Source organism: Neltuma alba, unplaced genomic scaffold (assembly GCF_004799145.2).
Source record: "Neltuma alba isolate B1F8T4 unplaced genomic scaffold, ASM479914v2 tig00004598_pilon, whole genome shotgun sequence".
NCBI classification, from domain to species: domain Eukaryota; kingdom Viridiplantae; phylum Streptophyta; class Magnoliopsida; order Fabales; family Fabaceae; genus Neltuma; species Neltuma alba.
In genome coordinates this window covers 1-61,765 of record NW_021633781.1, presented here as the reverse complement: position 1 = coordinate 61,765, position 61,765 = coordinate 1, and the positions used below count along the sequence as shown (strand labels likewise).

At 36.6% G+C, this 61,765-nt stretch overlaps 9 protein-coding genes, 1 long non-coding RNA gene and 1 pseudogene across 13 annotated transcripts; 3 read left to right on the top strand and 8 right to left on the bottom strand.

Moving 5' to 3' along the window:
- Window positions 1-6: 6 nt before the first annotated feature.
- On the bottom strand, window positions 7-5,908 carry LOC114745293 (preprotein translocase subunit SCY2, chloroplastic-like; the record flags this gene model as incomplete). Its single annotated transcript, XM_028933446.1, is given in 15 exon segments — window positions 7-26; window positions 29-86; window positions 379-422; window positions 425-484; window positions 594-717; window positions 929-1,058; window positions 1,383-1,499; window positions 1,857-1,998; window positions 2,437-2,520; window positions 3,193-3,284; window positions 3,622-3,711; window positions 3,829-3,908; window positions 4,214-4,302; window positions 4,642-5,142; window positions 5,718-5,908. Coding segments are annotated over 15 exon segments (1,704 nt in total), but the record flags the coding sequence as incomplete, so codon positions are not given.
- Window positions 5,909-6,829: 921 nt separating this feature from the next.
- Window positions 6,830-9,041, bottom strand: LOC114745299 (uncharacterized). Its single transcript, XM_028933453.1, has 5 exons — window positions 8,871-9,041; window positions 8,646-8,714; window positions 7,469-7,622; window positions 7,270-7,359; window positions 6,830-7,089 (listed from the first exon to the last, which is right to left on the bottom strand). Exons 1-5 carry the CDS (start codon window positions 8,970-8,972, stop codon window positions 6,830-6,832), a joined length of 675 nt encoding a protein of 224 aa, XP_028789286.1. The 5' UTR covers window positions 8,973-9,041.
- Window positions 9,042-10,424: 1,383 nt separating this feature from the next.
- LOC114745303 (uncharacterized) lies at window positions 10,425-21,066 on the bottom strand. Its single transcript, XR_003740188.1, has 3 exons — window positions 20,791-21,066; window positions 19,727-19,728; window positions 10,425-10,437 (listed from the first exon to the last, which is right to left on the bottom strand). It is a non-coding gene; the product is annotated as an uncharacterized LOC114745303 (long non-coding RNA).
- On the bottom strand, window positions 11,464-14,304 carry LOC114745301 (pentatricopeptide repeat-containing protein At4g02820, mitochondrial). 2 transcript variants are annotated; one of them, XM_028933456.1, is made up of 2 exons: window positions 13,839-14,304; window positions 11,464-13,049 (listed from the first exon to the last, which is right to left on the bottom strand). In XM_028933456.1, the coding sequence occupies exons 1-2, from the start codon at window positions 14,118-14,120 to the stop codon at window positions 11,793-11,795; spliced, it is 1,539 nt and encodes a 512-aa protein (XP_028789289.1). In that variant the 5' UTR covers window positions 14,121-14,304; the 3' UTR covers window positions 11,464-11,792. The 2 variants fall into 2 exon arrangements, with proteins under 2 accessions (XP_028789289.1, XP_028789290.1); XM_028933457.1 differs by lacking the exon at window positions 13,839-14,304 and adding an exon at window positions 13,708-13,813.
- LOC114745300 (mitochondrial Rho GTPase 2-like) lies at window positions 17,245-24,626 on the top strand. 2 transcript variants are annotated; one of them, XM_028933454.1, is made up of 14 exons: window positions 17,245-17,574; window positions 17,892-18,024; window positions 18,102-18,251; window positions 18,829-19,005; window positions 19,113-19,364; window positions 20,081-20,149; window positions 20,286-20,341; window positions 22,127-22,208; window positions 22,659-22,870; window positions 23,029-23,098; window positions 23,303-23,415; window positions 23,935-24,085; window positions 24,205-24,391; window positions 24,490-24,626. In XM_028933454.1, the coding sequence occupies exons 1-14, from the start codon at window positions 17,369-17,371 to the stop codon at window positions 24,558-24,560; spliced, it is 1,929 nt and encodes a 642-aa protein (XP_028789287.1). In that variant the 5' UTR covers window positions 17,245-17,368; the 3' UTR covers window positions 24,561-24,626. The 2 variants fall into 2 exon arrangements, with proteins under 2 accessions (XP_028789287.1, XP_028789288.1); XM_028933455.1 differs by lacking the exons at window positions 24,205-24,391; window positions 24,490-24,626 and having other exon boundaries at window positions 23,940-24,008.
- Window positions 24,627-33,286: 8,660 nt separating this feature from the next.
- LOC114745298 (protein FANTASTIC FOUR 1-like) lies at window positions 33,287-34,168 on the bottom strand. Its single transcript, XM_028933452.1, has one exon. The coding sequence runs from the start codon at window positions 34,166-34,168 to the stop codon at window positions 33,287-33,289; it is 882 nt and encodes a 293-aa protein (XP_028789285.1).
- A 5,119-nt stretch (window positions 34,169-39,287) lies between these two features.
- LOC114745297 (uncharacterized) lies at window positions 39,288-40,810 on the bottom strand. Its single transcript, XM_028933451.1, has 5 exons — window positions 40,723-40,810; window positions 40,478-40,645; window positions 40,276-40,386; window positions 39,922-40,152; window positions 39,288-39,799 (listed from the first exon to the last, which is right to left on the bottom strand). The coding sequence occupies exons 1-5, from the start codon at window positions 40,768-40,770 to the stop codon at window positions 39,299-39,301; spliced, it is 1,059 nt and encodes a 352-aa protein (XP_028789284.1). The 5' UTR covers window positions 40,771-40,810; the 3' UTR covers window positions 39,288-39,298.
- A 1,016-nt stretch (window positions 40,811-41,826) lies between these two features.
- LOC114745296 (chloroplast stem-loop binding protein of 41 kDa a, chloroplastic) lies at window positions 41,827-44,243 on the top strand. Its single transcript, XM_028933450.1, has 6 exons — window positions 41,827-42,218; window positions 42,341-42,462; window positions 42,755-42,857; window positions 42,953-43,091; window positions 43,227-43,504; window positions 43,883-44,243. Exons 1-6 carry the CDS (start codon window positions 41,844-41,846, stop codon window positions 44,063-44,065), a joined length of 1,200 nt encoding a protein of 399 aa, XP_028789283.1. The 5' UTR covers window positions 41,827-41,843; the 3' UTR covers window positions 44,066-44,243.
- A 453-nt stretch (window positions 44,244-44,696) lies between these two features.
- On the bottom strand, window positions 44,697-47,559 carry LOC114745295 (RAN GTPase-activating protein 1). 2 transcript variants are annotated; one of them, XM_028933449.1, is made up of 2 exons: window positions 47,351-47,559; window positions 44,697-46,408 (listed from the first exon to the last, which is right to left on the bottom strand). In XM_028933449.1, the coding sequence occupies exon 2, from the start codon at window positions 46,395-46,397 to the stop codon at window positions 44,775-44,777; it is 1,623 nt and encodes a 540-aa protein (XP_028789282.1). In that variant the 5' UTR covers window positions 46,398-46,408; window positions 47,351-47,559; the 3' UTR covers window positions 44,697-44,774. The 2 variants fall into 2 exon arrangements, with proteins under 2 accessions (XP_028789282.1, XP_028789280.1); XM_028933447.1 differs by having other exon boundaries at window positions 44,697-46,441; window positions 47,351-47,481.
- A 5,258-nt stretch (window positions 47,560-52,817) lies between these two features.
- LOC114745291 (cyclin-P3-1) lies at window positions 52,818-55,823 on the top strand. The gene is made up of 4 exons (XM_028933445.1): window positions 52,818-53,114; window positions 54,121-54,528; window positions 54,805-55,376; window positions 55,602-55,823. The coding sequence occupies exons 1-3, from the start codon at window positions 53,089-53,091 to the stop codon at window positions 55,058-55,060; spliced, it is 690 nt and encodes a 229-aa protein (XP_028789278.1). The 5' UTR covers window positions 52,818-53,088; the 3' UTR covers window positions 55,061-55,376; window positions 55,602-55,823.
- Window positions 55,824-56,197: 374 nt separating this feature from the next.
- Window positions 56,198-61,465, bottom strand: LOC114745294 (ARM REPEAT PROTEIN INTERACTING WITH ABF2-like; annotated as a pseudogene).
- Window positions 61,466-61,765: the final 300 nt, after the last annotated feature.

The window sequence follows — 61,765 nt, the reverse complement described above, 5'->3', positions numbered from 1 at the left end:
ATACCGTCTCAGGGCCTTGCTTAACTTGGCATTACATTATACTTATACGCTTGATACGATCTTCTAAGCTCAATAATGGAACCAACCTGGACAAAATAAATCAAGGGCTACTCAGTGACTGCAGAACAAAGTTAGGAAATTTCTAAAGCATTTAAGTTGATGAAAATTCTAGAACATTTTCCCATAAAAAATAACACTTGAAGCTAGCTCCACATTTTTCACTAAGAGTTGAACTAATACCACCAGTAATCGATGGAAATGACTAATATATCAGGTCTATTTAATGTTCATAAGTTCATATTGCACAAAGCATTTCAAACTTGAATTAAAAATGCTCAAGTGAATTCCTTGTCATAATTGTGAGGATATTGCACTTACAATAATCAAGACTGATGTAAACCCAATTGCAAATCCAGCATTAGTGCGCGTAAATAATGATCAAGAATACTTGATGTAGTCGCCAGTACACTTAACAGCAGCCCCCCTGCAAAGTTCAACAGGCAATGATACAATACAGTATTTTAAAAAGAACGATATCAATAATTGGGATTGATGTTGACAAAAGATTAAAACAGTCAATCACCGAAAACGACCCCAGAATCGTGTGGATGCCTGAACTTTCGAAAGGTATTCTATTGTAGCCTTCCCAGGCTTTATGTTAGGTATCCTGGCACCCATCTTATTCAGGTAATCAGCAATTTCCTTGGGCAAGTTGGCCTGGAAACAATTAACATCATATATAAGCAATAGCAAAACAGAACAAACAAACTCTTAATATGGCAGTGGCGCAGTAGCAATTTGACTTGTAAATATGAAATGTATAACAACGAGTTTGTATTTAATTTCTTACCCAACACTTATGGGTCCGGGGGTGGGGGGTGGAAAAAAAGGTCATCTTAGCAAACAATAGTAGCAGAGCGAAACTTACAATATCAAATATATTGAACAAGAAGACAAAAAAGGCATAGATGGAGTAGTAAACCCAAGGCTCAGCACCAGCAGATGTATCAGGGTTCAATATGTCCTTGACATGCTCCCAGAAACGTGAACCAAGCAAACTGCACATTAGAATTAGAAGTTACTGTAGAAATCACAACATTGAATCCTCCGCAAGAAAACAGTTTAATTTTATTTTTTTTAAAAACTGTTCATGGAGCTGATGTGACAAACAACAGAAAATCTGTTTCACCTGGCATGCGTGAATAATCTCTTTTTTTTTTGGGGGGGGGATGGGGGCGGGGTATTGGGTGGGATGTGAGGAGTTGATACCACAAGCATAAGGAATCAAGAATCTTTACTACTTTATCAGAAGACTGACCATTGATGAAAACTTGATATACTCAGATTATGTTTAATCAAACTATATTATAGATTATACAAACCTTGCAAGAATACTTGGAAATGCCAAGAGGTAACTGGTGGTAAGAACAGGTTGCATTCCTGACGGATTGATGTTGAAAGGAATATAGGGCTCCACTTCAGTAATTGGGGATTGCTCTCTGTTTCAAATCTCAAGACAATAAATGTCAGCGGTCTACATGACTTCATCAATATCATTGAGCTAAAAATGATCATTTTGAGCTTCAAAGACATGAAAATCGTCTGGCATAATAATTAAGGATTATTTAAGATATGTCCAACAGTCAGTCAATGCGCAAATCAATGGAAGTACAGAATATGAGCAAACGACATTAGATTATCCCGTTTACTCTGGAAGATGTATGGGACAGCCATCACCATAAAAACAGTGAAATAAACTTCTTACAATAGAATGAACATTAGTACTCTAGTAATAACACCTAGACTTTCACCAAGGTTAATAAGGTTCAATTGCCTGTACTAAACAATGCCATTACCTTGCAGCAGAAGCAAGTTTGAAGCCATAATATTGAAGTTTCACTTTCCTGCAACCTTCAGTGACTACAACTGCCCACATAGTGACAATTGTAAATAGACCCAACACTGCAAGTACATAGGGCCACCAGCTAACAGTACTCACTGCAATATCAAAAGGTATGGTTAAGAATATATGGTTTTTTACTTTCCCCAAAACTACCCAAACCAAATTTCAGTCTTGACCAGATTTCATAACAAAATTGCCCTCTTAGATTGGTAAGCCCGTCAATTTAGTTAATAATGTGAAATTTCCTTAAATGATCATATCCTCTCCTTTCATGTCCCTTCTCTATGTGCACGCGCGTGCATATGTATACCTTTATGAGAGATATCCTATTGTCATCATGAAACATTCAATGGGCATACATGTCAAATGAAGTCTAAAAATGTCAAATTTATTAACTATGAGACTGCAGTTAGGATCCATGTGACCAAAAATGTTGTTATTCCAACTTGTTAAAACTTAAGCTTGAGGAGCAGAAGTGGATGAGGGGGATATTGCATTAATTTTCAGAAGCTTTTTTGTGTCCTGTCAAGTACCTGAGAGCTGAGTCAGCATTTTGTGTAACGTCTCCATATAACCCGTCAATATCCCCACACATATAATAAGTGATGAACCTTGACCTGAAGAAGGCATCAACAATCACAATAGAGTAAATCAAACGGTAAAAGCAAACACGCGTTGTATGGTTCGTCTCAAAAATCACCCAGGTATAAAAACTCAGAACCCCCCCCCCCTTTTTTTTGGGGTGTAGCAATGAAGGGGGGAATCCAGCCCAATGGGCAGGTAACTAGACAGTTAAAAAAATTGATATTGAGATGTAGAAGAAATACTTTCTGACCTAGTCAAACACAAACACAAAGATTCAAATAATTCCCGATTTAATCAATATGCATACACATAAAACTATCAGCTGGGTAAAACACAAATTCAACCAAAAGACTGATTATATGCTCATGTACTATAGAAAATAAGTACCTTTTGAATAATATGAAAATATCTAATAGCAATTGCTGGCAGGTCAAAATAAATACCAATAAGAATAATCTACGGCACTCTGATTCAGAGAGTTTCTTGCATGAGCAAATGAACTTGCAAACATATTTTCTATCAAACAAACTTGCATTAACAAGATAATCCTTTTTAAGGAAGTTATGCGGTAAATATTCAACTAGGACAAACGTCACTTGCGCACAAGCATAATTGTACAGAAATTTTACATTTCGAAACTTTTCCACAACTCTAATCATGGATGATGTAGCAACATATTTTGTTTAAAGAATCAATAAGAGTACCAAAGCCGGATTCTGAGATGGTATCACATATCCATGTAATAGTCATTGCACCGCACACCAACAAAAGAGTTGTCACCATCACATGCTTGACCCTTCAAGATAAGAAATTGTAAAAAAATCAAATATCTTTAAACGGACAGGGACTATTTGGAGTCAGAAAGGTTACACCGTTGGTACAAATAAACAAGTTTATAGGCCTGCACAATATAGTTAAAACTAAAGATCCATTTCATAATGTAATGAAGGCCAAGAGACCACAATCTCTACAAATGGATAAGACTATTAAATGACCTTTGATAAGGATGGCATCATACAGCATATGATCCATTTACTATTATGATATCAATTAGTGAGCAGGAAAATTTTTGATACATCAGTTTTCATAGTGAGTAGAATTATTCTTGAAATGGATCCTATGGATCAAAGTACCTTTGACTGGCAGCATAAATTGAATATGGAAGTGAGTAGCAGGCAAGTATTAGAGCTTCCAAAATCGCAAAGCCAAGTGACATCCACCATCTGTAATTTGTATAAGGATTCATTAGTTGATAATCCCAAAATCAAGGACCGTATATAAGATTTCTGAAACGGACAGCAAGTGTTAAGCTCACTGCTAAAATGGATAAGTGGACACACATATAACTCTTTATCTTCTCATGTCCATCTAGACCTTCCTTTCGCAGTTTCACTAGAGAAGGAACCACATGACAGAGAACCTGCACATCATATCACACCTGGTATAAATCTAGTGCACTAAAATTGACATTTGATTGAGAACCCTGGCTCTCTTCACAATGATGCATGATTCAAGATAAAAATAATAATTGAAGAAAAGAAATATTCTTCAGAGATGCTTATATACGATGATTTCACTTATAATTCAGTGATATTGCAAGAATATCAGAATCTAAAATTGCATGCAAGAAAATAGAATAAAACATCAATTGGCCTCCAAAATAACAGAAAGTAAAAAATTTGCCACAAATGTCGGTCTCTAACTCAAACAGTAAAGAAGGTAAACCTGCATAATAATGGATGCTATAATCTGAGGGCTGATTCCAAGCTGGAAAAGAGAAAGTTTGAGCTCAGAGGTGTAGTCACCAAGTTCATCTGCCAGAAGCTACATGAATGATTGCTCACAGGGATAATCTTATAAACCACCTATAATGAATCTAAGATGCTCTTTCTAATAGCACATCAAATTGGAACAGGTTTTCCGTTTTACTTCATAAGTTGCCTCGAGCATGGCATTCACCTCAAACATGTTTAATTTTTTGTCCTAAGCTTTCATTTTCAGTTGTAATTCTTCGGTTACCAATAGTTGGGAAATGAACACCCTTTAACTGCTGATAGATGACTGATGAGCACCAAATGGAATAATTTTTCGTTAAGGCTGTATCAGAAGCAATATATACATGAGTGAAGCTGAGTGATATCTGAATAACTTACCAACAGATCCTGAGACAAAGCTCAGGTAGTCTTGTGGTATCAACCTCCTATCAAATCCAGGTAGAGGAACAAAATAACCAACACGACTGAGTACAATTAGTACAGCAGTCACAAATAACCTCCTCCGTATCTCACTTTTGAAAAATGATTCAGCAATTCCATTCAGGACAGAACTCAAGCGAACAAAATCAAGAAACCTATTTTTATACTTTTTGGATCTCAAGTTTAGGTTTCTGGAGTTACTGGGATCAGGAGACACAAGAAACTCTGCTCCATCACTTTGAGTTGGTGGAACAACTTCCTGACTTGAATGCTGGATATTTGGGGGTTCCACATGCAAATATTCACTTCGACGCTTATCAGAGAAGTTAACATAATGCTTCCGATTTATTCTATCAAACAAGGACCCGTTCAAAAATAGGGATTGCCTTCTTTCAAATGCAGAAACCCCAGTTTTATGGCTCTTTATACAGTAAAATTGGATTTGTTCTGCTTGGCTACCTGCGGTAACAAACAGCTTGCAATGTAGAGCATGTTAACTCATAATTGATCATGCACATTTCTCCGTAGAACAAGCCTATACAATCCTCACTACTTTTAAATATTCTGAGTAGACTGCGGTACTAATTATTAATTCCTTCTCAAATCAAAGAGAGGTTACAATGATTTAGTATGTTCCCAGCATTCACAGCAATATATTTACTGAAATAACATTTTTGATTCAGACAAATAATTCGTGACTCTGGACACTTAAAGCCACGACGTAAAGCAAATAATGAAAATACACGTGCCGCTGACAAATACTTGTTATACTACGAACTTCAACAGCATATGATAGGCGACATATGAGCGTGATGATAAGAATAAATGCGATTATTGACCAGCCTATTCATTCTAGGTGAATACAGTTAAAATAGGATAGAAAATATCGTAAGTCTTATCATGCGGAATCAAGTCGCACTATCAGTGAGAATAAAAATCTCTCACAAGCTTCAAGCCAAAAGACTCGAATTACCTTTTCAAATAGCTTATTTGCTTCCTAAGTTTTCTAGGTAATAAAACACTCTGAAACTAACCTCTAAGTAACTTAGGTTTAGTTCCAGAGCTATGGGGACGGAAGACGTGAGAGCTGAACCAAGTAGCTTCCATGACTGGGCTTCGAATTCACGATGAGTGACGGCCGGAAGTGGCGAGAGCACCGCGGGCCAGTGCTCCGCTTCCCCTTCAAGGCTAGCAGGTGCTCATCCGATTCGCCAAATCCTCCACTTTGCCCGCTGTAATTTCACTCACTGCCCGGCTAATATTACTGGATAATTACCCGCCGCTCGTGCCAAATGAGTGCGTGGCAACGCCTGAGTGGTTGGCGTGAGACGGGTGCCATGGGAGGGCACTGTTTGGGAAATGAGATTGTTTGCTAAAATTTTTATTGGTGAAATTAAATTGTAATAAATGCAATATACATATTTTCATTAAAATCTAAAGATTAAATAATATGATTTTATTTTTGGTTAATACAAACTTTTCTCCTCAAATTTTAACTATAGATTTTGGTTCTTTGAGAGACGTTTAAAACTTAAAGAACTAAAATTAAAATAAAAAAAATTTTGAGATCAGAAATTATATTAATTTTTTTTTATTTTTCAGGCTATGCACACCACACCGACGCTAATTGTAAGGATTTTTCCCCAAAAAAAAAGTTTACTCATAGTAAGCAATAGAGAGAATATTCCTTCTTGTCCTATTCAGAAGACTACACGCATCAATTCTTAACATAAATAATGGTTTTTGTTTGATTAAGAATAATTTTAAAATTTTTATATTTGATTAATTTTTTAATATTAGGAAAGTTTGTTAACATGGCTTTGTCAACAATACCGGCAGCAGTGTTGTGATTTAAATTTTCTAAAGGCATTCATGAATTCAATATATAAGCCAGCTAAATTGTTTTGATTTATTGATGTCGCATATATTTCATCAAGGAAAAAACAAAAAAACAGCATTAAAAATCGGTACGCTTATATAATTCATTGGCTAATTTTCACTAATAAGTATCGCCTAATAATAGCGTAACAACAATGGTACACCCTTAATTAATACACTGATTGTGTATAGAAACTACAATACTCTAAAAAGAAAAAAAAAAACTATGTGCTGTTAATTATTATATTGTAGAGGGAAAAAAACATTGTTAAAGAATGAAACACAGAAAGCAGCACACACTATCGAAATTATATGCGACGCTTAGATTTATTGCAGATGGGCTCCCCTGTGATGATATTATGCAGATGATAGATAGCTTCTTAATAAGTCCATTCCTTTGGAAGAAAAATCCTTGCTGGGCAGTGACTTTGATCAACGCCATCGTCTTGCTTTGACATATTTTCTGGTCATATTTCTTCTTGCCTGATTTATTGAAATCTTCTCCACATCTGGCCTCATATTTTGGGTCTGCAATGACATCACGTTGAATTATATTATACTACTAGTTATTTCTAATGATGGGGTGAACAGTTGACTTCATTATTATTACATCCGGTTCTAATTAAACAAAGTCTTATAATTAGGACGGGAGATAGTACTGTGTTCTCAAATTAATGAAGTACAAGGAAAATATTTAATTAAGGGGACCTTGGCGGGGTGAAATTTGCAAGCCTAAGGTGTGCACGTTGAGATTTAGAGCTCGAATCACTCGGTTTGGGAGTAGCACAGGAGCACAGCCTGCAAATTATAGAATTATAGTGTATCAGAATCTGCAGAATTAACAGTTCATACGTATAAGTCTCTTCCCTAAAAATCTCGACATTAAAAAACCCAAGTTATATCTAACCTGGCTTCTTCTTGCCAGTTTGGAAGTTTGTGCCTGCTGTTTGGGGTAAGAATACACCTGTTCCACACGATTTCTGCCCAGATTCCAGGAAAATTGCCTGCATTCCAAATCCGCCATTGGCTAGTTTCGGCCTTTGATGTGATGATCTTGAGTACTGCGTGAAAGAAAACTAATTGAGAAATGTTTTGTTATGTTTAACGCTGGACATTGGAAACAAAATAATATATTACAGGAAGGATCTTCATAATGAACGCGGCACAGAGCACCATAATGAGGATATGTTTTAATTTTGACTTTTCTGTTGGCCACTGAGACTTGTAAATGTATAATTGTTTAGAGTTAAGCTTTGTTGTACTGCACCTTTCATACCTAAACTGTTATTCCAAACAGATAAGGGAAAAGAAGAGAATGAGACCAATCAGATTAGAGCAAGTTTCAGTTTCGGGATTTTGGCAAATTCTCTCTACTTTACTAAGTTGGAAATTAAAAAGGCGATCGATGGTGGTGGCTTACATTTGTTCCCAAGTCATTGAACCAAAGCTCTGTCACTGTGTTACTAATACTAACAAATTGATAACTTAAAAGGCAATAGTGGAGCACAACTTCAAGGCGCTTTTTGGTTTAAAGAGGGATTGATTGGGTAAGAAGGAATAAGAACCTAAATGCAAAGGCATATTATGTTTGTTAGCCAATAACACATACTGAAATATATGCGTTTTTATTGTAGTTGCAACTGAGAACCCTATAATCGCCACCAGAATACAAGTTGACACTTTCATGTCCTCATCATATTTATGCTGATAATCATCAGTATATCATGCCATAAATAATGCGACTAACTTTAGACTTTTGTGCAATGTAAGCAATACATCTTGTCAATGCCTAAACCTAACTAATCACACTCACATTTTACCAGCCAAACTTCATGTACAGCACCCTACAAAAAACAAGCTTTTCTGTCTCTCTCTTGTTGTTTTAAACGCAGCAGAAGAAATTGGAGGAAGTAAGAAGGCTTGCGTTGTATTTCAAACTGTTCATTGTTTAGAAGGCGATATACAAAAAGTAATAGTTCATACACACACACACACAGACATATAATATATATATATAGATATAGATTTCATGGATCACTGGCAAGCTCGAATTCTTCATTCTCAATTATAGAGAGGGGAGGTACCTGTGGTTCTACTGAAGATTTGTGGTGACGGAGTTGATGATGATTCTGGTGGGAGCGCCTCATGTGAACCTGAAACCAAGCTAAACAACATATGAATCCAATAACAGGAACATATCTCCAACCTTAAATTACCGAACATTGTTTATTAATGAAGAAGGACTTAGACAGGGAAGCCAGAATACTGCAGCAGTTACAGTTAGTTATATGCAAGGAAGAGGAAAAGACCTTATGGAGGCATGCCTCGTGGACAACATTAGAGGGCAAGCAGCGTAGCATGCCTTCATCAAATCCAAAGCCAAATTCATCTTCATGGACAGAAGAAGCCATGGAGGAAGAAGAATTAAGGAAGGAGAAGAGAAGTTGTCTTTATTTGTCGACGACGTTTTAGTTGCTCTGTTCTGTCTGTAATGGGAGGGGTAACTAGTTGGTTGGCTTTTTAAGGTCCAGCTTCTGACCTGCCACTTAACTAAAAATATTAAATCAAATGCGAGGGAAGAAAACAAAAGAGATTCAAACGGCATTTTGGGGGACCATCTGTAACCAACGATGTTCACGCCCCCACTCAAGCGCGTGAACGCCGCATGTCTGAATTCTAAGCCTGGCCCGGCCACTGGGGTCACACCGAACGACAACGTTGCGCGTCGTTGCGCGTGGGATTACTTACGTTGCTGAGCACATGAATCATGAGAACATACGAGGTTCTTTGACATATTTAACCCTGATTACGGACTCAAATTACGCATACAACCCGCAACGTAATCCTTACTCACCATCACTGATCACTTTATTTTTCGTAACGTTTCTGATTTTGCTACAGGCTTACCCAACTAATTTGTCCCCGACCTAGCCCTTGTTTTTAACTTTTAGTTTTCAAAATCCATGGAGGTTGGAAAGCTAAATTTCCAAAAAGGTGCTTTTAAATGACGATCATGTGTCTGTATTGGGCAAAATTTTGCTCGTTCAAGACGACAAATTTGTAGTTCTCAGGTTTAATCAATCTTCCTTTTGGGGATTTCAAAAAACGGCATCCTAACTAACGGGCCATGCAAATTTCAAGAAACAGGAGTAAGTTTTGTGATGATAGATAAGGACATTTGTGTAAATTAGATGAATGAAAACCTTCGTGGCTGGCTGGTTGCGGATGAGGGTTGGGTTCGGTAAACCCCTACCAGTGTGGTTGTTGCAGTTATTCTTCGCGCAACGCTCATCTGCTTACTCCATAACCTCCCGTGACCTCATGCTTGTGTTTGGTCAAGTGTATTTCTGGTTCTCAAATATGTTATTTTGGTGATCTACAAGGAGCAGATGTTATCTAAGCCTTTTGTACGTATATGGCAGCTCCAGGCAATTAGCGATTTTTCTTAACCACCGCACCAAATCCTCCCAACATCTTTGAAAATAAACCATGTCAAACAAACCCCCAAGCAAAGTATTAGCAAGGCATGTCTTCAATAATGGATGGAAATTAAATTTAAGAGCCCACCTGCATCAAATCATAGTACACATATAACACTACTCTAAGCATAAAGTTGGCTTTTGACCACCCAAAAAAGAAAGTAGGTAAAACCAGCTTTTCTGATTATTTCAAATTTTTAAACCCGGTTCTGGTTTAGGTCAATTTGGAGGAGTTGAAGATTTGATAACAATGCGTGCGCATAATCTCATGATCCAATTGTGACAATTGACGCTAAGTTAAACTTTTTTTGTTTTTGGGGAAAGGGGAAAGGGGAAAGGGGAGTATACACAGAAGGATCATATCCTTGAAGAGAATACCACTAATCTTGATGAAGAGCTTCATTGACAACTACAGCAGAAACAGATCGGAATCTTGTTTTGAACTATGCATATAAGAAGGCCAATGAATGCATCAATTGATATGTTAAATCTGCTTAAGATCTTGATGTTAATCTTGTAATCATGTAAATGAAAATAGATTGTGATCTATATAAATATATTTTTAAAGTTTGTAATTGAATATTTACATCTTAGTTGCAGAAGCTCTCCGTGCAACCCATGTAAGAAAAAAAACCTTTATAACATACTAACTCATGTGAATGAAAATAATATTAATATATTAACATCATTAAAAATGTATACTAATTCATTCAAATGAAAATAAGAATTAATATAATCTTTAATCCCTTGAATTTCTCCTAATTTTGATTTTGATCCTTCAAATTTCAAAATATAATTTTTAGCCCTTCTAAAGGCAAAATGATTCCAATTTTTATTGAATTATAAGGACTAATATTTTAAATAAAAAGAAATTTGAGGGACCCAAACCTATAGTTTGAAACTTGAAGGACTAAAACCAAAATAAGAACAAACTTAAAGAATTAAAATTTGTACTAACCCTGAAAATAACCAGTTTCGTTTGCTATGAGATATGTAGTGCATGCATTAAAAGATTTTAATATAAACCAAAAGGTACGAAGTACACTGTTTAGATACTACTGTTCTACCATATCACGAAACCTTTCTTTCTTTCTTCCTTCCTCATATAGCATTTCAAATTTACCGATTTACCATCTTGTCTTTGCCCCCTTTCTCCACCAGTGCAGCATAATCTAAAAACGCACGAGTGGATAGAATGCATTGGAATAGTTTCGGTGCATGTGTGTTGGCAAATATGGAAAGAAGATTATTTTGGGTGAGGACCTCATTTTGCACGGGATAGCACCAGCTAGTTTTTTCAAATAGCACCAGCTAGTTTTTTTATAATAAAAAGATCAATTGTATAAAATATTTTATGCTTTATTGAACTTCCTTCAGTTTAGAGGAGAGACTAGCGGATTTTGACAGGGTCCAGTACCCTTTCTTTTTGTATGGGTTTCGCATAGCCGTCTATTATGAATAAGGAACAGATCCATTCAGTACATAATCAGGAAACAGTAAAGGGCAATGCCCTGCACCATCCCAGGCTATCGACTACTGAACCAGGGAAATTTTTCTGCTTGTACCTCCTCAAGCAAGGTTCAGTTCCTGATTCCAAATTCAACATTGTTGGATTGTCTGACGAAATTAATACATGACCGTCCTGCCTTGCAATCAGATTTAATTCAAACAGGGGAGGAAGTATCCATGAATAAAATCTAGCCCAAGAGTTTCGAGTACAAAACTGCACCTTAGGGCACACTTATGCTGCACTTATGACAAAATGCTTGAAACATCACTTATACACATTTTACTGGTTAGATCTAAGAGCCTGTGAGTCTCTTCATCCAACGGAACATTGTCCTTCTTCATCCTTTCAGCAACAATGAGAGGCATTTTACCAGCTTTAACATAGGTTTTGAGAAGCAGATTATATATCTCAGTATTCACGTGGCCAACATCTCGGAGGGCCACCAACAATTGCTCTGCCCCTTCAACATGGGCCTCCTCCTCTAGCATCTTGAAAATCTTCCTCACTAAACTTTTATCAGGACTCCATTTTTTCACACTAGTAATGGCTTTCTTGAAATTATCCAGTACTTTTTCTGCATCATTCTTTTTCAAATACCCCCAAGTAAATAGCTCCCATGTAGTGTAGCAAGGATCTATGCCTTTTTGCACAAACTGATTGAAAAACTTGTCAGCCTTTTCCATCTGGTCTCGGTTAATGTATGAAGCAAGAAGTATATTTGAAATTCTGACATCCTTGGTCCCACTAACTGACTCCCATTCCTGATAAAGGTTCTCGGCTTCTGTAAATTCACTAAGCCTCACAAGTGATGATATCATACAAGTGTACTCAGCATCATTCATTTTGCGAAAGCATGATTTCATATTCTTCCATATACGAAGAACTTCATCCTTATTTCCCATGTTTGTGTGCAAGCTAAGGAGTGAAGGATATGCAACTCGAGTTTTCCTTGAGATTCTGCCCTCCATCTCTCTCAAAGTAGATGCTGCTTTTTCAGGCAGCGCATTTTTAATGTATAAATTGGTTAATGTGCTATATGTAACCCAGTCTGGATCTAATTTTGCCTTCTTGAGCTCAAGGAAAACTCTTTCAGCAGCTTCAACATCTTCCTGTGAAGCACAAACAGTTAACCACAAATTAAAAGTTACAACATCCGGTGATATGTTCTTCTTTAGCTCCTGAATGGTTTCATGAAACTTTTCAAATTTCCCATTCGACATGTAGAGAGATAGCATATGGTTATAAGGAAGAGGATTTTTCAAGAGACCACATTCTGACATTTTCAACATGAGAGCTTCAGCTTTATCAGTCATATCGTTTTGGACATAGACATGAAGGAGAGCAGAACAGGTTGGTTGACCTCTGATCCGATCAGGAAGATCTTCAAAGAATTTTTCAGCACTGCTTAAACCACGAACTTTTGCTATCAAGTCCAAGTGGACGGCATAGTCCCCAGGCAGTAGCTTAATGTCTGGCTGTAAGGTCATCCACTCACAGATCTGCATTTGAAAAATGCAGAATTATGGTCAAGCTATACAGATAGGCTGCCAGTGAAGAGATTGCCAGTTATCCCACCATTTAATTTCATAAAACACATGCATATCAGAAATAATTATAAAATTGTTTCAACAAAATCTATCTCATCTCTTCCTTAAACTTTCAAAGAGAGATAGGCACAACTAGCTGGTGCGAATAAAAATCCCAAATATGAAACTCCTGGCATGCATTACAAACAGCTAAAAACCTTGATATGCATGAGTTTTTTTCTGCGTAATTTTCCATGCCCTAATTACAAGAGGGGAAAACTTGAGAATTCCCACTAATCATTTTCACAAGCCGAGTTTCAAAGGTATGCGAATGATGAACTTAATGCTGACCCCTTCTCACAAGTTCTGTCCATTCTTGCGAACGAACGCCAACAATTATTCCTCCGGTCCTAAATGTAACCCTCATACTTATACCAGTGTGGTGTAAGGACCTTATATTTAAGCTGGTATAAGGGTCTTGTACTTAGGACCAGAAGAGTATATCTTAACAATTCATGTGAAGTTAAGAATTCTAATCACGTTAGCGAGGCAGGATATTAGAATCAAATTGCGCAGAAACTAACGCAGGTCGTAAATTCCCCTACATAACGGACTCCATCATAATGAATACCTGTTTTAAACACTGTGCACACCAGAATAGCGAGTAGAACGTAACTCTGATCCAAGCATTAGAGAGCTGACCCGGGAATTATAACGGTGGACATGTAGAAAACAAACTGAAGAGAAATGACTAAAACCAACCTCGAGAGCGTGTTTGTATCGCTTGAGCTTACGGAGCTCACGAACGATACGATTGAGCTCGTATTTGCGTGCCGTGTTGCCTTCTTCTTTCCATTTATTGATGGCAATGACGGCACTGCGTTTTGGGTAGACAAGGCTCAGAAGCCTTCGACCCAGCGTGTCTCCGCCTCGGGGGGAGGTGGGGATAGCGGCGGTGGAGGTTTGCGCCGACGTCTCAACCGTCGCCTTGATTGAGAAATGGCGCACAACTGATAGACATGTTTGGTATGAACGGAGTAACATTTCCCTTTTATTCAACGGCACGACTGATGAACGGTGAAACAAGCGAAATGAATACCCTCCAGCTCCTGCCCGTATGCTTTGAACCGGCCGTGCGGGTATCGGTCGCCGATGAAACCCTGTGCAGAAGGCTCCTCCTTGCGATGGAAAACCCCTCTTAAACCCTAAAATTGTTTCTCTACATTTCCTCCTTCGTTGGGTGCGCGTATCTGTGCGTTGTCTGATGTCAATTAGAATTTCCCCCCCTTATTATCAAAATTTAATACTACCTTTGTTTACCAAAAAAATTTAATACTGCCTCGGTTCTTAAAGTTAGTTTGTAGTTTAAATTAGATCTCATAGTATTAAATTATTAATGTAAGATCAACAAATGATAATAACCTCATCTCTCAAATCCAAACAATATTTTTTTGCCATCCAAGCAGTATTAATATTTAAGAACCTAATTGCGTAATATTTTCCCCTTTTTTGCCTTCGCGTAATACTTTCCAAAAATTTGATAATGTGTAATTAAAATAAGCAATAGCTTAAATGATTTTTCAATATTTGAATTTATATAATACCTTCTTTTGGTATGAGATTTTATACTCTGGCCCTACTTATATAGTAAAGGAGAAAGTATTTTTCTTAATCTTATTTATAAATCATTTTATTTAATTTTTATCATAAATATACTATTTTATTTATTATTTATTATAATATAGATAATTTTTTTAAAGTATATATATTAAATAAGAATAAAATTAAAAAGCTACTGTGTGTTTTAAAAGAAAATTAGTATAGTTTAAAATTTTTCTATTAATCTATATATAACATGCTAATAGGATCATATGAGTGTAATACAAAAAATGGTACATTTTAAATAACATATATCCCTCGTAACACGAAAATAATATCCCGGGAACATGCATTCTCTATGGACGACGGATCAAATGAAGCGATAATTTATTACAAAGTTGAGATTTTTTTTTTTTAACAGCAGAGATATTTAATTGAATTCAGATAAAATTTTTACAAAATAATAAAACAGAACTAATTAATGTTCAAAATTCTTCCATTGAAAAAATATCCGATGATGAAGCCAGTGAAAACTTTATTTTTGTGTGTGCTAAAACTAAGAAATTCAACTATAATCGAATAAAATTAAGAACAGGTTGACTAAAAAAAAAAAAAAATCCCTCAGAGAACTGATATATACAAAGCCGCTTGAAATTTGTTTCACAAGCCATGTACAACATTTTTTCAGCGAATGCAATGACTATTTTTTTATCTGTGCGCAATATACTTTCAATTACTTGCAATATGAAAAATATTTATACATAACTAAAAGCATGTTACACACTTAAAAAACAGTTTCACCATGTGATTCCTTACATATACTTCTATCCAATTAATGTTTTAATCAGAAACTCTTGACCAATTTTTCCTAAAATTTATACAAATAAAGAGAAGATAGCTGGTTAAAATTCGAAATTAATCAATTGCAAAATAAATTTTATGAAAATGGTAAGATATCTATTTTTCGGCCAATCTTTTCCCTACAACACAGGGCATGCAACACAGATTTTAAAAATATAACGGACATTGTAACTAGAATGGAGAAATTTTCTCGGCTTGATTCTATAGAGTCAATTTCTGACAAGCTTGATTAGAATAAAAAATGGTGAGGCCTAAAAAACATTCGTATATGAAAATAAATGCCAAAAATATATTACTTCCAATATCAAATATAAGAGCTAATTAGATATTCTATTTTGTTATAAATATAAGATTATATTCTGCTTTATTTTCTATATTTATTTATTTTCTTTAAAATAGTATTTATGGTGACTGTACATATTAAATAATTTTTATTATAATACATGTGATTAATAAGGATATTTTAAAAAAGATAACACCCATTTAATTTTTTAATATTTATAAATTAATTTTCTAATCTTTATATTAAGAACTAAAAGTTGCATATGTGGTCTTTTATTTCTATATCAAATTTCATTTTAATCTTTTAAATTTACGAAGTATATTTTTAGTCCTGCTTCCGACATGCTTCTAGTTTGTTAAGCAATGTTATGCTAATTAGCATCTGATAACACTGCAATAAAACCATACTCCTCTTTTGCCTATGAATCTTAAAACCCACATGCGGCGCACATTGTTGAAATTGGAAATGTTCATATCCACAGACTTGATTCCTTCTTTTCCGTTTTAATAAATTGGAAGAGTTTCTTGGGTGGTTATTTTTGCAGCGGATGTCTTGTTCTGTTATTTTTGTGCTTGGCGTCACGTGTTTATGTTGTAGGTTGAGAAGAAGCACTCATTTTCGTCCAAGCCATCAATTGAACAACTTGTACTCTTCGTTCGAAGTTGCTGAGATCCGTCTGCCTTGAATCCATTCTTATCCGATGACCATCCTTTTCACTACAAATTAGATTTTATGTTTATAATGGAGGTATTGTGATGCCTTTTCCTATCTTTTGTCTCTCATTGTAAAATTTATTCAATTTATATTAAAAATAGATCCAATATTTTATAAATATATTATTAAAATTTTATACTCCTCCGGTCCTTATTATAAGACCCAATTTGACTTTTTATTTGGTCCTAATTATAAGACCCAATCCATTTTTTCTCTTATATTTATGCATTTTTTTCCAAGATAATCCTTCTAATAATGATAGTTTTAGCCAATATACTTAATTAGCAAGGATATTTTAGGAATAACAACACTTATTTATTATAAATAACCAACTTAACTTACTTCCTTAATCTCCTCAAATAAGTCAATTGGGTCTTATAATTAGGACCGGAGGAGTATTTTGAAATGCAATACAGTAAGCCAGTCTAATTTAATTGTATTTCAGATATTGAAACTACACTAAAATTAAAAGTATCCCCCTTTTCACCGGAAAACATAAAAGTATGCCCTTCAATTTCCGAGAAACAAATTGTCAGTCACTGAACTGAACAGGGGATTCTGGTTTTTTCCCCCTAAAAAAACAAAAAACAGTGAACGGGTTTTCGGACCCTGAATGAGGTGGAATGACGAGCTATAAAAATTTCACGCCTTCGTGGGGTTTTGATTCAACGCAAAAGATGGACCTCTAAAAATTCAAGAAAAAATTTGGCTGTGTTTCATAAGGAACGAAGCGGGACCAGGACGGAGCAATCCCGCCGGATTGCCGAATTGCACCCATTTTAGTGCTGCCTTCGCTGCTCCTACCGCCACTGCTTCCTTCATTCACTTCGCATCAATGGCGGTTCACTCCTCCTTCGCCGGTCCTTCCGGCGTTCGAGTCGCCGTCATCGGTGACCGAGGTACCGGCAAATCTAGTTTGATAGCTGCTGCGGCTTCTGAGTCCTTCCCCGACGCCGTCCCCCCCGTCCTTCCCCCCACGCTGCTGCCTGATGACTGGTTCCCGGATCATCTTCCGCTTACCATCATTGACACATCTTCCAGGTCCGTCGCAGAGAGCTCTTGTTTAAGCGCCAAGAAATATGTGTTCCCCCTCCCTCTAATGGCAGGAACCCTTTATATGTCTGTGTATATATATCTGTCTTATACCTGTTGTTAAGCAATAATAAAACAAATGTCATGCATTCATCATAATGACCATCGTTATTCTTTTCAAACCTGATTAAATTTGGTTTCCTGTGTTCTTTACAATTTTTAGGAGATTTTAGTTTATTTCTAGTTATCGAGTGTTAATATTTGCTTTGGAAAAAGTAATAGCCCGATCATTCCTCAATCTAATTAGAGCATTATTTTTCTTTTAGCTTGGAAAAACGGGGCAAGCGCAATGAAGAACTGAAACGAGCTGATGTAGTGGTTTTGACATATGCTTGTGATGAACCGACGACCATTACTCGTCTTAGCACTTACTGGCTTCCTGAACTGGAGGAGTTGGAGGTCTGTACTGTCATTTCTAATGAAAAATTAAGGATTAATGTCAAGCAAATAATCATTTCTTCTTTTTGACTGTGCAGGTAAAGGCACCTGTAGTTGTGGTTGGCTGCAAGCTAGATCTGCAGGACGAGAATCAGCAAATACACTTAGAGGATCTCATGACGCAGCTCCTACAACAGTATGGTGAAATTGTTACCTGTATGGAATGCTCAGCAGCTACACTATATCAGGTATGTTGTCTAACCCGGTGATTCTTGCTTGACAGTTCTCACTTTTGTTTGACATAGCAGTCAAAACGCTTTAAGTTAGTCATTTGGCGTTTCATTAATGAAAAAAGAGAGATGAAAATCGCATTATTGGATCACTCTATTAGTTTAGTGTTTTTGCATTGGAAAGATCAGTCAATCGCATGGCTGATCATCACAATAATTTCTTATAGTAGTTAAGCAAGTTTCTTATCATTTTTTATATGTCAGAATACAAATCTATGCTTTACAGAAGGCGAATACTATGCCTAGTCATTCATGGGCATCGCCATGGGATGTTGAATCCTTCATTTAAATGCTTTTTTTTTTGAGGGGGGGGTGGTTAATATCTTATTTCCAGCATTCACCTTATACAAGAAGCATGGGACATTGAAAAATGTTAAATCATTTTGCTTGTTTTCCTCTGCAAGTATAACAATGTGAAATTCATGCTTGTCATCATTAAATATATATTGTCTTGATGATGTTGAATTTATGTTTGGCTTCCTCTATGCAAAAGTGAAGCTCTCCATAATTACAAACTAAGTTTACCTGTCTTCAGGTCCCTGAGGTGTTTTATTTTGCTCAAAAAGCAGTAGTTCATCCAGTGGATCCATTGTTTGATCATGAGAGGCATGCTTTAACAGATAGATGTTTAAGGGCACTGAGGAGAATTTTTGTTCTCTGTGATAGAGACATGGATGACGCCCTCAATGATGCAGAGCTAAATGGATTTCAGGTTTTTGATGGCCTTTATTTATTTTGAATAATAAGTTTTTGTTTCCTTTATGTAACCTCCTGTATTTCAAGAATACTGAAAATCTATAGTTGTAAATATTTCAACAGGTTATATGTTTTGACACACAGTTGCAGCCATCTGAAATAACGGAAGTGAGAACACTTATTCAGCAGCAAGCACCTGAGGGAATCAACCAGCATGGTCTTAGTTTTCCAGGCTTTGTTTATATCCACAATATGTTCCTGAAGAAAGGACGTCCTGAGACAATTTGGGCAGTTCTAAGAAAATTTGGATATAATAATGATTTGAAACTCCGAGATGATTTTCTTCCAGTTCCATCTCACTATGCCTCTGATCAGGTCCCTTTTTTTTTTTCCTGAAAAAAAAAAGTTTGATCATTTTGAGATTCCACTTTGATTGACTTTGTTTGATTTAAATGGAAGAGGTTAGACTGCTGGCACTGCTACTGGTTGTTATTAGTATATTCAATTTGTGTTAGCAATATTCCAGTATGCTTGAAATTAATGACCTGGGAACACTAGAACGTTTCTCTTGGTTCATGCTAGTGTATATTAATTGTTAACCATCAGATTCCGTGGGTTTGGTGAGTGCCTAAATTTAAAAGCATATATGGATGTCTGCAAAAGATTTATTGCGAACTTCTTGGGTAGCATGGATTGGTGATTCGGAAAGATAAAAAAAGAATTATATCTAATCCTACAGCTGACACTTAGTATTGCATGGTATTTATTGTCAGGTTTTTTCCATTAGCCTTGACGTTTTGTACGAATTTCATAATTTGAATCCCACTTAATTAGCAACTAGTACTTGGTAGGGTTCATTATATATTATTTCCTTTTGTTCATGAATGAATTGAAGAAGGGGATGTGTTATTTGATGGTGTTGGTTTTGCAAAGCATGATTGTTGAATTAGATAATTGTGCACTACATTTTCCTTGTTTATAGGCCATTGTGTTGTAGATAAGCTGTTTGCAAAGTTGTTCCAGAGAATCATAACCCTAATTTATGTCATGTATGATATGTAAGTAATTACTTTTTTGACACCATATTACAGAGAGTGGAGCTGACGAGTGAAGCTGTAGAATTTCTGAATGGTATCTTCCGACTGTTAGATACAGATAGAGTATGTAAAAGCATTTTGAATATCACGTCACAATTGCTGCGTTTTGCTATTGCTATCTTCTTCCCTCTTTTTCAGGCAGTATTTCATGTCTAATATGCTTCTCTAATCTTTGCTTTGGAATTTTGATGTTTTCCAGGACCGAGCCCTGCAACCTGCAGAGCTTGACAAGCTCTTTTCTACTGCCCCAGAAAGGTCAACCTTTTTATACTCGTTTTATTTTTTGTGACAGTATGCATATTGCATTCGTGTTATCTTCTCAGTGAACTTGCTGTCTGACTGAGGATCAAGTAATCTAGAATTGGTTGGCTGTTAGTAATAGCTGCTTTTGCTGTAGTAGGAGAACTTAAAGATAAATCCCAGGTTCAAAACTCGGGAAGAGAACTGTCCTTGTGAGATTCTATTTTTGCTTACTGAATATTAGAGGTCTTTCATTCCTGTAAATATTTCAGGTCAAATCACATGAAGCTTGCTTCTTCTACTTTTTAGTGCTAAGCCCTTCATATTTGCCGAATCTGCATTCACAAAGAGAGATTGATTGGAATTGGCTTAGTGTATGAGGGGAAAATAGATTACTGCAATCTGAATCACAAGACACAGTTGCTAAACTTTTGAGAGGTTGGCTCTCTTCATCATGACCTAACCCAAACTTTTCTTCGTTGCCTTTCATACCCTCTCATCTTCTCCTTTAATACACCCACTCACGACTTTTTATTTGCTCCTTTCTACCCTTCATCATTGCTCCATTCTTTTTCTCCTTTACTATCTGTCTTACTCTTATCCGATCTCCAACCTCAATGGACTGTCCTAGACCAGTAGCTCCCCGTTTCTTCCTTTTTGCCAACCCTCTATGTCCCTTTCTGTGTGTCATGGTGGTAGCAGGGGGTTGGGTCTTATCAGAAGCGTTTATCATATAAATACCAATTAGGAAAATATTAGTCTGGTCAATGTTCAAATTATAGTGATACTGAGATTAAGGGCTTCTAGTTGCCAACTACTCCCTCCGTTCCTTATTATAAGAGACATTGAATGCTTATGACATGTTTCTATATATAAGAGACACTTAAAAGTTATCTCCATTTTTTTGTGTTGATTTCCTATTTTACCCATATTTATTGTTTCCAACTCACACTCTCTTTCCTTCCTACTTCTCTTTCTTTGAATAATTTACCATTGTTCTCTCTCATGCTCTCTCTCCTTATTAATGAGGGCCTTTTTGGAAAAAAAAATTATACCTTTTACATATTAATTGTTCTTAACTAATTTTAACTGTTTTTTTTATCAACGTAATTCGATTATTCGTCTTTTATAATAAGGAACGGAGGGAGTATTGTTTTAAAGGGTGGAATAGGACGACTAGTACCATTGAAAGGCTTGGTATGGATACTGATTGGATGTATCAATGAGAATAGCAAGGGAATGCTTTAAATTAATCCGGAAAGGGAGAAAATGTTGATAATCAACATATCAGCTTATCATAGAAAATCTAAAGCAAGTCACTCTTATTTATAATCGATAAATAATATGATTTATTTCAGTTTCCATGTAATACGCGCAAAATTTTGTATAAAAGAAAAAATTAATACACACAGAAATGTGTCTAGTTTCTCTCTATTTGTTTTTTCCCCTCTTGGGCTTCTATGATTCAGTGCACATTTGCCTTTATTGCAATCAATAATTTTCTATCATATGGTTTTGAATATATTGAATTGGCCATTTAGACACGAGTTTAAAAAAAGACACGTTTCCATTAGCCTATATGCAGAATGTTACCTTGAGAGAATTGGTCCATTAGAAATGATGAGGTGAAACGGATCTTGCGATATTAATTTCCTTACTGTTGTCAATGTTCTGAGGTGATATTTGCTTTGTAAATTGTTTACCTTATTTTTATATTGTGATGCCTCATATGGTCCTATATCTGTGCCTTAATTTTTCTCATTGACATTCTATAGTTTTGATGCTGTATTTGAATTCCAGTCCATGGAGTGATGATCCATATAAGGATGCTGTTGAGAGAACTGATGCAGGCTACATGACTCTTGGTGGATTTCTGTCTCAGGTGTGATAACGTCCTTTGACTTTTATATTCTTCAACCTGCCATTTTTGTTTCTCTTATTCCTAACCATCAGTACTGTGTTAATGTTCTATTGCTATCATAGTTATCAAAATATACACGGTTGTATTGTTTGTGTGTGACTTTCAAATTATGTGGTCATCTGATGAGCTAGCCAGAAACTTATTGGTGAGAAGCCTTGTGCCCAGTCAATTACCCTGAAGATGTCATTGCATTATGATTTCTTCCTTTAACTACCTTTTCTATCCTTACTCATCTTTTGAAGGGGACTGGATGCTGTGTTGTTGTTGTTTCTAGTTGGGACCACCAACTTTGTTCATTTATATTGTTCAATATCTGCAGTACATTGTTGAAGATTTGTGCTACTTTGCATCATTTCTTTCCATTTAGTTAGAGAAATGAGTTATTCATTGATTTAGCTGCTAAATCTGCAGTGGGCTCTCATGACATTACTTGATCCTCGATCCTGCCTGGCTAATTTGATTTACATTGGATATAGCGGCAATCCTGCTGCTGCACTCCGTGTTACTCGTAGGAGATCAGTAGACCGTAAGAAACAAAAAACTGAAAGAAATGTGTTCCAGTGCTATGTCTTTGGTTCTAAAAATGCTGGGAAATCTACTTTATTATATTCATTTTTGAGAAGGTGTTGCTCCTGAACCAATCACCATATCTTTGTATAATTTAGTTCATTATACTTGATCTTTCATTTTGTAAAATTTAGTCCATAAATACAGTTCATGTGCCGATTTTTATTCTGAGCAACCTTTGATTCCTTTCACTTGTTGCTCATTCCTTTCGCAGGCCTTTCTCTGATAAATATACTCCAACAACGGTCGGGCAATATGCTGCAAATAGTGTTGAATTAATTGGGGTGAGTATTATGATGCGAAAATGTGATTGTGCCCTAAAGGCTTATATTATCTTGTCTTCTCTCTCAGTTTTTTTTTTTTTTTTTTCAATTTAATATACTCCATTATTGCTGATGAAAATAACAAGTCGAGTTGGGAAGTCCTGGGGGAAGAAGTGCCCGACATGCAGGATCTAACTGCTTATTATCATGATGTTCAATGCATAGGGCACTAGAAAAACTCTTATTTTGTGCGAGATACCTGAGGACGAAGTAAAGAAATTTTTGTCAAATCGAGACTGTTTGGCAGCATGTGATGTTGCTGTTTTCGTATATGACGGGTATGGTTCTTTTCTTCCACCATATGTTCATAACTTCGTAGTGTTTGGGGCACTTAAAATAAATTTTATTAGTCTTTTCTCCTTTCAAGTCTCTAATCTCTTTTACGCGCTGTTTGGATTTATATTTTACTGTATTTCATTGTTGAACTCTCCAAATTTTCTGCTGCTTGATAAAATATTTTGCATTATGTGGTTAACAATTCATGAACTAGATTTTCGACCCAACCTTTTAAAAATAAGAAAAATAAAAAACCATCTTTAGTTGCGAGTTTTATTTTTTGACAAGGCTATATTCTTAACTAAGACTATATGCGAAATTGTTTCTCACATGATATCACCATTAGAACCAGATTTTGAGGCTGTACTCCATGCATTTTCTTCTTGGCCCTTGGTGGGTTAAAATTTCTCGATTGAAAAATCTGGTCTTACCTTATATGCATCTGCATAGACTTGTAGTGTAAGTATCTTCTGCATTTTGTCCTGTGCTGTGGTTCAAGATCGTCGTTCTATATTCTGTAGTTCAGATGAACATTCGTGGAAAAGAGCCAGGGAATTGCTCGAGGAAGTTTCTAGACAAGGAGAATTAACTGGTCACAGAGTTCCTTGCCTTCTCATTGCTGCTAAGGATGACTTAACTCCATACCCAAGGGCAGTACAAGATTCAGTTAAGGTGTGCATTTTCTGCTAATGGGTACTTTATCCTTGTACAAGTTTTTTGGGTAGTGTATGATTTCTTTGCTATTCCCGCGAGCTCAGGATCTTATCATCTATTATTCGTATGTTATTTAGGTTCCTGAGGAATTGGGTATAGAGGCGCCCATTCACGTAAGCATGAAATTAGGTGAATCAAGTAATGTGTACGATAAGATTGTTAGTGCTGCAGAACACCCTCATTTGAATATTCCTGAAACCGATATTGGGGGGAAGAGAAGGCTGTATCATCAGCTTCTTCATCACTCTCTTATATTTGCCTCAGGTGCGCTTTGTTTAGCTACCTCCTAATGAAACTTTACCGCTAATATACACATTCATTTTTGCCTGTCGTCTAAACTTTTTTCTATCGTGAATGTACAGTGGGGGCTGCTATGGCGGTTGTCGGCTTAGCAGCTTTTCGTGGATATGCCATAAAGAAAAATTCTGCTTAGGGTCACCACTTTCCTGAGGACTTCTCTCTCACTCTCTCTCTCTCTCTCTCTCTCTATATATATATATATATAAATATTAGAATAGTTAGTGTACAGTGATTGCATCCATTTTCTTGTCAGGATGCCTTGTTCATAAATCATCCTTGTCAAAATAGTTAATTCGTTTGGTTTTCTTAGGTAAAAAAACGTGTTTGGTTTTTCATCTGATTTTCGTTATGCATGTTTTGAACATATTAGAAATGAACTGATGAAGAATTGAAAGCATAAAATGGAGAGAATGTGGTATGGTAACCTCCCTCTTTTTTTTCTTTTTTTTTTCCCGGATGCAAGGGGAGGTACGAAATTATACGTGTGGTTACATATTGAAAATTGTATTATTTATGAATGTGCAATTCATGATTAGTTTTATTCAGTGTAGTATTCTAGTTTGATTGCGTTTGAATTCATTTGTAGAAAGTGTTTTGCTTTATTTTACCCAAGCTCATTAAAAGGTTAAAATGATGTAACATCAGTGAAGCGTCTGATACGGTTTGTTTCGTGGAAGATAAAAACACTAACTATATAATGATACACATATTTCCATCTTGTTAATTAAAATTGGACTTGATAAATATAAAATGATTATAATACAATTAAATAATATATAGATCCTTATATATGCTTGTCAAGTCATCAACCAAAAAATTAACCATTTTACGACTTTGAAAAACATTACTGACCAAAAAAAAGTTCAGTAGATGACTGGCGGCCCTGTATGGCCTTTAAATGAAAAACGAAGGCCCGTGTGGCTTGGTACAGAGTTAGTATAAGCATGTTACCGGGCTTACACAGCGCGGTGCAGAAAGTAGATGTGATGAAAATAACATGAAGCTCAATATGTACGGCGCTCATACCCACCAGTCCGGGATTAGCCGCCCGCGGTGAAGTTGTGAACAACAGGATTGTGGCTGGCGAAGCCACGGAGCATCTGGAGAAGGAATTTTCATTGAGGAGGCTAATTCAGAACATGCTGAGAAGAGGTTGGAATTCATCTCTCTCCATACCAACCTTTGTGTTTGAAGGTTTAGATGGGGATGTCAGTTCTGCGTCCCTCGTTGCTAGTTGATTGTTGCCTGTTTTCATTGCCCTTTTTTTTAATTAAAAAAAAGAAAGAAATTCAATCTGATTTTTCATGTCAACGAACAAAAAAATTTTTTTCTATGACAAAATATGAAATTTATTTTTAATATTCCTCCGGTCCCAAATATAAGACCTTTATACATACTAGTATAAGAGTCTTATATTTAGGATCGGAGGAGTAGCTTATTTTGACCTAGAGAGAGTAGTCTGTAGATGATGGCGATCATAGGAAGAGGCGTTCAAGTTTTTTTTAAGGTGCGTAATAATGTGTAAAAATAAATTTTTCCAGATTTATAGATTTTGCTGGGGTGGTCTTCAGCTTTTCTTCGTTTTAATTCTTCTTGATGTTATTTTTGCCGAACAAGTTCGGGTGAGATGAGTTTTAAAGCTCATCATGTCAGGATAAATGTCACAGTTTGTAGGCTATTTTTAGTCGAGCATAGTTTATGGACTTGCAGATAGTTATTAGTGAGATCAGGAAAGGTTAATTTTGTTATGAAATGAATTTCCTATTATTGATGAGACACCCTCATTAATTAGGTTGGGACTGTCCTCACCTTTTCATTCAATATAAGATATTAGTATTACTGATGCTTTTCTTCTCCTTTCTTTCTTACTAATTAAAGAAACAGTTTAGATGAATTGAATCTTATACTTCACCATATTAGAACAGATGGCATGATTTACAAAAATTAATGCTCACAGATTATCTATCAGCAATATCCTCATTAGGTCAATAAATGTTAAAGGGTGGATTGCTAGCCCTGACCTTCATGAGAAACAGGTTGTCCGAGACAGAATGAAGAATGTCGAATGGATTCCACCTGCTGGGAATGGGCTCAAAATCAATGTTGACTGTGCAATGAATTCAGAGGATGGAATTGCTGCGATCACTTTCGTGGTCTGAGATGCCAGTGGATGGGTGCTTGACGAAGGAATGAGAAGAATTGCTGCTGACTCATGCTTGTTTGCTGAAGGTGCCACATTACAGCTTGCCATGAACTACGTTGTTGAGAATGATTTAAATGAGGTTCAATTTGAATCAGACAATCAATTAAGTTCTTATTAGGTGTATTAATGATCAAGCTCCAATCCCTGGATGGAGAAATGAAATTATCCTTGAAAATTTGCAGTTTTCAAGGAACCTATGAAGGAACCATGCCTGTGTCTGGATTCCACAAGAGGCAATTGCTGTGGCTGATTAGGTTGCTAGAGCCTCTTTGGTTGGGTCTTGCCTATCTAACTAGGTGTGTCGACCACCAGCTGTTCTACGGAAGCTTATTGAAATTGACCTTCGATCTATTGCTTTTGATATAGGATAATCTAGTGTTCTTGGATTTCTTGTTGAATGTTTTCGAACAATGTATCTTTGGTTTCATGGAATGAATTTGTTTTAATGGCAAAAAAAAAGGTCAATAAATGCTAATGTTAGATCAACTTTCTGCTATGATGAGGCATGCATGTACTCGTGGTAGGACCCACTGTGTCTTCCCCTCTTCATTCAATTTCAATTCTCATTGAAACCTTTTGGAGCTCACATGGCCTCACGGCTTAAACAAATTAATACTCATTCATAACTATCAGTGAGATCCTTTCTTTATATAGGTAGCCAAATTATGATTATACGTGAGTAGATTCTTTGTCAATTTATGTTGCCTGCTTTATTGGTTCCCTTAATTGTGACTCCTTTTTTTTTTTTCCCCCTCTAGGTGGCCTTACCACAGGACCTTCCCTAATAACCCTACGGAAAAAAAGCTACGCAGAACAAAACAAACACAAAGGAAAATCTTGGGGCACTTTGCCATGTTTCAAGAGAATTTCGACACGTAAGGAGATTGATTACAGCACTCGAGTGTATTGGGATCTGATGACCTTACCAATTTGGCCAGACCATGGTACCATGTTGGCTGCATCACCGAATGTTTTTGCCATTTTGGGATGGGAATTTCGAAGCAATCAGCAAAATATGCTTGTTTGATGCCAATTTCTTTTGCTTTTTTAGGCTGAGTCCGCCGACGAATTGGACCTTACTATTAATCCCTGTGTTTTTGATAGTGTATGCAGTATGAGAAACACTAAGCTCTGTGTTTAGAAGGTGGGAGACAAGAAAGATGAAACTGTTCGTACTTATGTTATTCATAAAAATGGAATATAAACACCTGAAAAAAAAAAACCGCCCACATGCTAATAAAACAATGTCAAGTTCAATATACGAGTTTAATAAACTTTTACTCTTGTGAAATAGTACTTGGATGGTTTATTCTATTTTATACCGTCACGGTACAATGTGATTCAGGGGATATGTCCAAAAATTTCTCTTCATTTTTCACGTTCACTGGTAGAAGAGTAGTGGGCCATATATATTGATCAAAGTTACTTTGATTTCGTACATTCTCCCATTGAGATAAATTGGTGCAAAAACCTAAGCTTTATTCAGACAAGAAGTTTGGTGAAACTGAAAAGACGAACGAACTCTTGATAATTTTTCCGTCCCTCAGTACAGGGCTTCAAGTGATGGAATCTGAGAATTTGATGGAGCTTAAGTTCAGAGCAGATTTACAAATCATTTCTTAGGGCCTATTTAGCAGAGTTTATGGGAAGGGAAATGGTATTAGAAAGAGCAATTCCAGGAGGTGAGAGAAATAATGTTCCCTCGTGGTCGGTCGTAAAATCCTAGGTTTGGATCGTCCTTCTACATATTTACCAATTTCAACTTTGTTGGGATTTGGCTCTATTTTGCTCGGATCATTAACCATTTTGCTGGGACCAGTTTCCGGATCTCCCTTACTGAGTAGTTTATATTTCTCAAAAGTTTGTTCATGAGAATAATTTTCACTAAAATGTCTATATTCTGAAACAAGCGCCTCTGCAGAATTACCATTAAGAAGAATACCCTGAATTGTTTAGTGTTATTATTAGAAACTTGATTCATTTTAGCCTATGCCAAAACTACTCTGAATTATTATAATTATTTTACGATTTTTAGATGCATGAACAAAAATATAATATATGCACTGAAGATCTTGTAATAAATAGATCCAGACTTAATAAAAATAAGAATATATTATATCAAAATGTAGATATCAAATTTAGAAATTTTTACAAATAAATTATGCCTCCAAATAATGCTTTATGTGTCTTCACATGATCCTAGAAGTTTTTCGGATAAAAAATTCATGCAAAATGAAAATTTTAGCTTCTCCCATCTTGATGGCGGTTTGCGTAATGGGGTAAGCCACGCGCCGCCCACGGAGGGAGTTTGCAACAACGTTCAGTTTCAAACAAAATGATATATTACGGTTTTAACCCCAAACTTTTACTTAATTAATTAACAAGTCCCACTCATCAAAATGGACTTCGGCCAAACCCAATCCACCAACCAACACAGACTCATACAATTCCATTAATTTAGGCACTTATGGGGGTCACTCTGCTTCTTACCAAGTCCAAAACACTAATCAAAATCATCAACTTGTGTGGGTGTGTATCCAAAAAGAATGGTTATCAAAATCTGGTTGAAAACGCGGTTTTGCCTAAAAAGCTGAACCTCAACCACAACCACCATCTCACCGCCAGCTCCTCCTCGTGGTGATGAAGACGATGGAGCACCATGAACTGTGGTGGCCTTCCCCTAACAGCCACCCTCTTTCGTGGGCCCTGTCCTCCTTGTACATATCTGCTTCTTCTTATCTTCTTTTCCCCATCATCACACACTCCTGCTCTCCTCTGTCTCCCCACACGTTCATGATTCCGCGGCTTACATGCACCCGCTTCTATCAATTCCAAACACCCCCACCACCCTACCATGCTTTTAACTTGGCCGGCTACATTTTGTGAGTGTGTGTGTGTGATTCAGTGTTCTTTAAATTCTCAGTACTTGAAATTAGGCAAGCAAATGGATGGGGCTTGTGACGTTCGTCTATATCCAAAGTCTTGGAATTAGGATGTTCTGTTGAGCACTCGAGAGGCCCTCGTCGGCACCATTAACGCGTCCTGCTTGAGTGGTGCATGTCTTTGCTTTTTATCCACACATGGACAAGGAAAAGTCCACACCAGATATATTTATACACACACACACGTACCTAGATATTACCAATTTTCTATATATGACTCAGAATAATATAGACAAAAGGGGGAGGAGAGAGGGGGGGCTATATACGAAATGTGAGTAGTGTGTTTCAAAACTAAATGACTAGAGGGGCAAATTGGATCCCAATTATGTGAGTTGTCTTATCTCAGTGTGGGGCTGTGTTTCATTCGTCTGTGTCCTTGGTTGGGTGGACAAAATTTTGGGGTTCATTTTTGATCCGAAAAGATAAGGCCTTTTCATTTGCTAGTGATGGTGCACAAATAGGTCGGTACAAACAAAACTAGCTCGCTTTCGTGGGGTTGTTATAGGATATATATGCATTGATTGAGATTAATTATCCTTTTTCATTTGTGTTCATAATAATCAGAAGGAGAGGGACGTTCCTGTTTCAAGTCATTTAATTTCCGACTTGTAATAATGTAACTGAAGGTTGACTCAATTTTTTCTTTTTTCTTGGGGGGTCAACATTTTCAGGTTTCCATGATGTCTGTGGAGAACGAATCAGCAGCATCCCCTGAGAAAAGTATTTAAATCCCAGCACCTTAGAGATATGTGTAATATGGTAATGGCATTGCAGGATTGAAACCGTCGTACCACGTTGGATCCTTGTCAGATTATGTTAGCTACCTACTGGTGGATGCTAAATCATCACCTCCATGACAATCCCATTCCTCCAAAAGTCAAATGCCCTTTATAATGCATCATCACTGTAATCCTTTTTATATATAAAGTCTTACTAGTTACTTTTCCTGTGGTGATTAAAAAAATCAGTTAAGGTTAGTTAAATATTAACATTTTTTATAAAATTTTAAAATTATCCTTTGACTAATAATATTAGCCCATTAGGAAGAGAGGATGAAAAGGGCAAGATGCAAGGGCATTTTTAGATGTTAGTTATAAATGTATCATTAAATTTTATAAAAAGCCTCGTATTAAGGAACAAATGAGTGACACCTTAATACCCTCAAAAAGCTTTCCCCATACTCGATAGTGACATATGACTAATGTCATATTTGGAATATATTTTAAGATATGCCTCAAGTCTATAGAACTAGTCTTTTAGCGTCAGTACAAAATAGTCTTATAGAGGGTGTTTGGATAAATCCAAACTATAGTTTGGAGAATAGTTTTTGAAAAAAAAAAAAAAAGTGATTTTGAGAATAAATTTTTGGAAGAATAGATTATGTAAAAAAAGTGATTTTGATAAAGTGAAAGTATTTGGACAGTTAGTAGCAGAAGCACTATTTTATATGCAAATTATCAACAAAAAAAACATAAGTTAATATGATAATTATATAAAAGATAAATTGTAATTTATATTTTCATTTGAAGTGATAAATTTGCTAATAATTTAAATTTGCCAATATAATAAATGAAACATAAAAAATATAATTAATTAATTGTTAGTATGTGTATATATGTATTTATAAATTATAAGATTAAAAATATTTTTTTCAGAAAGAGCAAAGCAAAAGCATTTTCAGAGAAGACGCGAAGCTTGGGATTCAATTTGGCAGGCGTTTTCGTCATACACCATTTGCTGTATTTTGACACAACATAATTATTACTCCAACAACCCAAAATTTACTCTGAACAGCAAAAATTTCTTGCTTCTTCACAAACCTAAGCTTTGGGTCAAATCAAGATTTTCTAAAAAATTTGGGTGTTTGGCAATTATCTTGCCAAAACCCTGATTTGGGGTGGAAAAACACTTTTCTTTAAATTGCCAAACACCCCTTACTCTTTATTAACATGGAGAGACCCTAAAAAAACAAGAATTAGAAGACCAACCTCTTGTTATATCTCATGGCCAAGGAATGGGTTAAGATCTGAAGGAAGAATGATCACAATATTGCCTATGAATGTAACATATACTTGAATTGATTCTCTCAGGTGCAGAAGTAAGTCGACAAGGAAACCCATGAAGCAGCATTTTGAAGGACTCCCCCCCCCCCCGGTCTTTCTATATCTCAAAGTTGCTTTGGCTCAAAATCATCTTTTGGAAGAGAAAATTGGCATTATCAGTACCTTGATGCGACATTATAAATTAGGCGACATCCTGATTGCCCTGCACATTTATTTATTTTTGGTTTCTTACAGAGATATGATATGGTGAGAGAGAATCTGTGCTTAAAGCAGCATCGTAGCCCGTATACCCCAAAAAGGTTCCTCAAGCACATGATGTTTGGGACAAAGTGATGCATGTGCACTGCTCACAACAACAACAACCAAACAACGTTTGGTTTCAGCAAAAAAACTTATCATGTGGTTGCCCAGACTCCACGATCACCTACTCAACCATATCATATCCCCTTCTTGTTCTTGCAATAATTATATTCCAAAGTTTCTCCCAAGTTGCTCTTATTTTCCTTTTGGCCCCCCAATAATAATATTCTACTCCTTTTTTAATTACCTGAGTTTGATATAATGTGACATGGGAGTGAGGTAATAAGAGGAGAGAGATCAGCAGGGCCATGTCTTCAACTTGAAATGGTTCTGAGGAATGGTAAGGGAGGCACATGGATGATCGATCCTACGTTGTGAGGTCAGTCCATGTCACTCTTTTGTGGGGTCCATATTCCCTATGAAAGTTACCAGGCACTGGTACTCACCCCGTACAATGCAACTTGCATAATTGCCGAACCCTCTTTGTTCTTGACCATGATTTCTTTCAATTCCAATCCCCTTTTCTGGTTCTTTAGTTATCTGTTTCTGTTACATGAAATAAAAAGGAAAGAAGCCACCTGCATTATCACATCTCACCGCAAAAATGAACCATTAAATTCCGTGAGAAAGATTCCGGTGCCAACCCTCTGTTTCTGCAAACGTCATGGTTGCAGGGGACACTTCAATTCAGCTTGTTTCACCTATTTAGTCACGTGACTTTGAATTTGATCATCACTTTCACGATACATTAAAGTGGGCCTGAAGATAAACAAGATTTTAAGCTTAAGTCTAATGGAGATTGAACCAAATGACACTGCCTGAAGCTGAAGCTGGTGATGGCTGATAATGCACTTTTACCTCGTTATGTGACTAAGAACATCAAACATGTGCAGTGGCAATAATATTACGATAAATTGCAGTGTGGTTCAGGTTTTGGGTCCACTTGTTAGTCGGTAACATGTTCGAGCATCACCATTGTTGGCTTATGATTGAATCGCAATAAATGAAGGAGGAAAAATGAAAAATTAGATTATTTTTGCCTTGCTCCTCTGTTTTTTTTTTAAATTTAAATTTTAATTGTTTTATGCTTCCGGAGAGGACCAAAGAAAGAGGAATGAATAAAATAAAACGGATACAAAGGCCACAAAAGGATAGAAGGACAGTGTCCAATATAACTAATAACTATAATAACTACCAATTAGGACATTCTGAGACTCCAAGCACCAATCTTCCAATCATAAATAACCACTGAAATCCTAACAGGGAACTGAAAAAAATAAAAATGAAAGTGAAAGTGAAGATAAGATTAGTAAGTTCAGCTGCTCAAAGCCACACACAGAGAAGAGAGAGCTCAAGTGGCCACCCAAAATGGCTCCCAATTGGGCATCGCGTTGTTGTTCCTATTCCCACTTTCCTTGCACCTTCCTGGTCGGGCCAACTTTCTGTTTCCAATTTCATCATCAACAATATCGTTTAACCCTTCCAACTCCTCTGCATCAGTATCTTCATAATCTACGCCCGCAACTTCTTGTTCTTCCTCCTCCTTCTCCTTCTCTTCTTCATTATCTTCAGCTACTTTTTCTTCTTCATCATCACCAGAAAGGAATGTCTGAAACATGGTAAGAGTGAGCCTGCCATTACTCCGCTGTGCTCGAAAACAAGGCTGAACAGAAGGGGTAGTTACAGCTTCCAAGATTAGCCTACCATCTTCACGATGAGACCTCACTTGAACCCCACCCAAATCTGTAATAGAAGTCAGAGGAGGTGGGAAGCTGTTTGAACGTTTCATTCTTCTGGACATAGAGTAACTTCTACAGGGTTCTGAGGTTTGTCTTGAGAAACAAGTGGTGCTATTTTCTGATGAAAGGAAGGAAAATTCGTCCAAGTTTCCACTGGCATTATCACTACCAGTCTCGCAACCTAGACTTTCTGTGCACATTTCCAAGCTCTTTCCAGTGAGCTTGGAGGAGGAGTGTTTCACAGCAGGATGGACATAGACGTTTTGAGATTGAGGATCCTCAGTTTTCTTGAGAGGCAGAAGAAAACTCCATCCACCCTTGTCAGCATTGTTGTCCATTCTCGTGGAAATTTCATCGTTCGTGCTGGATTTCTCTTGGGATTCAGAGAGTGAGAGGGACGCTGGTGGAGCCAATTTGAGCCTTAGAATTTGTGGTTCAACTGGCCAGGGCTCCAGACATGATCGAAACCCTTGACAAACACTTGAGGAAGACATTTGCGTTAGCCGCAAATACTAACTGTAACAAAAGGCAAAAGGAAAGAGCACAACAGGGGAAGGGAAACAAAGTTTTCCTCCCTTTTTTTGCCTCACTCTCTCACCAAGTTCCAGTTAAAACGATGAGAAAAATGGAGATCTGCTGTGAAGAAGAAGGATTTAAACAGAACCCATCTTTGGGTTCGCCTCAAATTGAAAATGGGTTCTGTGGAAAAAGGAGAGAGAAGGTAGGAGAGAACAGAGGAATGGGCATGAAGTAGAAGTGGGAAAGATGCATCTCAATATATAGTTGGGCAACACCAGAGTGCTGTCCGTAGCTCTATTTGTATACTTAGTAAATTATACATGTAGTAACCTTCTACTTCAAGTATCCCAAATATCAACTTTTTCAACGGAGTCCCTCTTTGTGTTAATATTTCGCTCTATCTGGTTATTAACACTCTGTTTCGTCGGTTTTGACTGTGTGTTTATGCCATATGCCCACACATACACACATACAAAATACATGCAAAGTAATTATCAAGCAATTTTACATGACAGCTGCCTTTACCAATAAGGACTTAATTGGATTTATATTACAGCCGAATAAAGTGAAGGAAAATTCAGTGGGAACATGACTAGTTGAAAAAGCACGAGACAAGAGTAGTGGAATATATCTCTGGTCAATAAACTTATACTAAAAAGATAAGGTGAAAACAAAAAATTAAAAGAAGCAAGAATTATGGAAGTAAGAGTATGATAAAGGAAGCTTTGTATGGTTCTGCTCATAAGCTGGTTGACCACCAGAAGACAGAGTGATCTTTTTGAGTCTGTCCAGAATGGATTCGTTGCTTTGGCTTCTATTTTTCATAGCCATTGGTTGAAATTCTATCGATGTGGCATTGCCATCAACAGAGCCTAAAGCTTAGCCACAGAAACCAACAACAGTTATACTACTATGTTCCATCATACTCACTACTCTGTCATTCCATCATTTTGATCCTTTCGTTATGTTCAATCACAAAGATTACGTCTTTCCGTCCGAGTACTTTATTAGGGTAGTTTATTCTGGTGTTATTATTGTTTCTTTTCCTTCAAGATTCAAAATATCGTTCCTTGAACTGACACAAAAGACATACTCTGATGTAAGTTTATTCCAAACCTAAGATGGAATTCCGAGTGGTCCAAACTCTAAACACAGTGTTTAGTTACTTGAATCATCTTAGATAAACAATGGTTTGATGTTTTAAGTGAAAGTTACGTAAAGTTAACAGTGGGAACGTATTATAGGTGCTACTTTGTAGAATATATATAATATTCTTAGAGCAGACAGCGAGATATTTATGTAATAATATAAGCTAATAAAGAAATTTTAGAGTCAACCGACCAAACAAAGGATCAAGAGGAACCCATGCATAATAAAACCTTAGTATAATCGTCAATCTAATGTCCTTTTTCTTGACTTAGCTTTGTTTCATCAATCATGAAGTTTATGGCACGCGCTCTTTGAAATCTACGGCTAGTGCAGGTCGAAGCAAATTAGAAGAAATCGAGCATCGATTCATTATTACCTTTTCCTCCTTGGCCTTTCGTGTCTTTCCATTGGCCAAATCACTTTTACACTGTCAAAATCTGCACAGGACTCGCATATTTTGCTTGCTTCGACAAGTTGAAGAGCTGTTGAATCAAATAAAGCAAATCTACGAAAGCATGCAGTCCCTAAAAGCCTCATCCCTCCGTATACATATCTCTATAATAGCTTCTTCAACAATATAAATCAGAAAAATACATAGCAGCATTTGGCTGTCTAGGAATCTGTCATGCACACAAAAAAAAACACGAGCATCAATGCTTTGTATGATATTGCGTAATGTAACACTTCTCATTCATCTTCTCATCTAATGACTAACATGCAACCTCATAAATTCAACTAAACCCTAGGTTTTAGTGAACAACAAACGTAAGAAAGTTGCCACCTTGCACCGATCGACATGATTCCATGTTCAAACTGTAATATATAATTGTGTGTCTTGGTAGCTCAAGTCTCATTTAATACCCAACAAAAAACAAATGTCATGTCTCATCACCGATAATTAAGTTAATGACAGGTGGCATACTACTATCACTTTGCCCTTTTAATTGAAACAGACCAATTTTTCACCAGTAATATTGAAAAGCAAAGCTGCTTAGTCATTTTTTGTTGGTGTTTGTTTTCTACATGCATGCATGTCACAAGATGCCCCAATCATGTGATGAGTAATTATGATCCATGAAATTAAAGGATAACACGTACAGATGACCGTCTTATTACATCTGAATAAATTGCTGTCATTGATTACCACAGGGATATAAACAGAGATAATAAGATATATAGTAAGAAAACGTGAGGACGTAAATCACGTCGATCATTTTCTCCGCCATGTCCTTTTATATAACGTTGATCACTTGATTGATTTGTGGTCCCTTGTTAACACGGCGAACCACCAACATTGGTTTATTTTGAGACGGGGATGACGTGAAACATCAAATATACGGTTCTGAGGTTAGCTTTGAGACAAATATGTGCAAAAACTGTGGAGGAATCTTATTCCAACAAAGGAGGACGGTATGAAATAAAAGCGATGGAAGAAGAAGAGGGGGACCTAGCATTCACAGTCCTTCTCCTCGCTAACTGCTTTTATTTATTAAGTGAAGAAATAAGAGGAAAATGTCGGGGGAGGCAAGAATATATGCGCCATGCACACTTTCTCAGGAAAAGGTCGAAGCCCTAGCCATCGAATTTGCTCGCATGATACACTTTGCAATCTACGTTTTGTTCTCAGTTGACCAACCAGGGAAGGAGAAACCCTAGGGCCAGCTAGACCTCATTATTATGTGCGTTCTAGGTGGAAGCATCGTTTGTTATTTGAACATGGTTTTGTAATATATATAAAATAAATTACAAAGATTTCTAGGAAGAAAGATTGATGATTCTATTCAAATGTTGACTTTTGACGAGGTTATTGATGGTAGTGCTGCTACTTTTATTATTTTTTTTCCTCTTTCGGTTGCATTTTTCAGGAATGCAGTGAGATCAAGATGGATAGCACAGGGGCACGTAGGCCATGCAAGCTTGTCATGAAACAAATGGCTGCTCAATGGTGAGTTGCAGAGGATCGATGGACCAAAAAAGAAAGGTATTTCCTCTTACGTTAATATAATATGTTGCGTGCTTTATTATGGACGGCGCAGAGATATCATTTTGGAAGCTTCAGTTTCAACGAATTTCTTCTCCGCGCGCGCAGCATTAACGATTCTTAGATTCCAAGGTAAGAGACCTCATTCCTTGGCTTCTAACGTATCAAGTGCGAGGACAACTCACAACTCACCACCATTATTATCTCAAACAGGACTTCGTTCCCAAATTTCCAAAGAGATGAAATGCCGATGGCATAGTTAATTTGAAGAAATTGAAAATTGGACCAGTAGTGGTTAAACTAATTAAGACAGAGGGGCTCAAGATCAATAATCCAATCATATACGTATAGTTGATCAAGGGTCAACTCAATAATCATGACTAAATTTATATAATTTATTTTTTTTCATGAGAATTTATATAATTTAATTAAATATATAAAAATATTTATATATAATCTAGAAAAGAGCAATAGTTAAATCAAAATATATTAATTCACAAATGAATGAAATATTCATATATAAACTGTACATGCAATAATCTGATAAAATAGGGTTATTAAAGAACAAATTTAATGGACTGATATTTTTAGAAGGGTGGACAATAGAAGTTTAAAGTAGCATGTGAAATCAAATCCACAATTTCTACTTATAAGAGAATTCTCATGCTATTAGGTTACAAGATTATTCGCCATGCCATCTTAAAAAAAAAAAAGAATATTTAGTTGGTTAATAAAATAAGAGTTCTATATAAAAGCTTAACAACTAATTTCTGAATGTTAACAAAGTTAGTTGAATTAGTTATTTATAATAAATGAGTATTGTCTTCATTAAAATACCTTTATTAATCGCATGTATTAAAATAAAAATCCTTTAACATGTGTAACCATCATGGGGATTGCTTAAATAAAAAAATAAATATGAAAAATAAATTAGATTGAAAATTCTAATTAAGATCAAATTAAGGCTCTAATTAACTCTGCTATTTAGTTAGGACTGGAGATTGTAATAGATAAAGGCAAATGAGGCTGAGCTGGGAATTTGGTCTGGCTCACTTAGGCCCAATTTCTTGGGGTCGGGATGGATTTGGGCCTGTGTGGCATTTGGAAACAGTAGGCCTGGCCTGGTGTTCCACAGTCTCTTTCTTGATGATGCCTTGGGTCCGAGATTCCCGAGTCTGTAATCTTTTTTAACCCTCTTTTCTCTGAAAAAACCTCAATATTATATGTTTCTCAACTAAATGCAGAAGAGGACAGCTCCTAATGAATTAAGGTTTGGATCTCTTGTCTACAAAGGTGACTGTATTTAGTGTGACTCGAACTCGTTTGCATTTAATAGAAGTATACTTATGCTTGTAGGGAAATATTTCTTGACTAAATAAATTAGAATTAAGTAAACTTTAAATTAAAAATTAAGGTGAAAGTCCCGATAACAGGGGTTAATGACAACGGTTGAAAGGCATTTTAATTTTCTGAGCACGGCTTGAAAACAAAAACCCAAAAAAAAAATGCTTGTTTTTATTTTTTGGACAGAGAACAGAGCCTTGAAAGCACAACAAAGAAAACCACAAGAATGTTCAACCACAAATACAAGACTGAATTGCAAAGTTATGTATGCTTTTGCCTTTTCACAATTTCACAAACAAAACACTTGATTTCATCCCGTAATTCTTCAAATAAAGCCCATGAGATTTAAACGATCATTCTTACTTTATATATATATATATATATATATATATAGTGTAAATAAAAAGACGCATGAATGTGCAGATAATTAATGTCAATAATTTATAAGTTTGATTTATTACTAGTACAATATTTGAATATTATGGCATCTAAGATTAACGGTGATGCCTGAAAATTTCCGTACCCACCTCATGATAGCTCTCGTCATCAAGCGAAACAGAGAACTTGAAGAGGAATACAATATATTACTATAAAATTTAAGGGTTTTGGAAGAAAGACGATCCTCAATTTTTCAGTTTTTCTCATCATCCCCATGACTGCCCTCATTGTCAAGTGAAGGGAACTCGAAGAGGTCGCTCCTAGGCGTTTGAAATGCTTTCGTCTTACAATCATCATCATCATCTCCTTTTTCTTCTTCTTCTTTGTCTCCGGCAATTGATGGCAACGGAGACGAGAAGTCCAAGCACATTCCCTGGATGACCTGCTCGTATGATTCCGAGAGGTCTTGAGATGTATGTTGGTGGTACTCCACTAGCTGATGCAGGCACTGGTTTTCTCTTATCAGATTTGCGTTTTCATTGGCCAATCTGGATTTTTCTGCAAGTAATGCTTCAAGTTGAAGCCTCACCAGATCATCTTCCTCTGGCCTTATTCCTTTAGCAAACCCATCACGCAGCCTGCCATTCTCCTCTTCAAGCAGAGCACATCTTTCTTGCAAGAAGCTCAAGTCTGACTTTATAGACTTCAATTCTCTGGCAAGTGAGGCTGCTTTGCTTGCCATTAAAACTGCAAGCTGACATAGATAAAACAAGTACCTTTAAGCTGATATAGATAAAACGAGTACCTTTTATCTAGAAAAAGTAGTGCTTTTAGACATGGAACAAAAGCGCCGTTAGAAAGATGAATTGTACCAACATTTTTGGCTTTCTTCAGGTTTTTGTTTCTGTTTCTTCCTTCATTTGCCTTCTGGGAGTCATCCGCAGTGACTTCTGACAACTCACTCGGATCATACTTCCTTTTTGCTCCTTTTTTAGATTCGTCTTCTTTCTTTTTCTCTTCTGATTCGGTTTCTTTACTCTCACCCTTGTAATGTTTGCTCTGGAATATGTCGGTCAATGTGGGCGGTTGACCCAATTCTCTGGCTCCCTTTGGGTAAAAGAAAGGGCGAGAATTGTAAATGAAATGCCTAAGAGACTGATAATTCAACAAGGATCTGCAAAGAGAATGCATGAAAAATGCTCAAGTAGAGGTCAGAATTCAGAATAATACCTGTAAGGCATTGTCCAAATTGTTTGAAAGCAGAGAGAGAGTGTGGGCGATGGAGTCAAACCCCCTGATGAGCAGCAAAGAACCTTCCTTCAACCTGTTAGATTTTTCACTCTGCAAAATGAACGAAGCTCAAGAGCCCATTACTTAGTTTTCCCAGTACGGAAGAGAACCCATCATAATTTTTCTAGAGACGGAGACTAACCTCACGGGCAAGAGTGTGAGTAGAAGAATCATCATCGTTGGAGATTTTGGGATGACGATCATCAAGAATGGTGTCCATCCTGTTCCGGAGATTGCTCCAGAAACGCTTATCGGAAGAAGGGCTGAACAGAGGCGGAGAAGAAGAAGCCATAGGTTCACTAGCGGCCTCCTGTCAAAATAACAATAATAACCACAAAAAGCTGATGGAAAGTAGAAAGAGTGAGAGAATGATGAAGAATAAGAAACCTGGTTTAGTCGGAGAGGGGAGGGTGATGAGTCGAGAGATGTTGCCATTGCAGTGACTGGGGGAGAGGGAGAGAGAGAGGGTGAGGAGAAGGTGAGGCTCAAACGGATAGTTTCCACTTTTCAAAAGGCAGACTGGGGAGGAGAAGGATTGCAAGGGTTTAAATATAGATGGGCCCTACTGCCGTTATCTCCGAGTAACGTTCGGAAATCTGAAGCTCCTTTTCTTTTATTACTGTCACTACTCTACTATTTATAGTTGGCTGTCCCGTCCACACTCTATTTTGATTGGCCAATCCCTCGATTCTGACTTATTGCTCGGCGCTCCCCGAAAAAATAAAAAAGAAAATTATAAAGAGTCTAAAAAAATTATAAAATAAATTCTAAAAGTTATTATTTTCTATTATGTAACTTATTATTATAAATTGTTTAGATTGTTATTGAGATTTTTTAATAATTTTTTTAAATCTTATTATAATTCTTCCAAAATAAAAACACTTTACACATACAAATTATTTTTTAAATTTTTTCATTAGCTTAATTTTTTATTAGGAAAATGACAGTAAAAATGATTTTTGAATTTAAAAATTTTTAAATAATCACCCAAATAAACAAAATTACAATAACAAATTGAAATTTTTAAATTTATTGAAATGACTATATTACTCATAATTTTTTTTCGAAAGTTAATTATAGTATTTCAATAAAAATTCAGGTTTTTATAAAATATGTAGACATGTAAATAAACAGATCCTCTAATTAATTAAGAGATAGTACAAGAGTTCCCAAATAATCATATTTAAAAATAATTAAATTTGCATAAAATCAAAATTTGGAAACTAAATTCTTTACATTCATTTGTTTAGACGAAGAACGATGGTAAAAAAAAAACAAATTAAATTTGTATGCATTTCTTTTAATAGTTGCACTGACCACCTTATTTCTCTCCCTGCGCCTCCCCAAAAGTAGGAGCATATCCACGTAAAACCCATCGTGCTTTCTTTGGTGTGATCCAGAAATTACCCAGGAAATTGACCTGAGGAGGCACGTATATAGCTAACTCTATCTTGTGTAAAAGCAACTGCTGGTTCTCATTCTCTGTGAAGCAACGGGATCGAGAATCAATGGCCTCTCTTGCTTCTTCTTCATTCTTGCTTCACTCTTCATCCTCTTCCACTCTCCTACCACCCTCTCTTCCTTCTTCTTCTTCTCGCCTTTCTTTCTCTTCCTTATCCTATTCCTCCTCTCTCTCTGTTTCTCCCATCCTTCTCCCCCACCCTTCCACTTTTACACGTTTTGCCACTCCTGCTTTCACTCTGAGGGCTAGTGCTGAACAGAAGAAGAAGGTGCTTATTGTGAATACCGACAGTGGTGGGCATGCCGTGATTGGCTTTTATTTCGCCAAAGAGCTTCTGGGTAATGGCCATTCGGTCACTATTCTCACTGTTGGTGAAGAAAGCTCCGGCAAGATGAAGAAACCCCCTTTTAGCAGATTTTCAGTTATAAATTCCTATCTCGCTCTGAACATGATGTTTGCTTTCGCAACGCATATGTCTCTGTGATATTAGTGATGAATATTGTGAATCCCTTGTATTTACGTGCGAAATTGGAAAATATTCAGGAAATTGTGAGCTCTGGAGGCCGCACAATCTGGGGAAATCCAGCAGAAATAGGGAGTGTTGTGGGAGGGGAAACATTTGATGTGGTTTTGGACAACAATGGCAAGGACCTTGACGCTGTGAGGTTTGTTGCTTTAATTCTTGTACTTTGCTTGGTGATGCTAAATTTTGATGGAAAGTCATTGCTTTGGGTTTCATCTACGTCTTCCTCGGCATGATTGTGTCTTGCTACTTTGATCCCATTTCATAATAACGTTTTGTGTCTATAATAATGAGAATTAGTATCCTTGAATAAATAGTTGCTGGAAATGGCAAGGCAAATGCCCTTTTCTCCGGTTTTCCTTAAAATATATTCAGGAGTGAATATGCAATTGCTATTTCCAAGACACTAGCCTAACATCAATACACGCTTGTAGACCTGTGATAGACTGGGCCAAAAGTTCTGGAACCAAGCAATTCTTGTTCATCAGCAGTGCTGGAATCTACAAACCAACCGATGAACCTCCCCATGTTGAAGGGGTATGTTATATTTATGATCTCAGTATATATATATACATATTATTCATGCGTGCCAATAGCAATATTAGCCGGAGTTGAAACCTCCTCCCATTCAGGATGTTGTTAAAGCTGATGCTGGTCATGTTGGGGTGGAGAAATATATTGAGGAAACTTTTGGCAGCTGGTCAATATTCCGGCCACAGTATATGATTGGCTCCGGCAACAACAAAGACTGTGAAGAGTGGTTTTTTGATAGTAAGTGGGAAAATCACAGACAAGCTTTATCTCTTATTTGTCTCTTGAAACGTCAGATAGCGTATGTAATTTCTTAGACAAGAGGTTGGCAGTAGATTTCATTATATGCCAACATATGAATATTCTGTGTTTCAGGAATTGTGAGGAACAGACCAGTGCCAATTCCTGGCTCTGGCTTGCAACTCACAAACATAGCTCATGTTAGGGACTTGTCTTCCATGCTTACTCTAGCTGTTGAGAAACCAGAAGCCGCGAATTATAACATTTTCAACTGTGTGAGCGACCGTGCTGTGACTTTGGTTGGAATGGCCAAACTATGTGCCCAAGCTGCACAGCGGCCTATTAACATCGTGCTTTATGACCCTAAAGCTGTTGGAATTGATGCTAAGAAAGCTTTCCCCTTCCGGAATATGGTAATTACACGTCTTTTACTTGACACACTGATGTTTCAAAAATTAGCATGACACTATGGTTATAGCATCAAATTTATCGAAGGTATGGAACTACTACCTCCGGGTCTTACCAGTTGATTGATTTGGAAATATTAAAAAAACTAAACAATTATTTTAAAATATTTATATTTATCATTTTTATCTGAACTAATTTGCCTAACTTATAAACTGATATATATATATATATAAGTATTTCATAAAGATCATATAATATATCTTATATTAAGTAATGGAGTTAGTATGATATATGAATGCCTTGCCCACCAGTGTATTGGTCACGTACTCATCTTACACACACACACAAAATACATGTTTTACATATGAGTGTGCATGATGCAGCACTTCTATGCCGAGCCTAGAGCAGCCAAAGTAAAGTTGGGATGGACATGCAGCACAAACCTTCCTGAGGACTTGAAAGAACGTTTTGATGAGTACGTCAAGATTGGGAGAGACAAGAAGGACATGAAGTTTGAGCTAGATGATAAAATATTAGAGTCCTTAAAAGTTCCAGTACCTGTGTGATCCATTCATACCCAAACCATACTGTAAGTTTTCCTGTTACCCTATGAGGAAACAAGTGTATTAGAGAATACTACTTGACCAAATTCTTCTTGAAAGGAGAAAGGTTTTAATAATTTGATATGCATATCTGTACCAGACCGTAGCTTATTCTGAGGATCTACTTCGGCTTTAGAATGAATCTATCGTATCATCAGTTTTCCAGAATGCACTCAAGCATTTCGAGAATCCACGATGGATCACAAATATTGCAGATTGATCATAAGATATAATAAACGTAACCTTATTGGCCGAAAATTGTAGCCTAAATATGTCATACCATAATCATTTGTAGATTCTCCACATAAGCGGCATTTTGATAGCTAGTATCCAAGCTTTCAAGGTCCTGGCGATCAACAGATACATAAAATTCTTGGATTGTCTAGTCACCTACCATCACCAGGCATTCAGTCAAAACCTCAGCAATCACCCATAAAAGACGATGCAATAAAAGGGATAAAAAACGCACACAAACGAAGGTAGGAGTCACACAGCAACCTAAGATAAGAATTTCCGAAACTACAGGTTTATGATGTTAATGGAATTAATACATTTTTCACAGAAGGTCGAGTTAAGCTGAATGACAATCTTGGAAAAAAAAAAAAAAACTTCGTCAACTGAAAATACGAATTGAGCTACAAGATTAAAATTATAAGTTACATTCATCAAGGTCCTAAGAATCCTGCTTAATGTTGAGTCCCTTCAGTTTTGATTCCAATTCATCATGATCAGCACCGTCCTCTTCAGTTTCGTCATCAACGTCATTGTCTTCTCCTTCCGGATCATTTTCATCCAAGGGACCAAGCATATGGGGGCAATTTTTAAATATATTTTTCAGCTCATCAATCCCTTCGTCAGATATGAAGTTGGCATCGATATTAAGCAACTTGAATCCAGCTTTCCGCACAACAGCTTGGGCCAATAGCCTAGCTCCCGACCTTCTGATGGCATTAGTGCTCAAATCGACTTCATTTAGTTGGCCATGACCCTCTTCCAGTGCCTTGCTAATCAAAATTGCACCTTCATCCTTTAGCTCATTCTCAGACAGATTTAACTTGGTAAGGAATTGTTTGGAGGCTATGCAGGCAGCCAATGAAGCAGCACCTTTAGCACTAATATCGTTTCCAGATATTTCCAGAATCTCTAGTGATGGAGCAGATTCTTTGAGAGCAATAGCGATTGCTTCTGCCCCCTCATCCTCTAAGTTCAAATAACTGAGGTATATCTCGGTCAGATCTGCAAATGCAGGTATAACTTTACCCAGGGCAACTCCAGCTTCTACACCAAACATGTTGTCCCGCAAATCGAGCTTCCTCAAATGTGTACAAGTCCCAAGGGCTTCTGCTAGGGCAATACCACCATCAGAGCCTACTCTGGTAGATGAACAACGAAAATCCTCCATAGCTGGAGAACGTTTCAGAATACCAGCTATAGCAATGGCCCCTGCATCTCCAGTCATGTTGTTATGAAAATGAAGAACCCGGAGCTTCTCAGTGGAAGGAATCAGTTCACAAACTGCTTTTGCAGCTTCCTCTGATATACCGTCATTCATCAAATATAGCTCCTCCAAGTTAGTTTGTGAACTTAGGAGTGACCCAAATGCCCTAACCCCCTTTTCACCCATGGCATTATTTGACAGATTGAGAGACTTTAAAGCACAACCTTCCAGCACTGATGAAAATATAGTCATCACTTCAAGAGCTTCTGCTTCAGGTCTTCCAGCAATAAAATCTGATAGATCAACTTCTGTCAATTGATGCTTAATTGATGATAGGATGGGTTCAGCAACACAAGCAGCATCCAAGCCAAAACTTCGATTGCTAAAGCATATCTTTGTATATGAATTTGGTTCTCTCAGGGGTTTCAGAAGTTCTGCAGCTTCCTCTCCATCAATAAAGGCTCTGCGCCCTCCGGATATATCAAAAACAGTATCAGCAGTCACGGTAACCTTTCCATCTATGGATTCTCCATCTTCCTTCATGCGAGGGCCTCTTTTCAATACCTCCAACATAAGCTTACTTGATTCTTTAGCATAAATTTGCACAGCAGAACTCCCATCACCGTCAGGCTCCTTCTCAAAATGTTGGTTAGCCATGGTGAACACTGTTTCCTCAATTTTCTTTGCATCCTCCTCAGCCTCTTCTCTGCTAAGCAGTCCATACTTTCGAGAGAAAATGGATGGAGTTGTCAGATTTTTGGTCATTCGCTCTACAAGCATTAACCTGGTACTCTGGCTAGGGGGCCATAATTTGATTGAAAATGAGCGATGCTGGTATGTCTGTTCTGTGGAATCCATACCAAAGCAACCTGTAACAACCATGACAGTAACATTAGATGCCTCTGCCAAAATTAAACACATAAGATGTCAGGTGCTAATTATTAGCTGGCAACTTAAAAAGAAAAAAAAAACAGAGATACCAATTACTACTTACTAGAAGACACCAGGAGGATAACAAATTGTTCATGAAAAAAGGTCAACGATACAATGTATAGATTGTAGTAAACCAATAAGATAATTGTAGAAATAGCTGCCACAACAATGGCAAAGGGGATTGATTTGACCAGGGGAGTAAGAGACCCTACTGATCAGAAACAACACATCACAGTAGATTATATAACCAAAAAGCTTTTGATATGGCTCGACTTGTAAACAAACTTATTATCATAAACCCAGATTGAAAGAACAGGTGGCACATAAATATAAGCTCTCAGTTGAAAATTTAAGGAAGTATAATATGCTTACTATGACATATTACTTCAAATTTATGATACTAATTTACACATAAATTTTTTAAAAAAAAAAGTCCGAAAACATCGGTTTGCACAAGTCGATAAGATGGTACGAAAGCAACAAAAATTTAATCTCGGCAGATTAATCAAGATTAATAGTTAAACACATATCACAGACCATAAACACTTTAATACGATAGACCAAATAATATGAATCCTGTGAGGCACAGGGCTTACAGTACTCCTCCAGCACAAAAGTTTTATTTCAGCATCTAAAGCCATGGTTTTTACCGATTATTACAACTCGAAAAATAATGGAAACACTAAAGACTGGTTAGATCAAATCCAAAGAAACCTGACCCCTAGGAGGACAAGTGAAGGAGAGAAATAAAAGAGCTTAAAGCAAGACCCAGGAGTCGAGACATGAAGCATTAACAACGAAGAATGTCCAGAAATAGATAAACAACGAAGAATATCCAGAAATAGAGCGAACAAAGAGAGGGATAAAAGAAGTGGTACCTGAGAGTGGTGAGTCAAATTCGATCAAAGAGATCCGAAGAAAACCCTAGAGCGAGGCTAAGGAAGAATCAGTAAAAAATGGGAACAGAGGAGCAGCTGGATTCCAGGGGATTTTGACCCCCCGCTTGGATGGGAAGAAAAGTTGGGGGGAAAGAAAATGAGAGGAAAGAAAATGAAGAGAAGAGAAAACTGAAAGGAAAATTTTATCATTCTTTTTGTTTGGATGGGTGAGAGAAAACAGAGAAGAAAGAAAATGTATAAAGATTAGAATGACTAAAATATCCTTATTATAATTAATTGGCAAAGAACCTAAATAATTATAATGTTTGTTTACACTTTATAATTGATTTCAGTATAGTTTATTAGTAATTAGAATTTGATAAGAAACAAAGCTTTGGTCATGGATGCGGTGATAACTGATAAGTTATTCTCTCCTCTCTATTAATTCTGATTTGGACCCAGCGAGCCAGGTATTGATATTAGATATTCTGATATAAGAGTATACAGTTATCCGCTTTTTGATGTCCTCCAGTCTCATTTCCTAGTTTTATTTATCAATTATGACATGCCTTTCGGTTATCAGGCGCTGTTGGTCAAAAAGGGCAAAAGGTTATAAAATTTTTTTTACATCTTTCCAAAACTTCTGCAGAATTCTCTGTTCCTCTATTTTGTGTCTAGCAAATGTGTTTTTTTTTTTTTTAGGGATGGGGCATGGCTTGTTAGCCCACCGATACACCCCTTCTTGGTCAGGTTTACAGACTCATATCTACTCAAGGTCGGTTTCAAGTTTCAGTCTTTGCAGAAGTTCGATTGGGTGAAGGGAAAACCAGTTTTGGAGACATAAAGCAGGAAGAAGGTCTGAGACAGAGGACAAACAGGTAAATCTTCGCCACAAGTTCATTGCAGATCCCTACCCAAGATCAGAAAAATAAAATGGAGCAGAAGACAATGATACCTGAAGAAGATGCAGCCGACTAGATGAATGTGATTACTGGAGCAGCGACGGTGAGAGCTTTTTGGCGCAGGAGAGAAGACGAACGATGAGAGCTTGGCGGGAGGGGTAACGTGGAAATGAACCGAAGCGGTGAAAATCTCTCCACTTGTGGAGAGAAATTTTGAGAGGAAAATGGGGTATGGGACCCACCATATTTTTCCCCCCACTTTTCTTTTCTCTCCTATTTTCTTTTTCATCCAAGCAAGGGAAAAGTTCCTTCCTCTCCCATTTTCTATCCCACTTTTCCTTCCTCTCTCATTTTCACTCAATCCAAGTTCGAAATTTTGGATGCGATCCGTTCGCGGCCTTAGTGCGTTAGTGGAAACGGAGGGCAGACAAATCACGAAAAAATATAACAGTAGCACTCTTTCCCCGAGGGGAGGTTTTTTTTTCCCCCAGAATATCTAAATACTATCATGTTGTCTAACGGCATACTGCATGCTATCTTTCTTTCTATTCTCCCCCCCCCCCCAAAGTATTACCTATATATTGAGATTATATATTATATAACTATTTTAAAAAAATCATACATTTATCACTTATTAATAGCACAGCTGATGAGTTGATGTTTTGAACTATATACAATACACAGTAAATTACAATAATTTGAGTAAAGAACTATTATCGAAAAAATATGATATTTCAAATTGATATTATAGGGGGAAATAGTTTTGAACTATTTTTATAAAAACTAATGATGCCAAGATTAACTAACCTATGAGGTTTAAGAAAACATTTAAAATTAATTAAAAATAATAAATATATAAGAAATGAAATTTCTTTTCCAAATATATAACCTTATTTATAAGGGGTAAATAAGAGAGAGAAAGTATAAAAGAGAATGCAACTTGTGAACCTTTTAATTAATTAATGCAATGCATAAAATTAATTAGGGACAAAAATAGTAAAAACATGTTAAGTGTTTAAACAACCCCATGTGAAATCTTATAAAAAAGACTTAATGCAATTCAAATTTCAAGTCCTTATAAAAAAGACGGAAAGGAGTAGTAATAATGAGAATTAAAACAACATACCAGCAAAAGTTGATATAGTTGGTAATAAATAAGCTCATAAGTCACAAGATTGTGGGTTCAAATCCCGCTGCCTGTTTGGAGACTTTATTGATGAGTCTAGAGATATGCATTGATGCTAATGAGTTTCTGGGACCCAATTCATCTAAATTTTTTTTACTAAAAAAAAAAGAATGAGAACACCTTTTTATAATCAATATCTTTGTTCTTATAATTTATAGTTTTATTTTTGTGATGTTTAAGGTTTTTAAACATTAAAAAAAACACCAAACTACATCATTATTGGGTGCCGGCGACCTAGTGGGGTAATGTTCTTATGATGTACAATTTTGATCCTCTAGAATAAAAGATCAACATATTTAGTATGACTTTGGAATATAAAAAAAATATATATGTAAGTTCCTTGTATGCTTGATATTATTTGAAACTGATGCATTGATTATGCCTGGTGACTATAATAAATCGTTACACTAATTTTTCTTCCGCAAAGTTGCTGTCAAGTTATTATACTCATTGGGATGCTTATTGCTTTTTTACTGGTATATCTACAATTTTCCTGGGAGGGGCCACTCCAGGGGCATGGTTGGCCAAAGAAAATGAGTATCTGGTGTCCACTATGTCAAAGGGGATTGTTTTTAATAAAATAATACTCATAAGTAATTAAAAAAAAAAAGTAAATGTACAGTCCTCGTCGTTTTTAATAATATATTGGTTATCTGAGATGAATTTTTCAGATTAATTTATAGGAACCTGTGTTTCAGTAATGTTTGTGAGAAAACTCGGATTAATTTAGGAATAAAAAATTGAGGGAGGCAGAATAAAATTGCTTTACTGCATCGGGGGAATGTGAAAGATGATGATTACAAGCACCTTGTGGGAGTGACCTGAATTCCAAGTAATCATCAACAAATCAGCCCCCCCAGTCATGAGGGCTCGCAACCCCCTCCAATCAAAAGAAAATGACTCCTTAAAATAATTAGAGAGAAAGATAAAGGACTCAGTGAGCACCGGCCCGGAATTCAACTTGGGCCTCGGCCTGGATTATCGTCCCCAACTATAAAAAAAAAAAGACAATTTTGTCTGGATAAGTACAAACATCTATCTATTAGAGATAATTATATTCAAAACACTATCGGATACTAAATATGAACACTTTTTCAACTAAAAGAAAAGAACAATTAGCTATGCTGGAAGAAATAAAATTTTATTCATATATTTACTTTGTACACCTCCGTGACTCATCAAGGTTCCTTTTTGTTCAACTCAAGCACTTAACTTGCTGATGTTTGAGATGACAATATGATCTTCAAAAAACAGTTCTCAAGGTGATTACGAGGTAAGACTTTAATGATAATTTTGTCCTCATTTACATAAGTGCGTTTTTAAGTACTTATTCTAAAGAGTTCAAAATGTCTGTTTTATTATTATTATTTTTTTAATGGCCAACCGTCAACTTTGATTATATTCGTACATGCACTTGGCCCCCGCCCCATGACAGTGGGTGTCTACTGTCTACGTTCTAGTTTACATTTTATGTTCAAGGCACCTCCACTGGATTTGAATCGTTTTCGACAAGGATACGTGTAATATAATTAATTATTAAATACTAATATGGTTGCAAATATATCATCTAATTATCTAATCTAATTATTGCTCATGAACGACACCGACACTTTGCCAGCTGGAATGCGGTGGACACATGTATGCCGCTCGGAAGCCGCCGAAGAGCAATAATTTGGGATAATCCCACAACCCTCATTGCGAAAATAATAACACTATATTATTCTCTTTAGTTTTAAACGTAAAAATTAAATAGCTGATTTATATAAAGAAAATTAAAATATCTCTTAAGGGACACTTTTATCAATTAACTCCTGTGGATATGTAGTGATTCGTAAGTGGATGTGTGTTGTAATATTAGTTTCCGAATCGATTAATAATCAGGGACTTGTATTCATATTTTCTATATGCATAATTACTCACAGATAATGGGTTCAGGTCTGAGGAAAGCCTCATCACAATGATGTTAAAATTAGGAGTAAGTTGGGAGGTTGTGATCGATGTTGCTGTTGCACCAACTTTTGATGACAAACGTAATTCCTATTAAAATAAATAAATAAATAAAGCTCACGTGTCATTTTTTGTGTAACGCTTGTGAAAACGAAAGTTGACAGTCCCTGAATTGATTTCATAAACTTCAACTTATTTATTGGAAGTTGTTGGATTGAGATTAATCTCAATCTTGATGTGGCATTGCTTCGCAAAATTATGAGAAGACCATCCTGGCATTTATTTTTCAAAAAAAGTTAAGTTGCATCAAGTAAACCAATCAGATTACAGAAAGCTTGAAGATTGAATAGTGTAATAAAATTCATGAGTTGCGCCAACATTAGCTTTTACATAAGCATGAAAGGATGAAGTTGGTAAATTGATATTGACGAGTGGGTTTAGAACTTCAGATGTTGAATTTGAACGGTTTCAAGGTTGATAAACCAGTAATAAGCTAACAGCAGAAAGGACGAATGCAAAAATCCATCGAGAAAACCACGTCAAGAATTTTCTTTTGGACGTAAATAAACAAAAAAGTTGGACTAATATATTAAGCAATAAATCCTTATATTCTCATGAAAGCTTTATCTCCAAGTTTTGAATGTCGTCGCTTGGCGTGTCCAGCAATATGCAGTTGTTTATAATCTAATCATTGGCACATTAAATTCTGTAAAAATTCTTGCATTAATTTATAAATAGAAACAGAGAGGAACATATATGGATTTATAAACATTAAAAGCATATTCTTGGCATAAAAATCCTACGTTACTATGGGTACATCTTTATAATAACAGATAAAAAGGAGAGAGAGGCATGATAAGCTCAGCGGTCCAATAGGGGGCAAAAGAAAAAAGGAAAGTAAAACGCAGAATCATGAGGCAGGAAGAAGCGCATTTACAAACAGAGATAGTAGCTGTGAACATTTCTATGAAAAACAAAAAACGCAAACTTTAAAAAGTGTATTATTGCAGGTCCCTTACTCATAATCCACTGTAGTGGGGCCTGACTTGTGCCGCAATCCATTCAGGATTCGCTATCCTCTTGCGTTCCTTGTATTTACCCACCACAAATGACGCAGCATCTAGCACACAAGCACAAACACAGATATTTTACCACACGCCAGTTCATTCTGGAGTTATTAACATGGAAGCTACGAGGTTTGAATTTACTTCACGTTTTGCTGCATCAATCACAGTAGCTAAGAAAAAGCATTCAAAGAAATCAAGGGGAAAATGGGCTTTTCTTCTGTTGGATTTTAGCAAGACTTGGAAGAAAATGAGTGGGACCCGGTAGTCTAGATAGCTTTCTTTCACACCTACCTGAAGTATATGGCAGCGGGGGGATAAATTCTGTCTTCACGTAAAGCGTAGAGAGAGAAAAAGGGCAAGAAACCCATGATGCACTTTCGTCGTGTTAATATTTATTAGAAAAAATTGTGAAAAAGTCTCGAACCAACACAATATTTTGGAGAAAAGACCAAACTTGCAGCGCAGAACATGAGAATTTTTTCCCCTATTTATTAATTAACATAAAGCTATTCCTTTAACTCGGAGGGACCAGTTAAATCAGACAATGGCCAGCGCTGAGGGAGAAGATGATGTTCCTCGATTCAGGTCGCCATCTTCGCGCCTTACCCTTATGTAGCAGAAGAGACCACCAGCTCTATGTTAGAGTCATCCCTTCAAAACTTGTGAGTTTCGTGTCTCTTTTTGATGTATTACTGCGTTTGAGGGCTTGGGCTCAGTCTGTGCCTTAGTTTCCTGCTTTGATTTTGGATTTCGATTTGTTGTTTTGTTTTCTTCTTCTGGCTAAATTTTGCGTGGTCGGTCTTTCTTGTTTCTGATTTTCGTTTTGATTTAGTTGGTCAAGCTAAGTGCTCTCTTTCATCCTTCTCTTCTCCCTTTCTTTCATTATCCGGGGACGGGAGGAGTATGACTGTTTGCTATGGAGCTGTCAATATCTATCATATATTAATGGGAATCAAGCTTTGTGGCTCAATAGCTGAGATTTGCTGTATTCTGGCACTATTTTGGAAGTGAGGACAAGAGGAAGAAGAAGGAAGTAAAGTTGGTACTCACAGATCTGGGAATGATTAACTGACAAAAGATCAATGTAGCCTGAAGTTGTGTAGGAAAATTAAGTTTATAGTCCATTTTTGGATATGGCCACATGCTTTTCTATCTAAAGAATTTGTTATGCCTTTGAAGTAGATGCTGAATTGGAAAGGATTTTTCCAGATGTTGCTTCATGGTATGACATAGGAGACTATGTTGTTTTAATCATTCTGGGCGCCTCATTAAAAATAAACCTACCAAACTATTTGCTGCATCTAATAAAACTTCTAATTACTTGGGAAACCCATATCTAAGTACCCCTGATGAGAATTCTTCGACAAAGGCATTCATACACGATATGATGGTATTTTGTTTTGGGATGTAGGTAACCGTCCGATGATTCAAAATGCTAGAGCAATTTTTCTGTGGCCGAATTGATAGATAGTTATGGATAGACTAAAATTCAGTTATCATTCTTTCCATTTATTCATTACGAAAATAACTATTTTTTTCAAGTTACTGATTATTGAACATCCTAAGAATTATCAAGTTTATCTTTGGTTTGATCTTTCCAGGTGCTTTGATAGATTGCATATTTCAGCACTTTGAATATCCTATTGATGATTATTCGTTGCTCTGTAGGTTGGATATGGGGACTCTGGCGCTTGAATCTGAAGATGTAAGGTCAGATATATACCTTTCACTGGGGCTCAAAGAATTGGACAAAGGAGTTGTGGGAATTCCACGGGTTTTATCACTTGTTGCTTCACTTCTAGAGCGATCAGTTCAGCGAAATGAAATGCTATTGGAGGCAAAGCAAGTAAAAGATGTAGTTACAGTATTTCATGGTCTAAGAGCACCTAGTCTGAGTATTTCTAAGTATATCGACCGTATCTTCAAGTACTCAGGCTGCAGCCCATCCTGCTTTGTTGTTGCACAAATTTATGTGGATAGATTCCTTCAATGCACTGAAGTTAAGCTTACTTCACTCAATGTGCATCGGCTTCTGATAACTAGCATTATGCTAGCAGCAAAATTTATGGATGATGCGTATGTTCTTGCTGACAGATTCTCTCCTTAACTTGCTGTGATTGTTTTCATTACTTATTTTTTATAGCAGAAATTTTGGTGCTTTTCTAACTACAAAAGATAGGTAACTCCAAGTCATTCAGGAGTAACAAATAAAGAAGTCTGTGGTAGTTTTTGTTTATCTATATGACAGTTTTTGTTGAATTGGGTTCTGATACAGAGATTATTTTTACGTATAGCTTCTTTCTTTGTTTTTTCAAGTAGTTGAAGTAGTGCTTGCTTGACATGGTTGTGCAGATTCTTCAACAATGCCTACTATGCAAAAGTCGGAGGAATAAGCACAAGTGAGTTGAATAGGTTGGAGATGAACTTCCTCTTTAGCATAGATTTTAGACTTCAGATTAGTGAAGAGTCATTTGGGAAATATTGTGTGCAATTGGAGATGGAAGCTGCAGAGGCACTCCAGATTGAGCGGCCAATGCAGGCTTGTCGAATCAAAGAAAGCTGGTCAACCAAAGATGACTCCACTTGTGCTTCGACAATCGCAAGATGAAATTGTTGAAGATAAGCTGTTCCAATTCCTCGATTGCCCCAGACAGAATCAAAAATTGTGTTGTAATATTAAAAAATGGATTGATTGCTAGTTAAAGGCCATTGGTGATTTAATATAATTATTCGTAGTAACAATGTGGTGTTTGTTTATGATTTCCTCTCTCTTCTCTCTCCTGGTTTATTGTTTATCGCTCCCACCTGTACACTTGTAGGTCTAGCCATATAGTGTTGAACATCCCAAGTTTTTCCCTTGTTTCAGACTTCAACTTCCAGTCAGCACCTAGCACAAAAAATTTGTGAGGCATGAGTACTGGAAGGTGACACGGATTTTTTTTTGGATTACTCCATCCGGTATCCCAGGAAAATAGGCGTCTTTCAGCCGTGACAACGTCCCCAGACTAATCCGGATTCGGGGGCTTGCAAGGATCCATACGGACGGCGCCCCCTGGCCCCTTAGAGTGCTACGTTCCCACGTCTCGAACCCGAGATCCGTGGTTAAGCTAAGACGACCGGCCAGTCGACCTAACCCCGCGGGGTTGAAGGTGACACGGATTTTGACACCTCTGTTGGGAGCAAGGAAAAACCCAGAAGCTGTACTTCTTTCAACCTGGAGACATAAATCTGAGTTGCGTAATGTTCATTAGGGTCTCGCTTGCATTCATCAAATTCTCCTTCAGATTATATTTCTTATTTATTTCGACAGAGATTTATTTTGTAACCTCGACGTTAAGTTTTTTAATGGAAGGCACAAATATTTAATCTTACGCTAAAATTTGTTTCAAAATTTCCAATACTAGCAAACTCTGCTCTGCATAATACGTAATTTTGAAGAGGATAGAATAAAGATTACCTCCAATCCTCTGGCGACATCTGACCTAGGTCTTAATTTCAAATGTAATTCTGAATAATGCTTTAATCATCTAGGGACACCCGTATATTTTAAACTAAATCTAAATATAAAGTGGGACCAGACATGGGAGAAATGCATTCAAACAAATTTATAATTTTACGTCTCCTTGATTACAAGCCAAGTTTAGCACAGGCATTGGCTATCGCCCAATTCTGTTTATAATAGCTTGATTTGTGCCCTATTCATGCAGGGAATTAACACAAGAAACCCATTGGGCAACTGAACGAATTGTGAATTGTCAAATAAAAGCTTTTCATTACTTGTGACCGCGGCCAGAACCATTAACCAGCATTCTTTTGCTATTAGAATGATGCTAGCTGTTTTTGTTACGGTCAGATGTAAGTCCAGAAACGGCATTAAAGAATGGTGGGATTAGTATCCTATTCTATGTAACAGAATGTTCCTACGACTACGCAATTTATCTTCCCTGCATCACAAGCTCATTGACTACAAATGACCTAGTGATTCCTATCAAAACAATTACAGCTATGTACAATTTTCCTTTTTCTGAGTTGTTTTGTAACTCAAACCAAATCATGATTCTCCTAGTGTAGGTTTCGTAAGCAAACTTCTGCAAAATTCGCGTATATCTGGGACGATGCGACGTATAAGGCGGCAATACCTGCATATTTCAATAACAAGACGAAAAACATATGAATTTAGTTTAAATTCTTAAATAATATAGCTTTACCATGCTAAAAAGGATCGCAGGACCATTTTCCCAGGAAAAAAAGGGGCAAAGAACAGAACATTCAACTCGCTCAACGAAGCATACCATGGTTTGGCACGTAGCTTGTCAAATTGCTCCAACAAAAACAATATACATGCTTGTCTCAATGACATAGCATTGAATGCCTCTGATAACTCGTACATAAGGGAAACATTTTCTTCGGAAATATCCTGGGAACAAATGATGAACAATGGGATTATAACATGTTCATAGAATAATTTGAAAAATAGAGGAAAAATCAACTATAAAACTATACTCTTTCCCTACCTGAGCAATTGCACATTCACAATGCCGCTTAAGACCATCCAGGAGATACTGATCGGCAGCTCTAAGGAGATCCGGAGCGATATCCAAATTGACATCTACGGTTCCTGTGTAAATAAATCTAGAAGCGCCCAAAGAAAATCAAGTCATGTACAGCACAACATCTATCAGATAAAGCAATAAAAAAAATGAAAAATCCATCAAAGAAAGGGACAGAGAATCAAACCTCATCATCAACTCAAAGACATCCCATTTAATGTTGGGAATCTGTATATCTTTGGCTTCCTTTTCCTACATTACATATTCCAAGAATGTCAAAGCGGTTATTGACGCTTAAACCCCTCAGATTCATAATAGCTATTCTACCAAGTAATGTCGGCACCGTTGAATCTAGTCAGACAAGTAAAATAATAAAAAGCAGCATAGATGCTTTAGATTAAAATTACAAAGCATAGGTTCCAGCCTAACTTTCAAGTGACTAGTTACAAAGATGGAAGTAATTACAACAGACCTACTGTTTTGCGCACAATAATTGATAAGAAAGAAGGAAAGAGTTTCCCAGTAAAGCAAGTCAGCGACCCAAAATACTTTTAATAAAATAATAATAAAAAGAAAACAGATTATTAACATTAATCAATGCCTACCCGGTAACCACCATCAAACATTGCTCGAAAAGCATCAGAGGAAGCAAGTAAACAGATTCGGTGAGCATAGAACCGTTTGCCTGATAAACAAGGAATCAAAACATCATGGGCACATATTTCAAAATTAATTATGTGCGGGGAAAATATTCAGGGACAACCTGTCTACCTTCAACTAAAAACGTGACATCTGAAAGTGTAGGATTGTTTACATATTGCTCGCCTAAGTATACCTGAAACAAAAACCAGTAAAAATTAGAGTGAATCAAGAGAAAACAGTACACAAGATAATCCTCGTAAGATTATTCACTTTTCAAATCGGTCTCCTTAAAGAAACCAAAAGTCACCCAAATTTCATCCAATCTGTTAGGATTATTTTTTTATAAACTTGGGAAAATACATGAAAAAAGGAAGGGGTGCTTTTGTGGGTCAGAGCTTTGACTTCCTATTTTGGCGAAAGAAGTAGAAAATAGGGTGGCTGTAGGGAGACTAAGGTCAAAGGCTACAATGGGTTGTTTTGGAGAGTGTGAAAGTCATATCTGGGGCCTATAAATTGTCCCATTTGGATTCAGCCAGGGGGGAGAGAGATTTGGAATTGAACTTGGCCCTTGGGGGAAGGAGAGAGCCAACCTCTCGAAAGATTGGCAACCTTGTTCTGTTTTAGAGTGTGGTATCATTGTGTTGTGGTCTGTGTTTTGAGTGTGTGGCTGCTAGTTAATTGTGTTCGTGTATGTGAGTGTGAGAGTGTGATCTGTGTGACTTAAATCACCCTACATCTTGTAATCTGGCATATTATATAGTAATATTATAATCAGTTTCAGTCATTCCAGTCTTTGTTATCTATTTCTAGATTTTAAGTCCTGTTATATTAGAGGGTCCTATCACAATCAAAATGATTTTTCATTGAAATTTGTTTTCCTAAGGTAAGTAGAGCAAATTTTCATACGATATGAACAATTTTCATCACGTCTATGATCCTTACATAAGCACAAAGGATCAATGAATAAATAAAAGTAAAAGTAGATCAATACAGGGTTAAGCCAAAACAACATAGCTTTTTCTTCTTCTTTTTTCCCGGCTCAAGTAACATTTCTCCTCCAAAACAACATTCATTTTTACAATCACTTCATAAAATTTGACTTAGCGCATTTTGAAAAAAAATGCCATCACGATTAACCAATGTCAATCGTCATGTCGATGGCCAATAGACTCTTATTTACTAACACTAAAATTTAAAAAAAAAAAGAAAAAAAAACCTTTAGAAGACTAATTTAAGAAACAATAAATGACTTTTTTAGTGACTAAATGTCTAAATATATTATTTCCTGCAACTGCCACAGAGTATTTAAAAATAGTATTGCCAATGTATCGTCATTTTATTGATAAAAGTTAGAAATAAAAACCTGGTAACAAAAACATGAAAATTATATTTTTTTTTCTCCTTGTCCAACTTGATGAAATGGGGTAAGCAAATGAGATATGTAGTTTACCTGGGGAATCGGGGACAGAGGGGCAACATCAAAGGGAGAGACAGATGTGGTTCTGACGGCCAACGAGTGAAGTGCCATTGACGCATCACGTTTCTGTTTGAGGTTTGTAGATTCTAGAAGATCCAGCAGGAACTCAAGTCCTGCAAAATTCAGTAGCACAATAACTAAATATACTTTAGAATCCAAGCAAAAATGATGCACACACCACAAATGAATCATTTTTTACCATTGTTGTCAACAAAAATGGATTTACGATCATCAGGGGAACATAAATGAGCAAGAGCTAGAGCCACACGTCTTTGAACAACCTTTTCTCCGAAACGCATAAGATACAATAGCTGTTTCAGTACCTGCTAGAGAAAAAGAAATGGATGAGTCCTGTCCAATGTTGTCAACATTAAAAAAAAATTAAATAAAATAAAAGTAAAAAAATAAAAGCTAGATTATAATAAAATATGCATCTTTAATTTAAACAAACAAAAGAAATCGATAATTTGCAATAAAAACTCACTTGTCCATGCATTTTCTCCTCTAATCTTTTCATTGTCTTTCCTACACACTCTTTAGTAGGCTGCAAGTCACACGAGACTTGTCAGGCACCCATATTGATAAACCAAAGAGAAGGATTTCTCTATCAATATACCTTCACAAACAACAAATTTATCATCCTGAAAAGGTTCCATGTAAACCCATTAATTTCATGTTAATGAAAAATAAGTGAACATACTTGAACTTTGAAATCTCCATCCTGTAGTTTTTGAACACCACCAACCTTAACAATATCCGCAACATTGTCCTGTTAAGAAAAAGTTGGATGTTTATGAAAGGGAACATGCAGATGCAGTGATGGTTCAGTAAAGAAGAAAGCAACTGACTTCACCTCATTATCAGCAAGACCATATAGAGCAAAGGCTGCATTATGTTGGAGAGGCCCATTCTTGGAGCAAAGAAGATTGAGTAGAAGCTCTATACCACCATTATAAGCAATACCGGCTTGATTGTGTATGTCCTAAACGAAGCATCATAAAAAGCAAAAAGGAATATGAAAGAAATGGCTAGTGATAAATCTTACAAATAAGTTTATATTGCGCCCTTGATTATGTCATCTTTAAAATTAAAACTAAAGTTAAAATATACAAATATATAAAAAAGAAAATATACACTTTATAATAGCTTAAACCCTTTAAAGCCCAAGATTAGGCAGCAAATTGCCCAATGTAGTAATAATCACCTGAGCCAATCTCCCCAGAGCAAAAGCCGACATTTCCCGAAGCTGTGCATCTGGAGACTTAAGCATGTCGATCAGTGGCTGGATAGCCCCTCTTTGAGCAATATGAACCTGCATGAAAAACAAACATATGTGGCTACAGGGTATGACAGAAAAGCACGGAGGACACAACAAGAGCATTTTCTAAAACCATCCAAACGGTTTTTTTTTTTTTTTTTTTGCACTATCTAAATGCAACACAAAATTCAATCCACCTTGCAATCAGAATCTGTTGCAGCGAATTGACCAATCAAAAGAGCTGCTTCTCTTTGACTCTCAGAACAGCAAGATCTGCCATTAAAATTTTGAACTTGAGAAAAGTATTTTATAAAATATTAAGGTAGAGAGCTTGAAGGACAAATCAGAATTCCAGAGTAACGTTACCTAAGCAATCCAATTACAGGTTGTAGAGCACCAGCTAGAAGAACTTCCTCTTTATGTTTGGAGAAGAATGGACCAGATTTCCAATCACGCCAACCTACAAAGCACCTAATTCAGCTGGCTCTAGAAAAATTATAGCATGGGAAAATTAAACAAATGAAAGATATGAATAAAACTTATGTTAGAGCCTAACTGCTTCGGAATGTATTGCAGCATCCTCTCTGATCTAAGCATTAGTATAAGAGTAGGCAGCGCATTGCATCCAACAATCTGCAATTAGTGATTCATATCATCAACTACAGCAAAACAATCTACAAGAGAAACCAAGTAGATATGCAAAGTTTTTCACCTGGTTTTTGTTCTCGTCATTTTTAAATGCAAGGGTGCGTAAGGCCCCTGCAGCTGCCCTTTTTACCTTTGCGTCATCAAATTCAAGCAATTCAACGAGAGGAGGGATCCCACCTTCCATCCTGAACGTACAGTCAACCTCTGAGAGAGGGAATAAAATATTTATAGAAATTATGTTTCGAAGGCGTGGAGAATAGGATACCTCACACTAGTTTTAATGCTGCTATTTTCGTGCGCAAGGTTTGTGATGGCATCAGCTGCTCTCCTTATAAGGCCAGTAAGTGCCCGTGAATTACCACAGGTCTTGTGCCTCTTTAACATGTCCAAAAGATAGGGTAAAGCTCCAGCATCGACAATGAGTTGTTGAAGCTCTGGCTGCTCGAGATGAAGTCCAAAAGAAATCAATTCCAAGTTAAAAGACATTTGATGATTTGGGCCAAAAGATAAAATAAAATAAAAGATATTTGATGATTTCATAAAACATTGAAAGCAGATAAAAAATGGCTTCAAACCAACATCGTCATCTGCACTAGAACAACTATTGTAAAAATAAAGTGGATTGACGGATGAGTAGGAGAAAGTAAATATTTACTACAGCCTGCACAGATATTCATTAGTATCAGAGCAAACGACAACGAATGGAGAAGTTCATAATCGAAGCCAAAGGTTTAAGCA

Bases quoted from the DNA above. Each gene is read 5' to 3' on its own strand.
- LOC114745299 (XM_028933453.1), bottom strand. From the start codon at position 8,972: ATGGCTTCTTCTGTCCATGAAGATGAATTTGGCTTTGGATTTGATGAA. The intron at 7,360-7,468 runs GTTAGATATAAC...TATAATTTGCAG, and splicing joins AACTGGCAAGAAGAAGCCAG to GCTGTGCTCCTGTGCTACTC. The intron at 7,090-7,269 runs GTCCCCTTAATT...ATGTCATTGCAG, and splicing joins GCAAATTTCACCCCGCCAAG to ACCCAAAATATGAGGCCAGA.
- LOC114745301 (XM_028933456.1), bottom strand. From the start codon at position 14,120: ATGTTACTCCGTTCATACCAAACATGTCTATCAGTTGTGCGCCATTTC. The intron at 13,050-13,838 runs GTTGGTTTTAGT...TTTCAAATGCAG, and splicing joins GATACAAACACGCTCTCGAG to ATCTGTGAGTGGATGACCTT.
- LOC114745300 (XM_028933454.1), top strand. From the start codon at position 17,369: ATGGCGGTTCACTCCTCCTTCGCCGGTCCTTCCGGCGTTCGAGTCGCC. The intron at 20,342-22,126 runs GTCAACCTTTTT...TTTGAATTCCAG, and splicing joins TTTTCTACTGCCCCAGAAAG to TCCATGGAGTGATGATCCAT. The intron at 22,871-23,028 runs GTGTTGCTCCTG...TTCCTTTCGCAG, and splicing joins TTATATTCATTTTTGAGAAG to GCCTTTCTCTGATAAATATA.
- LOC114745298 (XM_028933452.1), bottom strand. From the start codon at position 34,168: ATGTCTTCCTCAAGTGTTTGTCAAGGGTTTCGATCATGTCTGGAGCCC.
- LOC114745297 (XM_028933451.1), bottom strand. From the start codon at position 40,770: ATGGCAACATCTCTCGACTCATCACCCTCCCCTCTCCGACTAAACCAG. The intron at 40,646-40,722 runs GTTTCTTATTCT...TTATTTTGACAG, and splicing joins CCCCTCTCCGACTAAACCAG to GAGGCCGCTAGTGAACCTAT. The intron at 39,800-39,921 runs GTTGGTACAATT...TATCTATGTCAG, and splicing joins ACCTGAAGAAAGCCAAAAAT to CTTGCAGTTTTAATGGCAAG.
- LOC114745296 (XM_028933450.1), top strand. From the start codon at position 41,844: ATGGCCTCTCTTGCTTCTTCTTCATTCTTGCTTCACTCTTCATCCTCT. The intron at 43,092-43,226 runs GTAAGTGGGAAA...TCTGTGTTTCAG, and splicing joins TGAAGAGTGGTTTTTTGATA to GAATTGTGAGGAACAGACCA. The intron at 43,505-43,882 runs GTAATTACACGT...TGCATGATGCAG, and splicing joins CTTTCCCCTTCCGGAATATG to CACTTCTATGCCGAGCCTAG.
- LOC114745295 (XM_028933447.1), bottom strand. From the start codon at position 46,421: ATGGTTGTTACAGGTTGCTTTGGTATGGATTCCACAGAACAGACATAC.
- LOC114745291 (XM_028933445.1), top strand. From the start codon at position 53,089: ATGTTAGAGTCATCCCTTCAAAACTT. The intron at 53,115-54,120 runs GTGAGTTTCGTG...GTTGCTCTGTAG, and splicing joins GAGTCATCCCTTCAAAACTT to GTTGGATATGGGGACTCTGG. The intron at 54,529-54,804 runs GTATGTTCTTGC...ATGGTTGTGCAG, and splicing joins GCAAAATTTATGGATGATGC to ATTCTTCAACAATGCCTACT.